The sequence below is a fragment of the Acomys russatus genome, chromosome 3, assembly GCF_903995435.1.
Source record: "Acomys russatus chromosome 3, mAcoRus1.1, whole genome shotgun sequence".
NCBI lineage: Eukaryota > Metazoa > Chordata > Mammalia > Rodentia > Muridae > Acomys > Acomys russatus.
Window position 1 is genome coordinate 44,229,142 of NC_067139.1, and position 72,089 is coordinate 44,301,230.

Genomic DNA, 72,089 nt, shown 5'->3' on the forward strand with positions numbered 1-72,089 from the left:
AGTAAAGGGGGCATGTCCTATCATTAGACTATCGTTAGACTACTTCCTGCTGATTAGGGGTCAAGTTCCTTGGGGCAAGTTTGATTATTGCTGTTAGGATATCTAATTTCTTCTTCTCCTTTCTTTACACAGGGCTATGTAACAAACTGTGACCAAGTGCAGCCGACAACATCCAACTACCAACCAGGAACGCACATTGCCTCTAGGGGTAGCTCTAGAGAGTAAGCCACTAAAAATGTTACAAAATACCAAATTTCACACAATCACAAAAAATATCTGCAGCTGGTAAAATAACGCCTCTGCTAGAGCACGGTGCAAATCATGGTCAGCTGTTGTGCCGAAGTCCCATATCCCCACACCTGAGACTAAAACAAAAACAGATTCCCATAATACTTCTGCGGTTGTTTTTTTTTTTTTTTTTTTAAAGAAGTCAAACTCAGAAAGATCTCACTACAAGTTTTCTTTCTTTCTTTCTTTCTTTTTTTTTTTTTTACTGTTTATGTATTATTTTTTTTATTAATTTATTCTTGTTACATCTCAATGTTTATCCCATCCCTTGTATCCTCCCATTCCTCCCCCCCCCCATTTTCCCATTATTCCCCTCCCCTATGACTGTTCCTGAGGGGGATTACGTCCCCCTATATATTCTCATAGGGTATCAAGTCTCTTCTTGGCTACTTGCTGTCTACAAGTTTTTTCCTTTAATTTATTCCTCCCCAAGGACTCACCTGTCATCATGTCTCCTTCTCAACATTATGTTCACCTTTACATTTTAAAAATTTTATTATTTGTGTTTTTAACCTACAGCGTCAAATTATTGCTGCTCATATGAACATAGATGTGGAGTCACCCACTGGTGTATGGACAAGCTTCCAGTAAGCACACTCCTTTAAAAAGTAGCTCCCTTCGCCACCAGTCATCAATTGCCAATGGCTCCGCATCTAGGGGTGGGGCCTCTGGAACCCCCTCCCATTCCATCTTGGACTTCTAAGAGTGGTATAGCCAGTTCATATGGTATATCTACTTCTAGGCTTCTTTTCTCCTTCCTTTCTTCCTTCCTTCCTTAATTACTTACTTTTTCCTTTCTTGCTTTTTCCTTTCTTTCTTTTAAGTTCTATCTATCTATCCTTCTATCTATCATCTATCTATCGATCTATCTATCTATCTATCTATCTTTCTATCTATCTCATTCTTGAGAAACCACTAGAACTGAAACCACTAACAGAATGGCTCTGTTAGTTTATGCTCCAACAACACCACAGAATTGTATCACATAGTTATGGTGAGAAACTGAGAGCAAAGACAATGCTTTGTATTATTTAGGACACTTTGGGGGGCATTGATGACCAGTAATCAAAGGGAGAGAACACCTGGATCACACTGAGATATTTTCATAGTTTCTATGCTCTTGATACTGTTTCTTCATCAGGTATTTAGCTGGCAATGATTTTTCTTCCATTCTGTGGGCTGGTTAGAAATGCCAAATGATCAGAACTCCTTAGCGCCTTAGAGTCCCACCATCACAAACTATACAGATCAACCAAAATAATATTGAGATGTTCGAATTTCATGTGACTTATGGTTTTCCCCACTTATTATTTTATTATACACCACTATGATTGAAGTGCCAGAGGCTGGTCCCAGGACCACAGCACACTAGGCAATGGTATCACTGGGATATAAAATATTATAGTATGCCAGTTGTTTTGAAGAGTTTTTGCAGTAGTACAGAATATGAAAGTAAGCGTTTTATGTTTTCTGTGACGTTCTGCTTGTCAGTTGTTCTATTTCTTGAACTACCAGCATCCTACTTAGAATGTCATTGCTGTCTGAAAGCTGACATGCCCTCCCTACTTTGTCTTCTATCTAACCAGTTTATTCTCTCAAAAAGATAAAATAGACCATGTGATCTAAGTGACTTGGAAAGTTCTCTCCTTGGCTTCACCTATAGAAAAACAAATCATCTACACAGTTGTTAGTATGCCTTTTGTTTGCATAGAAGCAATATTTAATTTTTTTAATTGAGCGTATTTATTCTTTCAAAAAACTCATTACATTATAACTAAAGTTTTTATGAATGATAAATGGGTATTCCAAAACCGAACTATTTTCAAAAATGCCACTCTGTCTTATAGTTTTGTGTATCTTTTCCTTATGTGTAGCACAGCTGAAGACAGTTAGATTCTCTTACATATTTGGCATTCGGTTATTGTTCCATGTTTGCTTTGGTTTAGTATCTGGGATCTTCCTTGCTTTACTTACTGTGTGGTTCTAAAAGACATGCGTATTTGAGTGCCTACTTTCAGACAGCTGTGGGGATCCCCTCTAATACTTCAGTAAAACATGCCTAGTGGGAGTTTGTCTAAAACTCTCTGCAGTATTTGCAATTGGAAAACATAATGATGAATAGTTTATAAACTGCTACATTAAAGTCTGTTGGTCTTTCTTGTATTTTTAGTGTGTCACTCCCCTGCAATGTTTTGTAGCATGCCGTACTTACAGCATAATACATGGGTCGTATCTACCTATACAGCACTCTCCATGGATTATTTGGGAATTCATAGAGATCTTCCAAATGTTGACACATTTAAATGAGTAAATGTCAAAAATATTCTCATTAGGGTGATCCTTATATGCTAAAAAGTTCCAAATTCTAAATTTTGCTTTAAAGTTAACTTTTGGTAATTGGCAACAAATTTTGCAAAATAGCTGATACATTTTATTACACAGAAGACTTAAAAGGTTTGCACTTGCAAGAAGCAAATTAAAAGCTAAATCATGTTAGCCACCCAACACACAGACATTATTAAACGAAGTTCCTCTTGTGTGCATATACACATGTGTGTATGCATGTGGGATGGGTATGATTAACTTCCTTCACTTTAGTTCTTAAAACCTAACATAAATTAATTGAAAACAGCAGGTTTCAGTATGATATGTTCACAGGGGGATACACTTTGATCTAATTTGTTCCCTTCCCCTTCTTGCATGCTAGGCCTCTTATCAGTTTCACTTTGATAACTTTACCATCACCACTGTACAGGCCAAGAGAGTAGTAACAAAGGCTACCATTTCTTAGGTTTGCCGTGACAGTGTTTTTCTGTGTGTCATTTTCCCTGAGACGCTCTTTGCACCCCACTCTTCCATGGGGCTGTGTGAACCCCTTCTGAAGACACTGCTCTAGAGGCTTGCTGCTCCAGATGGCAAGCCTTCATGAGGTTGCTGCTTCCTCCTCCTCTCTTTAGCACAGTTTAACCGTACCTCAGCTGAACCGTGACTTCTACCTTAAGCACTTAACCGTGTCTCTTGATGGACTGCTCAGAAGGTGTCCACACTGGAAAGTGAGTTAAGATGGAATTTCATTCTTTCAGAAAAACAGCATTAATGAGCATTGATCCAAACCTGTAGTGACGAAGTAATGTTATTGTGATTTAATTATAGTGGCAGAATGTGCCTTAGCCGTCGAAACGAACAGCTTCATAATTTTCACACCATGGTTCGTGACAGATGGCAAACACTGTTTTAATTTCCCCCCTGTAATGGAAGAGCAGGAAAAGAGCCCACACCTCCCCATTCCTTCCTGCTCTTTGTCATCTCTGGTTGGCTTGACAGCAAACCGATTTCTGCCTCTGTGATCTGTTCTCTGGATGGCTGTGTTTTCAATAGCTACTTAGTATAAAAATAAAATGTGCAAGTCCCATCAAATAAACTAATTAAGGCTTAGAAAGTGTCAAAAATCCAAAACCAGGAGGAACAGATTAGGCACTGAGTGTAAGAGTCACATAGACCTGACAACTCATGTGTTGCCATGGCAACAGGAGAATCAATATCCCTCAGCTGGACAGATAGTTGACAGTAATTTTTGCTGGGTCAGAGAACTGAGGAGAGAGAAGTACATTCTGCTGTGCAAAGAATTACTCCTTCCTTTTAACCAGAAGCTTCCGAATGATTTATTAATAATGGATATATGAGGTAGGATAGCAGAAGGAGGGACAGTGCAGCTGAAGGAAGGACTGCAGGGGACAGGGAAGATGGCGTGGCAGGGAATAAGAGCAAAGTATACTGATATGTAATAAGCGGTAAAATCATTACTTTATATGCAAATTAAAAATAATTTTAAAAATCCTAAATTTAGGAGCTGATATCCTTGGCCTTAGAAAGGGATTTTGCATAAAATGGAAGGTGCTGGGTAAGGAATTATCTATAATTCACTGTTGTCTCTAAAAGTCAGGGTATGAAGACCTGTGTTTCTTCCTCCTTTTGTGGTTTAGAAAATCATATAGCTGGAAGATAACAGGACTGTTTTTCTTTCTCCTGCTTATAATCAACCATAGAAATATACAGAGAATTTCTTTGTGTAGGCTTTAGTGCTGTCTGGCTGTAGTTTTCAGAAGTTTTTACTTTTATGTTTGTTAGTGTTTGCCTGGACGTACATATGTGCAATCCCCAAGGAGGCCAAAGGAGGGCACCAGACCCCTTGGATTTGAAGTTAGAAATGGTTGTGAACTGGACATGGGTGCTGGGAACGGAGCAAGAACACAAGTACTAAGTAAAACAATCTTAACTGCTGAGCCAGCTCTCCAACCCCTGGTCGTTTTTGAAATTAGTTCTCCCTGGATGTGATGCTAACTATGGTCTGACATGACTATGGGAGAGACTGGATGAAACTGTGCATTGTGCCTTGTACAGGTATGTCACTTGGTGGAAAAGAAAGTGTCTGGTTCATAGAAAGAAAGAAAGACCATGGTTCATAGCCACAGCAAGGTCCTGAGTCAGTTGTTAAATAATGGTACCTTATCCAATAGAACAGAAGATTTAATACAAAACCCATTTAAAGGAAAAAAATTTATGCTCTACATAGCACCTAATGGGATGAGTGATAAACTACAAAATGGAGTACAAAATATTGTTAGTATATTTTTTTATAAATTGCTTCTCTCTCCCTCCCTCCCTCCCTCCCTCCCTCCCTCCCTTCCTCCCTTCTTTCCTCCCTCCCGCTCCCCCTCTCTAGTAAAGTTCTACAATATATTTTTGGTAATGCTTCTTGATAGTTCTCTATTAAGTGCCATGGTGTGATATCCTAGTAGAATTAGAATATGGATATGCAATTTTAATACAAGGATGCTAACAGCAACGTCATCCCTAACCAATTGGGTGCAGAAAAATCTGCCCTGCAGCTGGAGCATCTTGTTCAAATTTGCCTTTTGCTGTGACTTGTAGAAACCAACCCCTGGGTACTGATACCTGGGGGTTAACTTCTCCATTGAGAAGCAGGGGACAAGCTTCTGTGGGGAAGGAGGGAGAGGCAATTTTTTTGTTGTTGTTGTTTTAAACAAGGGATTTCTGGCCTGGGGCAGTCCAGCTGCGTCTGCTCTATCTGCTGTCAACACAAAGGCAATGGGACTATTTTCTAACTAGATCAAAAAGAGGAAATTCTCACTGTGATCCATTATATCAAAGGGGCAGAGTGTATAAAGGAAAGAGGCTGGGAGGGAGAGTAAAGACAGAACAAAAGATAGAGAAAGAGTACTTGGTAATTCTCCTGAAAATTATTTACTGGACTGTCACTGCCAAATGAGAACAAACTCTGTCTGGATCCATTTGCAAGACAGCTGTCTAAGGAGAAAAAAAAAAGTAGTGTGTTCTCTGCCAAATGACCTGAGAGCAGATGACAGGGTGCAGGTTCTCTAGAGTGCAAACTACAAACCTGAGATGTGACTGAATTCTAACCAAGCCTTACACAGAGTACTTTCTTGCTTGGCAATTATGAAATTGCTGTCTTTCTCTTCAACAGCATTCCCATTGTGGTGGTGTTTCAAAAATGAATTAGTTGGCTGTTTCCTGTTGGTACATGTATTTTGTGTGTGCCTATGTTCATGATCAAATGGACATGTGGGTGCAGGTGTGCATGTGTACATGTGTGTGCAAAGGCCAGAGGAAAACCCCCTCAGTCCCTCTGATACTTTCCAGAGTTTTTTTTTTTTTTTTTTTTGAGACAACTGTCTTTATTGACCTAGAACTTAGGTTAGTACACTAAGCTAGCTGTCTAGAGAGCTCGAGTCATTTGTTTGTCTCTTGTCCAGTCACTGGAGGTGCACATATGTGCCAACATGTCTAGCCTTTGACATGAGTTCTGGGGACTGAACTCATGCTCTCATAGCTGCAAGGCAAGCACTCTCCTGACTAAGCCATCTCCCCTGCCTGAGAACCAGGGCTTACGTACCTTTGCCAGTGAGGCTCTCAGTGCCCCCATCCAATATGGTGCTTGGGCATGACTGAAATATGAGCCTGTGGCTCTCCTGTAATACTGATGCAGGCTTGAGATACTCTATCGCACGAACCTGAATACAGAGGAGGGGAAACCCTTTTTATTTTACAGTCTGCCTTTCTGAATCTATCTGCTTTCTCTGCCTCTGTTGAGAAAATGAATGGGGGAAATTAACCCTAAAGTGCTGAACAAAGTGTCACATCAGGTATCTTTCCTATGGTTGCTCTGTGCTGGGCCCTTGAGTATAAATAATGGCACAAAAGTCTCTCTCTCTCTCTCTCTCTCTCTCTCTCTCTCTCTCTCTCTCTCTCTCTCTCTCTCTCTCTCTCTCTCTGTCACACACACACACACACACACACACACACACACACACACACACACACCTGTGCACTGCCATCAAAGAGAAGACACTGATTGTGGCATTTTCATATTTTAGTTACACAAACACCGCAAAAATAGTTTGAATTACTGTCTGGTTTTAAAGAAGATTAAGTTTTCTTTGTATGCAGAAGTCATAAATGAATCTAAGTAGAAAAATATTAACACATTTTATTAAGAATATGGTTCAAATTACCTGGCCTTATAGCATGTACTATAATCTATACCCAAGAAAATGGCATTAAGACTGATACTGCATAGGCATAGGATCATAAAGTCACTGACCTCAGCATTAGGATAATTTTCCTCTTTGAGTCAAATCAGGTTTGGAGAAATTATTGTGTATTTTTCTGAGGACCAAAAAGACTGCTATAGAACTGTGATCTCTTATATGGCAGCCACTGTATACAGTGTGACTATAGTAGCTTAAACTTAATGAGTTTTAGCATCAGGTTTAATTCCACATACCCACTACATACCACATATTTCAAGCACTCAGTACCTGCATGTGATCAGAGACTCCATACGGAACAGTGCATACCTACCATTCCAGAAGGTTCCCTCAGACAATCTGATTCTGTAATACACCCATTCAACAACCTTTTGCTTGTACTAGGCATTTACACTGGCAACACTAAGGTGCTGTCCCTGCCACCATGGGCATCCAGCCCAGTGTAGATGTGGGTCAGGAATAAGGAATACAGAGGGTGTGAAAACATTCCTGATGGATCTTGTCAGAGTTTCTGGGAGAGGTGATCAAAGAGGTGGTCTGTTTCCCTAGTTGGTAAGGAAGGGCCTACCGTGGAGCTGGCATTTGACCTAATCATGAGGAGGAGCCAGGTCTCTGAAAGACAGAACACTGCTCCTGTGGTAGAAATGAGTGAAGCTTTTCCATGATCTCTTCTCATGCAAAGAAATCAGAGATGGAGCGTAATGGTGTTACATCCATGAGATGGATATTTTTCCCCAGTCTTCATAGAGACTCCTTTGAGTCTGGGAACTCTTCTTGTTCATTCATATGACATTTCCCCCACAGCGATAGTTGGCCTGACCCCTGTGGCTTCAGACTGAAGCTGTGAGAAGCCCAAAAGAGTACACTGGGCTTTAGAGTATTGATGTCTCAGGAACCAGAGACGCATTCTCGGACTGTGGCGAGCAGTGAGCTTCCCAGGCTGCTCTGCTGGCTTAGTTATTATCTCTATCTGCAAAACTCCTTCATGGTCCAGATAGCACGCGCTTAATTTGGATTTCTATTGCTACAATGACACACTATGACCAAAAATCAAGCTGGAGAGGGCAGGGTTTATTCAGCTTACACTTTTATATTGCTGTTCATCACCAAATGAAAATCAGGACAGGAACTCAAACAGGGCAGGAACCTGGAGGCAGGAACTGATGCAGAAGCCACGGAGGGGTCCTGCTTGCTCAGTCTGCTTACTTATAGAGCACCAGCCCAGAGATAGCCCCGCCCACAATGGCCTGGGCCCTCCTCCATTGATCACTAATTAAGAAAATGCCTTTCAGCCACATCTTATGGAGGCATTTTCTCAGGTAAGATCCTTTCCTTTCAGATACCTCTAGTTTGTCTTTCAATTGACATAAGACTAGTCAGCACAAGTACCGAAGCCTTGGCTAAGAAGGAGGGCATTTGTGTGAAGCATTTTCTCTTTCCTAGTGCAGCTTTGAACTCTCAGATTGGCTGATTGCATCTCCTTGTTCAAGGTTTTGGGCTGTTGATCCTGGAAGGAGTTCACAGTTACTCACACACTCTTCTACAGTCACCATGGTAGAACTCCTTGTCCTCCATGGAGCAGGCCACAGTCACTCAATGTCACTCTGACATCAGCTAATGGTGTGGGCTGAGGACTTTTCGAGCTCTAGAAATGCTGCTCAAACACCTAAGAAAGACAGTAGTATGTGTCAGACTAGTAGCAGGATTCAAAAAAGTCCCTGCTGTGTCCATCTCTGAAGAAGAACAGTAGTTGTGTGTGTGTGTGTGTGTGTGTGTGTGTGTGTGTGTGTGTGTGTTATGTTTAGTAAGAACACTGTAATAACTGGAACTATGGCTGCTGCTTCCTAGATAAATTGTGCATTGGTAAAGTTAATGGTGCAGGAAAACAGGTACATAACATGAGTGATGTCACAATGTCAAAGGCACTGGGGACAGCAAGGTCCTTTGAAGAAAGACCTCCAGTTAAAAGAAAAGCTATATGATGGGAAAGTCACAGTCAGTGTGAAATTTGTCTCAAATACTCTGGATACATTTTAGTTTTCTTTAGTTAATCAGATCTGTAATTCAAATCTAACTAAAATCCACATAAAGGGAAATGCAAAAGGATGTCTGTAAGTAACTGATGGGTCCAATGCTGTCTGCATTATACAGCACTGAGATGGATCCGTCTTTAGCATCTGGGTTTACTTTATTGTCTACATCAAATATGTACTTTGGCAGCACTTAATCAAATAACTCTCTGAAGTGATGTTTTGTGATACTGAAAGAAAATGTTATTTAAAAGGGGATGAATCTTTGAAGAATATTATGAAACTCATCACAAAAGAGCTTTCTTCATGCTTACATGTCATTGCTTGGGGTAGCGTGGGGATCCGGCAAAAGATGCAGTCGTGCTATTTATGATGTGCTTGATGGTTCTTCAGGACAGGGCTAATAACTAGATTGCAAGTCCACATTAATAGAGTCCATGGCAGACGGACACAGAATGGAAATATGATATGAATAGCTTTTATTTTCTGAGGAGCTTCATTGGGACGCTGAGCAGATGATGGAAAGAAAGGCTATCCAAATAATTAGGGTTTTTTTTTTTTTTTGGTCTGATAAAAGCCTAGTGTTTAGAGTCTATGTGTGCCCATGTATCTTTATATGTGTCTAGAGATGTATAGCTCTGTGTGTACTGATTAGTGCTTAGTGTCAGCTTGAGACAGACCAAAGTCATTCACAAAGAGAGACTTGAATTGAAGAATCACCTCCATTAGATTGCCCTGTGCACATGTCCATAGTGGAATTGTCTTGACTGTTAATTGACATGTGAGGGCCCAGCCTACTGTGCAGGCCCAGTGCCCTAGGAAAGGTGAGCCTGGGCTGTTTAGGAAGAGAATCTGATCAACACTCAGAAGATAAAGGGTTTAAATGGTAGATAACATGGGACCCAGGACTGGAAAACAAATGTAGACATTAACAGACTTAGGGATGCTCATCCCTGAATGGGTTGTCTCTATCACACTCCTCCCCTCCAAGTTCAGGGATCTATGCAACAGAGGAGGCAGAATGACTGAGGTGGTGGATGATTTTAAAGGAACAGCATTTTCCAGACACAATAGGGCCATTGTAATATGAATTCACAGACTGTGACAGCCAGACAAAATCCCAGCATGATGAGAGGGGAGTGAGCACAAATCCCACCCAGTCCATGAAGCTCTTCAGAAATGATCACTGCTGGCAGAAAGAAAATCAGTTTTCTTCAACAGAGTGACACCAGTTATAGCAACCACACTCCAGAGTAAGCCTCGTGCCCAGGAGTAAATGTGTAACACTAAGCAGACTCCACTTTGTTGTTGTTGTTTCTTTTGTTTTTAAAATAGAGAATATTAATATGGTTTGGTAGGCAGCAAGAAGAATCTGGGAGAAGTTGGAAAACAGCAAAGAATATGATAAAACATATAGTATGAAATCCTCAAAGAAGAAAGGAAAAGGGCAAAAATAAAAAATAAAAGTGCTTTATGAGCTTAAAAACATGAAAATTCTTATAAGGAAACTATTTAGTACTTGCATTATAATGACAGGTATCTAACACTTTCTGTTCCATGGTGTCACACACTTTTAATCCCAGAGCTCGGGAGGCAGCAGTAGATGGATCTCTATTGAGTTCCAGGCCACCCTGGTCTACAAAGTGAGTCCAGGACAGCCAAGATGACACAGAGAAACCCTGTCTTGAAAAACTATAAACAAAACAAAACAAAAAACATCTTCTGTTCATCTATTTTGGTAACTAATATTACAAATGCTGTTTTGTCTTTAAAATGCTGGGTCAAGCTAGACATACAAGTTTTAGGCACTCAAGGTTGTTTCCAGTCACTCAATTTGTACTGAAAAATTGAAGTGATCATTCAAAAGTCCTTCAAAATATACCTGGTATCAAAACACTCCTTAACTTTTTCTAATTTGTTTTCTAAATATTCCAGATAATGGCTCAATCATTTACAACTCCAATGTATTCTTAACTAGTAATCATGACACCAATTTCAACAGCCAAAATACAACTTTACAGGATTATTTGTTTTCTATTTCAGATGTCTGTAGAGATTCAAATATACAATTGCAGAATTTAGTGTTCAAATAAACAAAATGTTTACTAGCATTTTAAAAAGGTAACTAAGAAAGCTAGAGTGGAGAGAGAGACAGAGACAGAGAGAGAGAGAGAGAGAGAGAGAGAGAGAGAGAGAGAGAGAGACAGACAGACAGACAGACAGACAGACAGACAGACAGACAGACAGACAGAGAATATCAGCATTTCTCCATGGTCTTTGTTTCAGATCCTGCCTCCAGGTTCCTGCTTGAGTTTCTGATCTGAATTTCCCAGATTATGGACTGTTACTGTTTTTTTGGTCATAGTATTTATCACAGCAAGAGAAGTAAAACTAAAAACATTGTGTGTGTGTGTGTGTGTGTGTGTGTGTGTGTGTGTGTGTGTGCGCGCGCGCGCGCATGTGTGTGCGCATGTGTGTATGTGTGTGTGTGTGTGTGTGTGTGTGTGTGTGTGTGTGTGTGCACCTCAGGGATGCTCAGTGCTAGAGAACCAAAAAGCATAAGTAATGAGGTGACTATTGGCTACCCACAACCTGAAGTAACATGGCCTCAGAGTAGGTGGACTCTGAGTTAATCATTTGGTCTTTCTCTTAGATATTTTATGGAACTTGGTTATATTGTGTTTATACACAGGCACTTAAGATAATGATTTCCAAATTTCTAGTGACATACTCTCCCACATAGATTTATTTTGTGGATATGTAAAAATCCACAAAGTTGATGGGACTGATGTCACAGAAGGATCTACCAGAGTGCTCCCAGGCGTTGTAACCCTGTACTGTCCCAAGTGAGATTGCCCCACATGGCTCACCTCGGTTCATTAGCGTCAGAATGTATTCTTTGCTCTCTGCGGATTAAACTAGTGAAGTATTTGGTGAAGACTTTCTTCATCAACTATAAAACCATAATCTAGTATTGCTTACTAGTGAGTAAAACAACTTGAGACCATTAATAATTTCATTAATGTCACAGCATGGCACCTATGACTTTTTCATACACAGATTGTTTCCATTTTAGCACTTGAACTCACAACCCTGCAACCTTTGTAGTCTTAAGTTATTCTTCTATAGAGACTTGGAAAAGATATTGTATTTTCCGCATTTTCAAAGATGAAGTTTTAGGACGTCGCATAATAAGCTTTTTGTTTGGTTTGCTTCTCTCAGTCTCAATATGTAGTCATTTAAAATCTTTTGCCTATGGACTATCAGCATTGCCTTTATATTTTATGCCCAACTTTCTTTAGTTGTCCAATGTGTCAGTAAATGGCACAATATTAAACTGGTTCATAGGACAAGTTAATGACTGAATGTGAGTCAGACCCTATGAGGCACATTTAAGAAACTACCAATCCCTAGTCAGATGGTGTGGGTGGAGTTTCTTGATCTTCATGCAAACAACAAGAAAAGGAGATTAATTTGGGAAGAAAGTATTAAACATTTAGAATTTGAATTGTGTTCTTTAAAGGGGCTAGCACTACATTCCTAGCTATTTGTTGTTCAGTGTGTGACCTTGTTTGGAATCAGGCCATTGAGGGTCTTACTGAACTAGGTGCTTCATTCCAGTGTGACTGGCATTCTCTTCAGAGATGGAATTGATTATATATGCATATATGAAGAAACCATGTGAAAATGAAGGAGATGGGCAGAGTGATAATCCACATGCCAAATAATGCTGGATTGTCAGTGAATAAGCAGAAATTAAGCAAGAGGCCTGGCCCAGATTTGTGTTCACACCCTACAAAGGAGCCAACTCTACCAACACTTTAGTCTTGAAACTTCTGGAACATGTAGCCTGTGACTTGGGTTTCCAGCTTCTAGGACTCTGAGACCATCAATATCTGTTTCAGCTACCCAGTTTTGTGAAATTTTTTGTTAAGGTAATGCCATCAATACTGTCATAAAATAGAAAAAAATGGTGTGTGTGTGTGTGCCTGTGTGTGTGTGTGTGTGTGTGTGTGTGAGAGAGAGAGAGAGAGAGAGAGAGAGAGAGAGAGAGAGAGAGAGAGAGAGAGAGAATGCACATACACGCATGCGTGTACGCCAGGGACTCACTGTTTTCACTTGGTAGTCATGTTACCAGACTAGAAAATGAATACTTACCGAGAATGCAGGGGCTGGCACCACTTGACACTTACTGACCACAGAGATACAGGGTTAGTAAAGGACCTGCAGCCACTGGTGACTTGTTCCCTGTCAGTGATTGATGAAACTTGGCTTTTCCTCTCCCGCCAAAGCTGCTGACTAGATAAATGTTTTATTCATGAGGCCCAAGGCAGGAAGGGAAGCCAAAGGTTGAAGAATATCTTAAGGTATTCTTTGAGATGTCCTTCAAGTTATCATGCAGCTGTAAGCAAGGAAGCAAGGGAGATACGGCACCTGCTCATCTGGAAGGTAAGCCCATGCTGCAGCCTGTCATCTTGGAGGCCACTGTCTTCTTTATTCAACCTTCACTCCGTTTCGACCTGCATCCATGCTGCAAGCTAGAGAGATAGGAGCACCAACCATGCTTTGGGGATGGCTCCGCCTTGAGTAGAATCCAAGCCAACTACTCCGGAAGAGCCTGAGCTGAGGAAGACATTTAAATGATAGCGTGTCTCTTTAGCTTAAAGTCTCAGGAGCATCGTTAGCCATACATTTTAATTGCCTATTAACAAAAATGCCATTTCAAAATATTTAGCACAGTGGATTATTTTCTACTACAAGGAAAGCAGCCAGTTTAATTGAGAACTAATTGCCAATGTGACTGCCATCTTCCTACATATAAAATAAGACTTCTCAGTGGGTCCTGATGATGAGGCAGCCATCATGACAGAAATTCTAGGTGCATGTAGTGAATTGAGATGAAATGTCCTGTGCTACCCTTTCACGCTCATTTTAACATTTCTAACACCTGCTAATAAACTTCAAAGATTGCTTAGAATTACGTAGTAGAGTCAAATACAGGCAGTGTGGTTTTCAACCCAAGCATCTTCTTATTGGCATGGAAACATGAACATAAGTCCAAATGAGTTTTTCCAAACTTCATAACGCGTTGAAACTTCAAGTCAGAAAGAAGATTTTAATTTGGGGGCATCCACTGTCCCTTGTGTTTGGGAAATATCAGGAGCAAGGCCATCAGTGCTTTCTCTTTGGCACTGGTTGGAAAAGAAAATCAAAGAATGGACGCTGACAGGGCCAGCCACTCTGAGACACACTGTCAAGATGTATCACAGTGTGCCACTCTATCCTCTCCTCTCTGTCTGTCAAAGCCATTGATGATTTTCAATAAAGAAAGCCAGTGACAGGTTCCAGACTTGTAGAACTCAGCAAATGATGGGAGGTGATGCGTGTCAGTCTCCTCTAAATAGACAAGTGAAGATACTTACTGACTGCATCCGACACATATTTTGGAAAGCATATCTAAATATGGTCTCACAGAAGGTTAAAAAAAAAAAAGGAGAAAAATAAGATGTCTAATAGACTCCAAACCTCTTCTCTGAGCCTTTTGTGACTCCTGTGCCACTGCTTGTTTTGTGCCTCTATTTCAAAACAAAACAACACACTGAGGCAAATCTTGATAAATGCTTTCTTTGTCAGGTAAGGGCCCTTCAGTGCCTTGGGATGTTCTAATTGTCAGTGTCTTAAGTAACTAGTTATCGGTATTACTGCTCCCCATACATGCAACTGGCCAGTGTCTATTGGTCATGGGGGAGCCATTAGAGGTGTGGGCATATGGAAAGAGCTGGGCAGTTTGTGTGTCTTATGATCATAAACCCCTTGGTCAGTCTGCTACCCTGGAAGAAGGGTGCGGTCCACAATAGCAGTTTCCAGAAGGCACGAGCAATTTTATGTGCAGAGGGATTCTTCGCAGTAACATTTGCAACACTGCAGGGGGCAGGAAACTCTCCAGATCCCAGAGGCAAAGAGATGGTGAGAAGGAACAGTCTCCTCTTGCCAGAGCCGAAGGACGCTGGATTCTCTTTGGCCAGCTCCTCCAATAACAAATCTAGTTTGTTATGCCTTCCTCATCATCCTCCACCGGGTTCTCAGCATCCTTTCAGAGTCTCCATTCTGCTTTCACCAGCCTGGGTCTGTTCTTACAGTGGCAGGGACTGAGCCACGGGCCTTGTGCACAGTAGGCAAGCATGCTACCACTGGCTACATACATATCCAGCCTTTCTGGGCCCTTTCATTTTCTTTTGTTTTGTGTTTTTCCTTGCAACTAAGAAACCTGAGGTTTTATTTTTATTTCATTTTGATTGAGCTTTCAATGTGTGCTCAGGTAGAGAAAGCTGGAACCTGCAGCCTCCGCTAAGGAGCTGTTTGGTTGATTGTTCTCTAAAAGTCAACTTCTGTGACCTCAGCACTCTCATCCAACGCTGTAAAACGTAGAAGGGGTTTCTTCACAATAACACAAAGTTAACCACCACACCGACAGCAACAGAAGCAGCGTGCGCTGTTCCAGGTCCTCCCTTAAACTTTATAGAATCTTTCGTACTGAATTACCCTGGTAACTTGAACTGAAACACCTATTGTTATTATCAAGAACTGAAGTAAAGAGAGGTTATATGAGTTTTAAAGCAACACAGAGCATGAGCCTGGCGAAATGAAAATATGAATTTAAAGAGCTGTCTGGTTCAGAATGTATGCCCTTATCCCAGTGCACAATTAATTTTTCTTCCTTCTGATTTTCAAAAAGCCATGGCTTCAAATTCACCCTTACCAACACACACACACACACACACACACACACACACACACACACACACACACCGCAAAAGATTTTCTGAGAAAATGGCCTGCAAGTTATTTTTTCTGGCCTCATGTGCAAAACAAGCTCAGGAACAGGTCATATCTCCATAAATTTAAATATAAATTCTAAAGGAGACATATGGGTTTGTTAGATTTTTTATGGCAAAAAGGAAGGGCATAATCTCTGGAACATTGGCTGGAGAAACAAGGGATGTGGTTTACAGTTTTTCAATATTTAGCTCTACAAATTACATCAGGCGTCACCAGTAAAAAGTCAGTTCTACAGCTAGCTGGAGCTGCCTCGGAGTAATGTGTTTTTCCAAGATGAAGACACTGGTCCCAGGAAGGGAATGGTGCTGGGGACATGTTCACGTAAACTTTGCTAAGTCTAGCTTGGAAAGCATAGTCCAGTTTAGCACACGTTCCTCTGCCATTAGCCACGTGCACAAGCAGCTGGGCCTGCAGAAGACAATTTTAATATATAAATTAATTTATCTGCTTGAAATTCATAGTAATAAGCCCTGCTTAAGAGTACAATTTAAAGCTCTTCAGAAGAAAGATGTAAAGGATTAGCAGTGCTTAAATCAAGCACAAGGACATTGAGACATCCGGGTTGGCAAGCACCGATGGGCATTTTGAAAGCATCCCATAATGCTGGTTTAAGACAAATGCTCTTTGGTTTCCTTATAAAAATTTAAATATTATATAAAATTAAAACATTGACTCACTGAAGATTTTCTTTTATCAAGCTAAATAAAATTTTTTTTTGAAGTCCCACAGCAATTGAAAGCATTTATTGTGGGAATGTTTACACAAGTGTCCCAAGGTAAAACGTCTTATCATAAGACAAGAGATTAATGCAGCATGCATATATCCCTGTACTAAGTGGTACATATATTTCAATGTGTAATCATACACAATGAGTAATAGGCAATATGCACATATTATGTATAAGCTAAAACATCTATTTCAAGCACTTGAGTATTTAAATACATTTTGCATAAAGTTGGAAACTGGGATGGTAACACTAAATCCTAACTTCTTTTTTCATGAGTTGTTGATTTTTCTCTTGCTTTAGCCAGTTCTGCTTACTCTTTTGGCAAAATCTACAACTGTACTTAAAACATTATGGTGCACATTATCTCAAGAATAGTCTAGAAAACTTGGAAGATGAAGCTAAACAAAAAAAATGTGAAAACTACTTGGAAGATTGATCTTTACAGTGCGTTAGAACAACTGTGAAGTACTCAGGACCCTTGGCTTTACAAAGACAAACTGAACCATTCATCAGATGAATAATTTACTGGGCAGACCATTAGTCTGGCTTGATTTTCCTTCAGTTTTTTTTTTTTTCATAAAAAATTTATTGAATATCTCTTATGCTAGGCTTTTGTGTTTGACAGTACACGTCTAATGAATGTCACAGCCACCCCTCTGGCTGAATGGATCTTGAATTCGGTGAGGTTGGTTATGTTATTATGTGTGCGGGACGGGAGAGATGACTCTTTGGTTGAGAACACCTGCTGCTTGTGAAGAGGACCTGAGTTGATTCCTAGCACAAAATGGTAGCTCCCAACCATCTGCAACTCCAGGTACAAGGAATCCAATGCCTTCTGGTTTCTCCAGAGACTTGGACAGATACATAGAGACAAAAAAAAAAACAAAAAACAAAAAACAAAAAACAAAAAAAAAACACACAAGTAAAATAAAAATGAACACAATTTCAAAACTAAATGATCTTCTGTGTGGCATGTAATAAGAAGGTGAGCAGATGGCACCAGTCCCAACGATCAGAAAGAGTTCAAGGAATCAGGCATGAAGCTGGAGTTACAGGAAGTAAAGGCTGAGAACCAAGCACAGGTCCTCAGAGTAACTGAAACTGGGAAATGCCTTGACGAAGAAGAAGTCCTGAATAACTGCACTTGGTCAATGTCGGTAGACTGAACCCCAGTTACAAAGTTGTGGCAACTGGGAATCCAAGCTAAGTCCGCCTGATAAATAAATGTTGTTGATAAACAAGACAGAAGGAGACAAACAAGTGACATAAAACCCAGCAGCTAGGTTAGAGCCTGGGACCAAATAAAAAGCTGTGTAAATGCTGATGGCCAGGCACGTCAAGGCTGACATGCCTCACATCCAGGAGACAGATTTAATGCAGTGCGCAGAGGCTGGCCAGCAGTGATAGACGATATTTGGGGAAATGGTTGAGGGCGCTTTGAGATAGTGTTCATTCTACAGTAAGTCTCGGCGGGCAGACATGCTTGATGATGATGAACATGGAAAACTGTGTTATTTTGAAGATGGATGGGATGAGCATGGAGAAAGTATGACTTTCCCTTCGGAATTTTCTAGAGAGGTTTGTCACTTTCTCAGTAGTTTGGATTTCATGTAACATTTGGCTTCATGCCTATGTAAGCATTATTGCCTTTGAAATCAACATGCTTCCTTATTTTAGATTCATTTCCGCAATTAAATATTTCATTGATGCCAGGCACATGGAGAATTCTGTGGCAAAATGCCTGTGTGCCTATATGTCTTTCACGTGACTTTTACAGATTTCAAGAACTCTTTGCAGGGTGTTTGTGTTGGGATGACCTCCCCCACATTGTATGAAGGGTGTCTCTGTATTTTCAATTGTTAATTGATGTGCAGAGAGCTAAGTGCTGGCAGGATTTTGGTATAGTAATTTCTGTGGCCCATCACCAGTTTTCTTATGTAAAAATGCTTATCTTTCCTTCACTGCCCAAAAGATGATTCTCTGAGATTATCATATTAAAAATCAAGCCGCCCATAGAGAGGGTCAAGCCACCACCAACGCCAAAGGGCAACCTAAAGAGGTGGATGGGGAGTTGTAGTGGCTTTTTGTACAATAAAGAGCTAAAGACACAGAACTGGGTCAGGAAGTATGAACTTCTGGGCAGGTAGAGATACAAGAGGTGGGTGACTGAAGGAGACACAGAAGCAGCAGAAAAGATGGCCAGAGTACAATGAGGCAGGGAGGGCCACATGGAGAGACAATATGGCAGAGAAGTCAGGATACGTCTAGCTAGCTGAAACTGTCCCAGCCTAAGGCCAATGAATTTAAACTATATAGAAGTATCCATGTCTTACTGAAACCACAATCAGGATTCTTGAAAGCTTTGCAACGTACTATGAAAAAATGTTATAGGTAGGTGTGCTGGAAAGCTTTGTGTCAACTTGACACAAGCTAACATCATCTGAAAGAAGGTAACCTCAAACATGAAAATACAGCTATGTGATTATGCTGTAGGCAAGTCATAGGGTGTATTTTCTTAATTGGTGATTAATTGGGGAATGGACAGCCCATTGTGGGCAGTGCAGTCCGTGGGCTGGTTGTCTCGGGTTCTATAAGAAAGCAAGCTGAAGAAGCCATAGGAAACAAGCCAGTAAGGAGCAACCCTCCATAGCCTCCACATCAGCTCTTGCCTCCAGGTTCCTACCCTGCTTGAGGTGTGTCCTGATTTTCTCTGGAGATGATCAGCAATGTGCACTTTTAAGCCAAATAAGCCCTTTCTCCCCACATTGCTCTGGTCACGGCATTTTATCATAGCAATAGAAACCCTCAGTGAGACAAATTGGGATCATAGGGTGTTGCTGGGATAGATCTGGTTACTTTGTGATTTGGGGCTTAAGGCTAGAGAAGCTATTGAGTGTTCAAAGCGTCGTGAGCTGTTCTGTGCAAACTTGGAAGACAAGAATGTTGAGGTCAATGTAGAAGACGGAGACCTGGCTTGTGAAGTTTCAGAAGGAGTTCAAAGACTTTATCAGCGTCACTTTCTTTTTGAATTAAGAGTCTGTGCTTATTAGTTCTGTAGCTGGGTCCTCATGTGGGACTTCTAATGGCAGGAGTAAGGGCTGTCTCTGACTCTGTTGCCTGCCTTTGGGACCCTTTCCCCTAACTGGGCTGCTTTGTCTAGCCTCAATAGAAAAACATGCAACTTGATATGCCAAGGCTGCTTGATATCCATGGGTGGCCTTCCCCTTTCTGAAGAGAAAAGGAGGAGGAGTGGATGGGGTGGGGAGGGAGGGAAGGTCTGGGAGGAGAGAAGGGAAGGGAAACTGTGGTTGTGGCATAAAGTAAATAAGTAATTAATTAATTTGAAAAAAGCCAAAGACTCTGAGGTTCTTAGTTCTGTGAATTAAGATAGCTGGGATGAACAAGATAACAGAACTATGAAAGTGAAAACTTTACTTTGCTGGGATACTTGGTGCTGGTCAGCTGGAGCTGAGCAATTGGCCGTGACTGAGACCAGCATCCTGGAAAGCCTTTCCTGAGAGTCAGCACACAAGAGCGGTGTTCCAGGACCTTGTGCTGGCAGCCAAGCTTGGTAGTTTAAAAGTCTTCCAGATGGTGCTGGTTTTGAAGGTGTGAAGGGCTCACAGCAAGCAGCTGAGGTTTGGCACTATGTAGCAGGTTTGGAGTTCCTGACAAGAGCCTAGGAGAGGTCACTGGTGAAAGTGTGAGTGTGGCCCAACTCCGCTCACAGAAAACAGACAGTCTAACTGCAGATTATCACCACTCCCTCTGCTCAGGCAGGTTCATGCCCAGCTCTCATCCCCAGCCTGTAGCAGGTCACCTGCTGAAGCCCTCTTCCCTTCCTGTACCCATCTCCATTTCCAGCGGATCCCACGCGTCTTCTGCTCCTAACCTCCATGCCCATACACTTGGCTTTATTCCAGCCACCAACTCTGGCAGGCATTCCCTGTGAACTGCAGGCCAAGATGGGCAGGAAAGCAGGTAGGCTAATTATGGGTCTTCACCTATTCCTCTGCTTTACCAAATTAACCTGCTAGTCCCATCCCCAGCCCTAAAACAGAACACCTACTGCTGGCTCCTTTCCTCTTTGCCCCATCTCCAATGATTCCCACAGATGTTCAGCTTCTAACCTCCCTTCCTAATGCCTTGCTTTAGCCCAGCCATCAACTCCAGCAATCACTCCCTAGAAACTCAACAGACCAGGTGGGATATGGAAGCAGGTGGGCTGACTGCAAATCTTTACCTCTTCCTCCATTCCTCCAAGTCCAATCCCCCAGCCTCATCCCTAGCTCTCTAGCAAAACTTCTGCTGTGGCTTGTTTTTACCTTCTGCTCCCATTCCCTGAGGACTCTGCTGGAACACACTACTTTCGTCCCTCCTCTGAGGCCCCTTACTCCCTCAAGCCCATCCTTATTCATAAGTCTCAGGTCCCAATAACAAAAAACACATTTTACCTGGCACCCCCAGTATTCATATATATCAATTCCCTAGAAGAATTTCCTACAAGCAACATATAGCCACAACATTCTCCAATGAGCCAGCAAGGAAATAGAAAACAAGGACAAAAACACCCACCCAACAAAGACAAGACCAAATATCAGCACCTAGAATTACAATCTTCCCAATCCCAGATGCCTAGATGCGGGTGTAAAGACATAATCAATAATGACCAGCACAATGTGTCTCCATTAGATCCCACAGACCCTTCCAACCCAGGCCCTGAGTATTCCAACATACTTAAATCACAAATAAAAAGCCATAAAGCAGTGTTTATGTACATAACACAGGTTATTAAAAAGAAAACAAATATATCCCTAAAGAAATCCATAAAAACACTAACAGTGGAAGGAAAAACATAAAACATTCAAGACCTAAAAATGAAAATACAATCAATAAAGAAAACTGAAAATGAGGCAAATGTGGGAATGAAAAATTTTAGTAACTCAAACAAGAACCATAGAGGCAGGCTTCACCAATAGAATACAAGAAGTGGAAGAGAGAATCTCAGGTGTTGAAGACACGATAGAGGAAATGGATGCATTGGTTAAAGGAATTGTTAAGTCCATAAAAAAAAATCCTGGCAGAAAACATCGAGGAAATCTGGGACAGTAAAAAAAGACTAAATCTAAGAATAATAGTAATAGAGGAAAGAGAATAAAGAAAGGTCAAACTCACAGAAAAAAATATTAAACAAAATCACAGAAGAAAAATTTTCTAATCTAAAGGAGATGCCTATCAAAGTACAAAAGACATTCAGAATATCAAATAGACAGCACCTGAAAAGAAAGTACCCTTGACACACAATAATCAAAAAACTAAATGTACAGAACAAAGACAGAATATTAAAAGCTGCAAGGGAATAGGACCAAGTAATATATAAAGGCAGCCCTATTAGAATAACACCAGGCATCTCAGTGAGGATCCTGAAAGCCAGGAGGGCATGAGTAGATGTGCAACAGACTCTAAGAAACCACAAATGACAGAGCAGACTACTATAGCCAGCAAAACCATAGATGGAGAAAATAAAAAATTATATGATTAAGTCAATTTTAAGCAATAACTGTTTACAATTCCAGCCCTATAGAAGATCCTAGAAGAAAAACTCTAACCTAAAGAAGTTAACTACAAACATTAAAACACAGGAGATAAATAATTTTAGGCCAGAAAACACACACACACACACACACACACACACACACACACACACACACACACACACACCAAAATAACAGGAATCAACAATCATTGGTCATTGGTATCTTTCAACACCAACTGTCTCAATTCCCCAATAAAAAGACACAGACTAACAGAATGGGTATGAAAGCAGCATCCATCCTTCTGCTGCTTACAAGTAACATACTTTAGCATCAAGGATAAACATCAGCTCAAGGTAAAGTGTTGGTAAACGACATTCCAAGCAAATGGACCTAGGAAACAAGCTAGTGTAGCCCTCTTAATATTTGACAAAATAGACTTCAAACCAAAACTAATCAGAACACATGGCTAAGAACACTACATTTTCATCAATGAAAAAAAAATCCCTGAAGAGAACACTGCAATTTTTAACATCTATTCCTCAAACACATGGGGACCCAAGTTTGTAAAAGAAATACTTCTACAGCTTAAATCACATATTTACCTTCACATACTGATAGTAGGAGAATTCAATACCGAACACTCACCAACCAATAAGTCATCCAGACTAAAAGTAAACAAAGAAATCCTAGAGCTAATAGAGTTTATAAAACAAAGGGACCTAACAGATGTTTACTGAACATTTCACCCAAACACAAAAGAATGTACCTTCTTATCTGTACCTCATGGAGCTTTCCCAAAATTAACTACATACTGGGACACAAAGCAAGTCTCAACAGAAAATGTAAATGATAATCTGCATCCTATATCCCATGATCACCATGGATTAAAGCTGATATCATCAACAACTGAAAGCTTACAAAGTAATGGAAACTGAACAACTCTCTACTGAATGAAAAATGGGTCAATAAAGGAAGTAAAGACTTTTTGGAATTGAATGAAAGTGAATACACAACATATCCAAACTTACATGACACAATGAAGGCAGAACTATGAGGCAAGTTCATAGCACTAAGGGCCTTCATAAAAGAATTGGAGAGCTCTCATACTAGCAACTTAGTAATATGCCTGAAAGCTCTAGAACAAAAGGAAGGAATCACACCTCAAAGAGGTAGATGGCAAAAGATGATCAAACTAAGAGCTGAAATCAGTAATATAGAACAACAAAAAGAAAAAATATAAGCAATCATCTAAACAAAGAGCTTATCCTTTGAGAAAAATCAATAAGATTGACAAACCCACATCTAAATTAACTAAAAGGCAGAGGGAAAATATACAAATCATTAAAATTGAATTGAAAAGGAGGACATAACAATAGAAACAGGAAATCCAAATAACTATAAGGACATACTTTAAAAACATATACTCCACAAAATTGGAAAATCTAAAAGCAATGTAACATCTTCTTGAAACATAAAATTTACCAAAGTTAAATCAAGATCATATAGACAATTTAATCAATTGTATAATCCTTAGTGAAATTGAAGCAGTCATTAAAAGCCTCCTAACCAAAAAAAATTTTAGGGCCAAAAGGTTTTAGCATAGAATTCTACCACATATTCAAAGAAGAGTTAATTCTAATACTCCTCAAATTATTCCACAAAATAGAAAAAAAAAGGAACATTGCCTAATTTATTTTACAAGGCCACAGTTATCTTGGTACCCAAACCACATAAAGACTCAGCAACAAAAGAGAATTATAGACAAAATTACCTTATGAACACAGATGCAAAAATATTCAATAAAATGCTTACAAACAAAATCCAAGAACACAAAATGATTATCCACCATGATCAGGTAGGCTTAACCCCAGAGATGAAAGTTTTGCTTAACATATATAAATTGATAAATATAATCCACCTTATAAACAAACTGAAAGAAAAGATAAACCACATGATCATCTCATTGATGCAGAAAAGGCCTTGTTGGGGGAGGGTTGTGTGCACTGTGTTTTCAGATGTTGATTTCATTCCTCTGAGATCTGGTCACCGCCCTGCCAAGGGTGTTGTTGTGAATGTTGAACCATCTTTATATGCATGTAACGTAAGGAATGTCCCCCAATTATCTCTGATTGGTTAAAAAAGATGCTGAAACTTGGAACTGGGCAAAAAAGAGGTAGGTAGGGCTTATGTTCCAGGGCTTGGGGTCTCTGAGGAACCACAAGGGGGGAGAAGAGATAGCAGAAGGGAAGAAGGAATGGAGGAATGAATTCAGTGACTGGACAGGATGGACTAGGAGCATAAAGGTCAGAGAAAGTGCTCCACAAGGACAGACTGATAGAATAGAAGCCACTATAAAGTCATCGGATTAGCAAATGATTAGATTTTATGTGGGTTTTAAGACCAATAGGATTAGAATAGCTCAGCATCTGCTCAGCATAGAACTTAATAGTAAATCAAAGTTTCTCTGTATCCATCATTGGGGAAGTAGATAGTTAAAGAAAACTGATGCCATGTTAATTTCCAGTATTAATTAATATTTACAGACTAATTAATTCCCTCTACAAGGCCTTTGACAAAATCTATGTCTCTTCATGATAGAAGTCCTAGAGAGATTATTGACACAAATGATATAATTCAATATTTAAAAAGGCAGTTTACAGCAAACCTATAGCCAACATCAACTTAAATGGAGAGAAACTCAAAAGCAATTCTACGAAAACCAGAAACCAGACAAGGTTGTCTGCTTTCTCCATACCTATTCAATATAGTTCTTGACACTTTAGCAAGAGCAGTGAGACACTGAAGGAGATCAAGAGGATACACATTTAAAATAAAGAAGTAAAACTATCTTTATTTGCAAATGATCTGATAGTATAGATGAGTGAAACCAAAAAACCATTGGGAAACTCCCACATCTGAAAAGCTTTCTGCAAAGTAGCTGCATACATACTAGATTGGCTAAAAGAAAAAAAATCAATTGCCCTCCTATATACAAATAGCAAATAATCTGAGAAAGAAATCATGGAAATAACACATTTCGCAATGGCCTCGAATATATAAAATGTCTTGGGATAACTCTAACCAAGAAAATGGAATATTAGTATGATAAAAACTTCAAGCCACTAAAGAGAGAAATTAAAGAAGCCATCAGAAGATGGAAAGATCCCTCATGCTCATGGATTACTAGAATTAACATAGTAAAAATAGCCATCCTATCAAAAGCAATCTACAGATTCAGCACAGTTCCCATCAAAATTCCAAAACAATTCTTCACAGATCTTGAAAGAACAATTCTCAAATTCATATGAAAAATCAAAAACTGGATATCTAAAACAATCATGAATAATAAAAGAACTGCTGGAGGTATCAAATTGTACTACAGAGCTATAGTAATAAAAACAGCATGGTATCAGAATCAAACAGACACATTGATCAAAGGAATGGAACTGAATTGAAGACCATGATATAAAGCCACACACCTTATGGACACCTGACTTTTTAAGTAAGGGAGCCAGAAACGCACACTGGAAAAAAGAGAACATCTTCAATAATGGTACTGAATGTCTTCTTGTAGAAGAATCCCTATAGATCCATACTTATCACCCTGCACAAAACTCACCTGTAAATGGATCAAATACTACAACATAAAATCAGATCAATACACTGAATATGATAGAAAAGAAAATGAGAAATAGCCTTGAACTTATTGATACAAGAAAAGACTTTTTGAACAGAACACCATTCTCTCAGGCACCATAATGAACAATTAACAAATGGGACCTTATAAAACTGAAAAGCTCTTGGCAAGGCAAGGGACACTGTCACTTAGACAAAATTGTAGCCTACATAATGGGAAAAGATTTCTATACATATGACAAAAGGCTAATATCCAAATATGTAAAGAATTCAAGGTGCTCTAGATACCAAAAAAACAAAATAACTCAATTTCAAAATGGGGTACATATATAAACAGAGAATTCTCAATAGAAGAAACTCAAATGGCTAAGAAACACTTAATGGATTGTTGAACATCCTTAAGCATTGGGGGAATCCAAATCAAAACTACTTTGATATTCCATCTTACACCTGTCAGAATGGCTAAGATTAATAACAAAAATGACAGTGCATGCTAGTAAGAATGTGAAGCAAGAGAAACATACTTTATCCCATTGCTCGTGGGAATGCAAACTTTGCCCAAGTCAGTGAGGCAGTTCCTCAGGAAGATAGGCCTTAAGTCCCAGCTACACCACTCTTGGATGTATACCAAAGATTGCTTCACCCTACCACAATGACACTTGCTCAACCATGTTCACCATGCTCTGTTCACAATAGCCAGACACTGGAGACATGATAGATGTCCCTCAGCAGAAGAATGGATAAAGAAAATATGGTGCATTTACCCAATGGAGAGTCACTCAGCTATTAAAATAAAATGACATCATGAAATTTGCAGACAAATGAATAGAACTAGGAAAAAAACATCCTGTGTGAGGTACATCAGATTCAGAAAGACAAATATGGTATGTATTCACTTATATGTGGTTATTAGCTGTAAAGTCAATGTTAACCCAAGTACAATCCATGAACCACTGAGGGTAGGTATAGAGTAAGGGACTAGAGGGGACAGATAGTCTTGCTAAGATAGGAAAATAGAATAGAGAGTTATGGATGAATAGGGGAGGCTATAATAGTAGGGTCAAGTCAGGAAGTGAAGGGGAGAGGGAGTTGTGAGAAAGAATATAGGGAGGGACAGTTAAAATTAAGAGTGATCTAAAAAAAAAAAAAAAAAAAAAAAAAAGAGTGATCTAAATGAGATAGCCAAACAATGGTGTCCTTCTTACAAAAATATGCTAGGGAAATGGTGGCACAAAGCTTGTGGAGTAACCAACCAATAACTGATTTGACTTAAGGCCCATCCATGAGATGGAACCCATACCCAGCAGTGCTTGAGTGAGCAAGAACCTGAGGGTAGATAGCCCAGAGACCTAAAATAAAACTAAATACTACTGGTCTTAAGAAAGAAAGAAAATAATGTAGTGATAAAGACTGTGTGATTTTAAAGTTATTTATGTTTTTAATGTGAGATATTGGAGATGAATAAAAAAGGGGAGGTCGTGGCTTCATGGCGATGTGTTTGTGTATAAAGTTGACAAGGGGTCAACTGTGCTGAATGGTTTTATGTCCACTTGACACAAACTAAAGTCACCTGAGTGGATGGAACTTTATTTAAGAAACTGCTTCTATAAGAATGGTAGACAAACCTGTAGAAGATTTTCTTAACTAATGATTAATGGCGGAGGGCATAGCCCATTGTGGGTGGTGCCACCCCTGACCTTGTGGAGCTGGGTTCTTTAAGGAAACAAGCTAAGCAAGCCATGGGGAGAAAGCCAGTGAGCAGTCCCCTCCATGGCCTCTGCATCAGCTCCTGCTCTCACGTTCCTGGCCTGCCTGAGTTCCTGTCCTGCCTTCCTTTGATAATGAACAGTGATGTGGGAGCTTAAGCCAAATAAATCCTTTTCTCCTCAATATACTTTGACCATAGTGTTCCATCACAGCAATAGTGATCTTAGCTAACACAGCAGTTTAGATTTCTCAACCCTCTTCCTTTCTCTCCTTCCAGAGAGAAAGGTTGGTGTGAATTTGATGGTTTTTTCACCCATATATTTTTCTATAATTTTGTTACATCCTACATATAATATTAATGAATATACAAAATTTGTCTTTTTAATATCTAAGTAAATAAAATTGTACTATACACACTCATATGCATTTCTCATCACATTTATGCTTTTGGAAAATATCTATATTGACACAGGAAACTATGGAAGATGTCTTTTAAACACTCAGTAGTATTTTACTCTAGTTTGTACATTACATAGAGGTTCATATGTGTATATTTTAGTGGGAGCTTCTATTAGAAAAAATTTTTGTTGTTTTATAGACTTTCAGTCTCATAAATAAGGCTGCAATATGCATTATTTATTTCTTATGAAGATTAGTGGAGGTATAATTGGGCATACATGCCTAGATATAAGATTTCAGTTGCCAGAACAGAAAACACCCATGTGGCAATTTGACAAAGCATTGCTACCTACTTCTAAAGTGTCATCACAACAGTGACACCAGATATGAATGGAAAATTATATTGCCCTCTGTCTTTCTCAGCACAAGTTGTCCTCAGACTTACAATTTTTGTCATTCAAATGAATATGAGACACTGGGTACACAAATCAGAATCTAGCTGGGGACCCTTGAGGACTCTAATAGTAGCGCAATAATCTTGTACAATTAAATTGTAATGAAATGGGTGAAATAATGGTATCTCTTTTTGCCTTTCAGTTCTGTATTGATTGATATTTTTTAATGTTCACTGGAGAGTCTTCCTCTAACATTGATCTTTGTCAGATATGTATATTACTAACGTAGCTTGCTGCCCCGGAGCTAACATCACACTTTATTTGCAGTGTCTTATGATATGGAAGTTTTGCTCTCTTGTGTGCACTTGGTCTTTACCATCATTGACAGGGTTAGAGTTTGTATTGTATTTAAGGAAAATTGTCCTGGTCCTGAGTCACATCACCCTGTGTTGTCCTTTAAAAGTTATAGATTAACTTTTGTATTTATACTTATATCAGCCATTCCACCCCCAGTTTTGTGTATTGACTCTCTTGGCTTTTTAAGGGGCATTTGTTTTAACTACCCAATTTGTTTGTGTGTGTGTGTGTGTGTGTGTGTGTGTGTGTGTGTAGGAAGAAGCATGGGTGTGCATTAAGTATGGTGCTTGTGTACATGTCAAAGAACAACTTTTAAGGGACATTTGCCTTTTTCCACCAAGTGGGTGCCAGGAGTTGAACTCATGTCATCAGGCTTGGCATCAAGTGCCTTTACCTGTTGAGCCATCACACTATCCCCTCCTGGATTGCCAGAAATACATAATCATACTGTGTGTGAATTGTAGCAGTTTTATTTTTTTTCTTTTATAACTAACCTTGATGCCTTTTCATAATTTTTCAAGCCTCCTACTCGGCTGAATTGTTGAACAGATGTAGTGACAGCTGCTGTTGCTAGCTTTCAAAATGTTCTGATGTTTTGCCATTCAATGTATTTTTTTCTTCATCATTTTTTGTTGGTTTCTTTTTTCTAATTGTGAGAGTCACTTTCTTTCTGGTTGGCTAAAAGTTTTTTAGTGTTTATTTAAGTGATATTTATTACTTACTTGGGATTTTTTTTTTCACTGAGGTGATCACAAGGCTTACCTGAAACAGTTCTTGGAAGACTAATGCCCTGCCAGGGTCAAGTCTAAACTTGAAATACGCAAAAATCAATACCGTATGCTTCACATGGACATAGATAGATGTTGAAGCATTTTTAAGAGAACAATAAGACTACATATAAAAATGATTAGAGGTGGTGTTTTAGAGAAAGGGAGAGAAAGAAACTTGAAGGAGGAGGTAATTGGAGATAGGACTGGTGATGATAGAAAAGGATGCTTTAGCTGGATCTGGAATTTTCTCATAGTTGTTTTGAAGGGAAGTATGTTAAAATTTAATTTCAATAATTTTTCTAGCAATGAATATATGGAAACAGAAGGTATCAAGCTAAGAATGATAAATGTTGAATCATAGATGTGTACTGGAATGCCATTCTTTAAGTTTTTCTAATTTCTAAAAAAAAAAGAAAAGAAAGAAAGAAAGAAAGAAAGAAAAAGAAAATAAAAAAGAAAAGAAATCTCAGAAAGTATTGTGGAGTGTTAGCCACCCAGAGCCACTGCCAAGTCTGCTTTCTGGTCTGTCCTGGAAAGAAGACCCACTTAGACAGGAAAGTAAAGATACAGTTGGAGAGATAAGGCCACTGACACTGTGTCAGCTAGAGAGCTGGGGTGGGGTTGGGGTAGGAAGATGGGAGGGCTAAAGGGCTGCGAGACAGGAAGTCAGGCAGCTGCCTCAGAGTGAAAGTAACAGAAATCCTGAGGGTCCTGTAAATAGATCCTGATGGACAAGGTGCAAGTGGGTCACAGATTGATGAGGATAGAGACATACCAGCCATAGAGAGAAAATGTCACAAAACCAACAGTGTGAGGGCTAGTTTTATATCAAGCTGACACAAGCTAGGGTCTTTTAAAAAGAGGAACTTCAACCTAAAATGAGGCCTATACCAGATTGGACTGTGGGCAAGCCTATGGTACCTTTTCTTGATTGATGAGCTGAGTAAGCTAAACTCATTGTGGGTGGTGCCATCCCTGGGCAGGTGGTCCTGGAGGTAGATAAGAAAGAAGGCTGATAAAGCTATGAGAATCAAGGCACTAGGCAGCAATCCTTCATGGCCTCTGCATCTGAAGATCCTACCTCTAGGGTCTTGCCTTGAGTTCCTTCCCTAAATTTGAGGGACGATGGACTACAAGCTATAAGATGAAATAAACCTTTTCTCCCCAACTTATTTTTGGTCATGGTGTTTTATCATAACAATAGAAACCCTAACTAAGACATAAATTGGTACAAGGAGTAGAGCATTGCTATGACAGATATGAATCTGTTTGGATTGTGGAAGAACTTTTGAGCTTTGAGCTGGAAAAACCATTGAGTGCTTAGAGTTCAGTGAGCCACTCTGTGGGAGTTTGGACCATAACAAGGTTGAGAGTAATGAAGACCATGGTGACCTGGCTTGGGAGGAAGTTCAGAGACTCCCCTCAGGCCATTCAGTGTTTTGCATTAAGAATCTGTGGTGCTACAGAGTCAGCTGAGATCCATATGACACCAGTACAAATCCAGTAAAACTTTTGCTTTCCTGGAATAACTGATGTTTAGCCAGAGCTGAGAAATTAGCGCTGATTAAGAAGGACCAGCCTCACTGAGGTTCCTAAATCTGAGACTATTTTCTCAGGGTCAGCACACAGGGCCTATGACCCAAGTACTCCAACAATGACTGTCTACAGATGGACAGGACAAGAAAATCCTGTAGTTGTTAATTCACAAAACTGGTTGTCTCAGCAGTCCCAACCTGGAACTGGAGTCTTGTGGAACTTCCTGAGAGCCAAATAGTCTTCAGTTTATATTGGAATCCTGGAGAAGTAGGTTCTAATACCAGCGAAGAATGCCCTAACAGGCTTAACATTCTGGAATTGAAGACGAGGTGGGCCATAGCCAAGGCCAACATGTACGGGGGCAAGGGGAATGTGTTAAAATAGATATTCGATCTGGAACAGTGGTTCTCAGCCTTCCTAACGCTGTGACCCTTTAATACAGTTCCACATATTGTGGTGAACCTCAATCATAAAATTATTTTTGTTGCTATTTCAAGATAACTGTAATTTTGCTATGAATAGTAGTGTAAATATGTGTTTTCTGAGGTTCTTAGGAGACCCCAGTGAAAGGGTCACTTAACCCCCAAAGGGGTCAAGACCCTGAAAACTAATGATCTGGAACAAAGCAAAAATCAATTAGATCAGATGATTAAATATGAAAAAACTTCAAGGAAGTTTCTTTTCCTCTGGAATGTTGATAGAGGTTTAATCCATGAAAGAGAAAGTCAACCTAGACCTGGGGACTCATGTTTGCTGCTAGAGAAAGAAAAGTATGTTTAGGCAGAGAAGAGACAAAGTTTAAAGAATCATCCAAATGGTGTTCTGTCTGTTTCTCACCTGCCAATCACAGTAGTATCCCTGAACCTGTACATCCTTCTGGCATCTTCCTGCTTTTATGTTTGCCAGCCCAAATTGCCCCCTTACTATGGTCAGAAAAAGTCTCAGGGAAGAGAGCTTAATAACTTCTAGAGCTTGGTGATTGATAACAACAATGACAGGCAAGGAAGAATTCTTTGTATTTGTTCTGAGTAGTCACACAACTTGGTAGCAACTTTGACATAATGTCATGTTGTTTGAAGGCTCAAAGGACTTGAAAGTTGAGGGACTTGAGTAAGTAAGGAAAGATGTTTTATTGAAATGATTTTGAAAAAACTTAGAGCTGTAGATTTATCTTCCTTTGGGCTTTCAAGGTCAGCAAAAACATTGGCATACGTAAACATCCATCATGTGATCTTTCAACTATTAGCAGTAGTCATTTTCTGTGGTTTTATAAGGAGGATACATAAGCTAGTTGGGACTAGACTTTGGAACCACCCAGTGTTCTAGCTGATGGATCACACATGGCCTCAGTTCCTTTGTCTTTTAAATAAAGTGATAATGCCTCCTCCATAAGCTCACTGCAGGGGTTACTGAGGCACAGTGCTAAAACTTACCATAAAGTAAAGACAACTTGAAAATGGTTCTGATAATGGAGAAGTTGGACACTCAACACTGGATTATCTGCTGCGTACTTTGTAGTTTGTACAATGGTATTGTCATCAGTTGCACATGCAAAGCCCCATCCCAGTGCTGAATCAAATAATGGTGCAATTTTTCTTCTGTCTTGAGAGAGGCAGCCAGGTTTGAGTTCTGACATACCAGCAGGTGACCCTTGCCTTCTCAGTGCCAAGATTTTTCCTCTCTTTCTGGACTGGCTCCAGCAGACAAAGGGGATGCTTTATGGTGGGCCAGTAGAGCTCCTCCATTTTCATCTGAGAAGCAAGCCCTCCTATAACTTTCACCAGTGGCTTTCCTCTTACAACTCACTTCTCAGAATTCAGTCACACAAACGCACCTTGTTACAAATGTCTCTTTTTCTTTAAATAGTACTGTTCTAAACGAAGTTGAATTAAGGTAGGAAAGGATAATATATATTAAATAAGCAACTGTCAGGGCTATGGGTAAGAGCAAGGAGAGAGGGAAGGGCAGCTAGAGTGAACCTATGGCCTACTTTAATAAAATTTTATTTTGACCTCCCAACAGGATGGTAAACAACATTGAATACTTGGCAAAGATGTACAAAGAATAATTTATTGTAACAGAGAGCAACATCTTTTATTGGTTAAGAGCAGGGATCAGAAATACAACAATCAATCAGGACTAGGAATTCTGGCCCTGGTGATATTTGATATACGGTTTTGGGGTATGGTGTTGTGTTAGTGTTCTATTGCTATAAAGGGACACCATGATCAAGGCAAGTCCCATAAGGCTTCCTTACAGTTTCAGAGTTTAGTTCATTAACATCATGGGTAGAAGCATGGCGGCTCACAGGAAGAAATAGTGACGGAGAAGTAACTGAGAGTTCCGGTCTGCAGGCAGGAGGAAGAGAGTGGCAGTGGGCCTGGCTTGGGCCCACCACCACAAACAAGGCCACATCTCCTACTCCTCCTCAACTAGTGCCACTTCCTAATGATCAAGCATCCAAAGCTATGAGTCTATGGGGCCATACTTATTCACACCATGATGGTAGTTTTTGTTTGTTTTGTGAGTCCCCCCTCCCCCCTACAAATACTAGAGCTAGAATCCAGGCCTTTTCACTTGCTGAGCAAATTATTCTCCTGCTAAGTTACAACCCCAGCCTTCTTTAACTCTCTATTTGGGAACAGGGTGTCACTAAGTGGGCCAGGCTGTGATTGTGGAATGTAGCCCAAGCAGGCCTGGAAATTGCAGCATTCTTGCCTCAGCTTCCCAAGGAGCTAAGGTTCCATGCTTGTGCCACAAGCTTGGCTTGCATGCACTCTTACCTCTCTCTTGAACTAAACTCCTTTGTGGGATGAGCTTTGTTTTGTCATCACAGTATCCTCATCCCTAGGAGAGAGCTCTCCTACAGCAGATAGTCAATATTTTAGAGTGAGCGAATGCCTCTTAGATGGGTAAACAAACTTCTCTAAGCTCTGATACCTCAGCAGCAGGAAGAGTTATGGAAAAGACCTTTTGAGTCATCATTTGAGCAAGGCTGTTTCTTAGAACAACCCACACTGACTCTGCTGTTGCAAAAATCCAATTCGACTTGAGCCTCTCTAAGACTTCCTCTACCTGAAAAGCCCTGAGGGTGTTTTCTGAGGATCTCTTCAACCATCTAATAGATCTTAGGATGTATTCGTCTCTGTTTGCTTCTCAAATAAGCTGTCGTATTATAGAATCATTTATATTTGCTATCAAAATTGATATCCATCCATATGGTAGATTTCTAAAGTGAAAGTGACAGAGAGATGAAGTTGTGTGGAGGTACAGGTGGTGTGGGGGGGGGGATGGGGAATGTGAGGGCATATAGGTGCATATGTGGAGCAGGTGAAAGGTAGTGTGTTGTGTGTGTGTGTGTGTGTGTGTGTGTGGTTGTGGGGTTGGAGGTGGGGAATATGGGGTATATGTATATATGGGGGTATATGGGGTGAGTAAGGGATGGGATGTGTGTGTGTGTGTGTGCCTCCATGTGTGTGCATGTGTATGTACCTGTGTGTGTATGCCTGTGAATGCGTGTATGTGGGAGGGAGTACATGTACGTGGATCAGTACCTTTTATTTTGCATAAGAAGTCGATGAGCTTTTAGTATCAGCTACTTCAGACCAAGCTCATTTCTAATTAAAGATTAGCACAGTAAATTAATACTCATTTCTGTGCTAGTACACTAGAGCAGCAGGAAAATTGCCTAAATTAAGCTCAGGTAGTGACATCCATCATGCCTGTGAGTAATGGCATCTAGAAGCACTTTCTGTGAAACTCTGAGTATAAGGGATGCTCGCAAAAACCAAGATCCCGAATGTCCTTATTTAGTTATTTACTGTGGATAAATCTTTACCAAATGTTGACTTAACAAGAAAATTCCCCCCAGTAGCATGTGCACAAGACTTACCCGTTGGCTGACTTACAAAGTGTATGGGAAAGTTCTGTAAAGACTTACACTGGCGTTGTGCTGACAAAGTAGCAAGGCTTATAATGAATCACAAAGCAAGTACATCCCACCCTGATGACCCAGCATAACCTAAACTGATCTCCCACAACCCTGAGCCGCTTCCTGGTCATCCTGGTGAGACAGCAGTCTGACCACATCAGTGCCAAAGCCTAGGTCTCCCTTCTCTGGGCTGTTGTTCATCAGCACCACGTCTGCATTAGTTACCTTTCTCATTTCCATAGTAAAATACATGACAAAAGCATCCAAGAAGGGAGGGCTCATTTGGCCTGACTAAAGACATAATCCATTGTGGTGGGGAAGGCATGGTTGTCAGGCAGCCTCTAGGGCTCTAGCTGTGGCAGTTGGGACTGTGAAGCAACTTGTCACAACTGTCCACAGTCAGGAAGTAGGAGAATGAACGCTGGCACTCGGATCACTTTCTCCTTCATATTTGACGGGGACTCTATAAGGGATGGGAGTCACCCAGGCTCAGGTTGATCTTGTGTCGGGATGCCTTCACAGATGTTCCCAGAGGTTTGCCTCTTAGGTGATCATAAATCCAGTCAATGAAGATGGCCCACCAGCATCACTGTAAGGCAGCCCATGGAGTACAGGGTTCGGAAAACAGTGGTCTCTGCCCTTTGTTGGCTCATCAGTTCATATATCTTTGTCCAACTCTGATACCCAAGTCTGTGGGCCCCACTGAGTATATTTCTGTTTTGTGTTTCTGCCCTAGCCATTTACCCTGCTCCAGTTTCTAATGGGAATATTGACTGGCCATTGACTAGGCCCAGGAAGACTGACTCTGCAATAATTATGAATGAGAGATGTCAGCCATGCAGCATCTCATTGCAGATGTTTCTACACATAGTCAATACTGGCTTTTGTAAGGCGTGAGCTCCAAGCGGCTTGCAGTCATAAGGGAATGACCAGCTGAATAGCTATTATTTTGTCCAATTGATGCTTTGTGGGCAAAGGAAAGCAAGAATGGAGAAACATGCACATTTTATGCCAGCCTGACATTAGCTTTCTATAGTGGCTAAAAATTATTAACTGCTTTCCCCAGGAAGCTGAGTCCTATGGAGAGGCTCTGTATTGCATGAAGAAAACTGTTAATTTTCAAAATTTATGAAAGATGTAAATTTCTTAATCTCCAATATATTGACTCCTAACATAAAGATGAGAATATATTTCTCACAACAACTTTAATACTACTTCAACAATAAAATAGGAAATGTGGCTAACAAAGCCATTCTGATACAAATGCACTATCTTACTGTATTTGTACAAAACCCTTGAGGTCTCAAGTCAAGGCAAAGCCTAAGTCAAGCTTCCAAGTGATGACAGTTTTCTATGGTAACATCCATTTTCTAACAGAAGAAATCTCCTCTCACCTTATAGACACCAATGTATATCACAGCCATTTGACACAGTTATAATTAATTACGTTATTAATTAAATAATTGAGTCTTAGCAGAGGTTTTGCCATATGCTCGCAGTTGGCAATAAAGGCTTGCTATAATGAGTAAGGTGACGCTACTTGGTACCTATCAGAGCAACACTCTCCAGATACCACTGTTCCATCTAAAACTTGCCAAGCTGAAGGAGCAGAGTGGAAGAAGTTAGAAACTCACACCAGGTAGCGAAAATGCTCCCTGAAGTGCACAGCTGACCAGTAGCCAAATAGGAAGCTGGCCTCAGGGCAGATCCATTTAGTTACTGTTCTGCATGGAGTCTCTATTAGTGGGAATAATTACATGATATCAATTAATAAATAAGTGGCACTAACAGTGTGGTTGCTTGGCCATTGTCTGTGGGCTTCTGTAGCCCGGATACTGAAACAGTTACTAAGTTACCAAGTGGATTATCTTTGTTTGTTTTTCTAATAATGCTACCCTCTGTCCTCTACTTACTGAAGATGGAGGTGAAGGTCGGAGAAGCCAAGTTTACTGAGGAGATTGTGAGTGACTGAGCTGAAATTCTACCTAAGAGACTTGGTTCTCAAAATGCTTCTCTCTTCTGCTTCTCATTGGGAAAGGATGAAGACTGGGAATTATGTATGTTTGTTTGAAGTGAGCATGGCGTTTCTGGGTTCTGCCAATAAGACCTTGGACCACAAGCATAAAGGGATGGTGATGTACTTGGCTAGAGGCTTCCCTGTAGGGCACCACACTGGAGTCTATAACAGAGATCTCTCCTGTGATGTATCCTTAAGTCTATGTTGGAACACTTACTACAAATGAAGTTTAAGAGCTCAAAGCTCAGAGATGTTAAGTAGCCATTTTGTGCTTCCCCAAGCGAGTGAGAAGCAGGAAGCAGCACATACATGCAGGTCAGAGCATTTAGGTCAGTTTGACTCTGTCTGACCCTAGGGATTGGGTTTCTGGAAGGTAACTGCTTGCTTGTGATCCTTGATCCTCTCACCATGCCTGAGCTTTTATCCCACCTGTGTCACTCCAAATTCTTCTAGGATTCTTCCAGGAGATTCCATTCATTCCCATGTGTGTTTTTCACCCCATTCCTTTACCATAGTGTCATTAAACCTTTCTGGAACCGTGTTTGGTTTTTCTGGTTATGTGTTGCATACACACATGTGGCCTTGGCAGCATGGATGTTTTGTAATATATGTCTGCAGTAAGGGTTGGTGGGATGTGGGAAAATATCTCCAAGATTCCTTGTGTGTGCATGGAAGCATGGAAGGCTACACTGTGACACGGGGGATGGAGTGTAGTGTTTACCACAACAGAGGGTACTAGGAACTCACAGGTTCTACCCTGTGCTTTACAGAAGAAAATGAGGTGACACAAGTCTATGTCAGTGTTATCAGCAGACCAGACTAAAGAATTCTTCTGTCTGAGGTGCCAAAAATACATAGCAGTAATCACAACACAGGTGGATCCAGGCAATCGAAGCTCATTCTAGGATAGCTCACAAGCATTCCATATTGCCCATATAAGTATGAATTTCATGGAAGAAATCTCTTCCCAGCTCCCCCCTCCCTAAATCACTTTGGAGTATGTATTAGTTTTCCACTGCTTCATTTAAAACAACAAAAACAACAACCTGCTACAAACATTCCAATTCAGGAAAGAAGTCCCTCAGCAAGATAAGATACTATGGGTAATGTAACTATGATGGTAACATCACATTACCTTTGGTCATATTCAATGATGAGAGGCAAGATCCGCAGTTTAGTGGAAGGGGTAGCTACATGGATTCAAGCAGAGAGAGGGCTAAAGCTTAGTTCTGCAGTATAGCCTGATATTTGAGAGTGAAGCATTTTACAATAGTTGTCCTTATCCAGGAGCTTTGAAACTGTCTCTGTGATTGGATGTTATTCAAAATATCCATATATTTACACAAACACAGGCTCAACAGATTAACCAGGGAACTTTACTGCACTCTACATGTTGGCTTTCATGTGAACAGGCTCTCTTGCCAAGGTAGTTCTTGGGGAACTTCCTAGTCTCCCCTCTTTCTTCTTTGCCAATACGGTTGCTGTTTTCGTTTTCACTCTAGTCAATGTTTCTTTCAAAATTTAATCCTGAATTTTTGTTGTGCATGATGATGATGATGACGATGATAATGATGATGATGGTGTGTGTGTGTGTGTGCGTGTGTGTGATTGTGTTTGTGCACGCACCCATACACGCGCGCAAGGGAGATGTTTATTTTTAATTATACAGATTTGGTAATAGGTGGGTAGTCATATTGGCTTCAGCCTCCAATGGAAAAAAATTCTCATTTTCAGCTGATTATGTCTTGAAAGGATGTGCAGCCTGAGGCACCTGGAAATTGTAATGCATCACTGTTCACTAGAGGAACAGCAGGAAACAGAAATGAAAACGGAGGGTACAGTGGCAGCCATGGCTGCTAAATCAGGCTTGATGAAGAGGGATTAAATAAAGTATGACACCTTGGGCCAGGAGGGGGTGTCCAAGTGCCCAGCCTCTGGCCTCCCTCATGGTTTTCTGAAGTGAGAAGCTGAGTTAAATGTAACATGGGTCCTTTCCACAAGGAAGAATTAAGAAGCAGGCTAAGCACTAGAGACTTGTGCCTCATGCCAGCCAGCAGACAGGACTAAGGAGAGAAGGCAGACCTTCTCAGCAGCCATCAGTTCGGACATGGAAAGCAGGAATCTTGAGAATGGCAGGGCTCAGGGAGCCACTTCTGAATCGTGGCTCTTGCCACTGTGGTCATGTGGCAATCAGAGACCTGTGTCTTTGAAACAGAAAAGGTACAAGGCTTGATCATCTGTGGCTTCAGTCTCAGGCTCAGAGATCAGAGCCCGTGAAGCCTAGAAATGGACCTTTTAAATCCCTCTGTGGCTAACTCCTCCATTTGGCAGATGGAACCTCAAATCCAAACAGGCTCTGGCTTAGCACCACACCGTACTCACCTGGTCTAAAGTGTCCTATGGCCTTCAAAGTGTATTTATTTATTCACTTTTCATCCTGATAGTAGTGCCCCACCCTCAGCCCAGTTTGTGAGTGCAAATTCAGACGGTCAATCTTGCACCTGCTGACCCATCTTGATAGCCTTCATTTGTCCCATTTAAAGAAGAGTCCCAAAGTGCCACCAAGCTTATTGCCTTGCCAAATCAGAATGGGAGAAGATAGTGCTTGTTCAAGTTGTCTTGAATGGTTATGTGTTTATAGAACATTTTTGTTCTATATGCAATACTCCTCTTAATGAAAATGGCATTTATATGTATTGAATAATCTTTACAGTGCTTTGGCCAATGACTGAGACAGGTCACTGAAAGGTCTTTTTCACCATGGAATAGGCAGTACTCCATTCAGAGACTCAGTGTTTCTGTGACAAAATACAACATAAGGACAACTTGAAGGAAGAAGAACTCATTTTCATTCTTGGTTTGGGACATCTCTGTCCACGTTCAGCAGGCTATTGCTCTGTGGCCTGAGTGGGATCAAGGCAGATATGCATGGGAAAGGAGAGCTTGCTGCATCCTTGCAAGGATCCAGGGACTGACTTGACTGGGGCTGTGAAAGACTGAAGAAAAGACAAAGTTTCAGACGCAGAAAAGCTGGGGTCAGGTGGTCTGGGCTCTCTGAGAAGAACCCACAGCACCCTGGAAGCTCAGTGTGTGTGTGTGTGTGTGTGTGTGTGTGTGTGTGTGTGTATGTGTGTGTGTGTGTCAGAGATGTGATCAGGGATCCAGGCCTGTGGTAAACAGCTGGATCAGGGAGGCAGGTTTGACTAATCTCAGTAGGAGCTGTCTATGCACAGGTGCTGTTTTAGACCATAGATATCCAGGGAGGAAATGACCGTGGACATCTTCTTCATGCATTATCAGTAGTCGTGCTCAGGCCGAAGAGAAGCTTTGCCATGCCCCTGAGCCTCACCCAGGAGGTTGGGGGACTTTGCAGGTGTCCTATGGGTCTGAGGCTTTGATCCTTGACACATCTGGCTCAGGTCAACAAACATACCCCCTCAGGGCTTCCTTTGCCTCTGTCTGAAGCTTTTTTTTTTTTTTTTTAAAGATTTATTTGTTTATTTATTATGGATACAGTGTTTCACCTGCATGTACACCTGCAGGCCAGAAGAGGGCACCAAGTCTCAGTGTGGATGGTTGTGAGCCACCATGTGGTTGCTGGGAATTGAACTCAGAACCTTTGGAAGAGCAGACCATGCTCTTAACCTCTGAGCCATCCAGCCCCTCCTCTGTCTAAAGTTTTTACCCTTTGGTAGCCAGGAAGAAAGACGAGGGGAGGCAGAAGAGAAGGCGAGAGACGTACTTCTGCCTATGTCTTACCTGCAAGTAGCATATTTAATATAAACTCCTCAGAGTATTGGCCCCACTGATGACTTGTCCTCATGATCTAATCACTGAGCCATCTCCCCGGCCTCTTCTGAGAATGTGTTTCACAGGGTTATTAATGGATCAGAACTTAAAACTGCTCCCAGCAGTTTCCTCAATTTATTTTTCCCTATGTTCCTTCCAGGAACCCGAGTCTCATGCCATCTCTATCTCAGTTCCATCCTGTCTATGCCACTTCCCACAGTCCTCCTCTCTCGCCGCTCTGCCACCCTCTGCCAGCATGCCCTTGACTAAGAGCTTCCCATTCTTAGAACTGCAGGGTGGAGTCACCTCCTTTCCGAAGCCTCTGAACATCTAAGTTGAGTCTTCTGTCTACATGCAGCACCCTAACATTCCCCGTGCTGCTCGGCATGATAGCAGTCCTAAATTTTCTGATGTGTGACTATTCTCGACCATTAAAACCTAGATCCCAGCACACGGCTAATGACTCTAGAACACCAACTGCTGAATATTGGCTTCTATATCTTATAGTCAAGGAAATTATATCCACACACTTGAGTAAAAAGACCTTGTTCTAAAGATAAACTCATTAGGATATCTAATTGCCATATTGTATGGGGCAGGGTAGTGCTATTGGAAAGAATTAAACCTTGTGAGTTAAATGGTTATAAAGCACACCTCTGGAGTCTGCCTATCCTAACAGTCTATCAAGAAATAGTGACCCCGAGTTCTGGGAGAGTGGGTCCAAGGAAGATATGGAGAAGGGAGAGATGACGACCATGTACTTGGCTCTTTGGGTCAAGTAGAACACTGGTACACAGAATTTTAGCTATACAATATACTTTCTTGAAAGGTTATTTACCAGGTACCCAAACATGACCCTCTCTAGTTACTGTGTGCTGATGACATGACCTAATTCCAGAGGTGGAGTTGGGAGAATGATGTGAGACTAAGCATCAAGGGGGTTTGTGAGAGACGAGGGTCTATCTGCAGCTCCTAGCAGCTACTTTGGTGGCTGATGGAGATCTGAATGCCTGTGGTTGAGGAGCTAGACAAAGATGTCAGTTGAAATCCTGGTCTTCATTTCAATGACTCTTACGGAATAATCCTTCAGGTCAGCCGATCTGCCTCAGAACTGTGGGTCTGCCTTTGCAGATTGGGATATTATGAAGTGCCCCCATCAGTGTTCAGGCCACTGGATGAGGCAGAGTAGAGACAGTGAGCCCAGGTCCTCCAAAATTCCCCAAATTTTAGTATTATAGACCCATTAGGTATGGTTGCTGTGAAATGCTAATTTGTCACAGGGTTGTAATTATAGGAGCTATAATCACAGGCCCTCAAATCTAAAAATCTTTGTTGGCCGGTAGACAGGTAGGCGGGAGGGATGACTGGTGCATGGGTAGATAGACGGATGGAAGGTGTCGCTTGATAACAAAGGAGTTTCTTGGGAGCATAGAAGGAAAAGAATGCTCTTCCTTAACTTTTCAAAAATCATTGATTAGAAATCAACATGCTCATGACTTACAACAATGCATCCCATTATTATTAAGTAAATATGAAGGATGACCAAAGAGCTAATTAAATTAACCCACCAATAAAACATCTGTAATTGATTGGCACAATGAACACAAGATTAATGTGTCATTTAGAATGAAGGATCACAAAGAGGAAGATGACAAACTTAAAACTCCTTTGTGTGGGCGTCAAAGAATGTCTCAAGGGAACAAGAGGGCTCACTCTTCTCTGATAGCACAATTTTTCTCCACTTATGAAAAGACATAGGCAGCATATTGAGCAGATTAGGTGCAAGAGCACCAAGAACACCACGGATTCGAAAAGCAATTAGCCCCGTGCAGTTTCCTCCTGGGCTCCACAGACACAAGGGCAGCACTGATTCCAGCAGGACACTTTCCCTAAACATCTCTCTCAGAGTGTGGATGAATTCAGAGTGTGAAGGGAAGAGGAGACTCTTCTGCTTGCTCCTCTTCATCCACAGCAGATCTGCAGGCATGGAATGGCAACCTTGCACACCTCCCTCCCTTCAAGTTTGGTTTTCTTCTTCCTCCGGGGGACCAGAGCATCTGTGTTCTAGTTGTGTTATTTCAGATGCAGCTACAGTTTAGGAAGTCAACCAAGTAAAAACACCATGTGACCGTGGCACCTGAGCCAGGCCAATTGCAGTTCTTATCTGTTTTTAAGATGCAGCCATTTGGAAGAACAAAGACAAGGTATAGAAAGAAACAAGAAATAGAGAAAAGAGGAAGACTAGAAACCACATTCTTGTGTCCTTTATTCTCTCTACATACTGCAGTGGATACTGGCAGCAAAAGGCAGAAAACACGGAGTCCCTTTGTGAAGCCTCAGGAAGGTGCTTGTCCTTTATAAACAATGCCTTTTTGACAGAACTAGGCCAAGAAACAGGCTTCTCCCTGGTGCCATCTCTCTTCTCTAGGGAACCTTGTGAGGGCCTGGGTCATGGCTGTTGAGTTTTTCCAGAGTGGCAAGCCCTTCAGTAAATACGTGTTTTCTTAGGCTAGGGTTTTGTCATCTTTTGTGGTAGAATGAGTTTGGAACATCGTTTCCTCTTCCACATATGTATAATAAGCACATGTGTTTTACATACAAAGATCCCAGATTTTCACGGAAGAGCCACCTGCACCAAGGGGGAGTTGAAGACAATGGTTTGTTCCGGGGGGTTCTGGGATGTGAAAGCATTTGCCAGTGTGAAAATGTGGTTCAGCTTGGAGTGCAGTTGTTTCCCTAAAATCATTATTAGGCTGAGCACATTTCTTTGTATTCTATAGTGAGATCTTGTGTTTTCACGGAAGTGGTTAAAGTATTTTTAATTTAGTTCAGTCAGCAAAGTCTTATAGAGCTTTCAATTCTGAATTCATGTAACTACTCTGGGCAAGGTGGCATGCTCTTGTGACGCCAGCAATAGGAAGGCAGAGATGGGCAGATCCCTGGGGCTTGCTGGCCAGCCTGCCTAGCAAGTTAGAGACCTGATCTCCCAACAACAACAATGATGATGACAACAATGACAATGACAATAACAACAAACAAATAGTATTGGGGAAAAAAAATCTAAGGTCACCCTCAGTTCTCCACACACAACACATGTACCAACACACACACACACACACACACACACACACACACACACACGAAAATAAATATACACAAATCTGTATTATTTTTTAAGTAAAAAGAGTTGTTCCTATAGATCTTATGATATCTAAGGCATAGGACCCTCACATACACAGAAGAGAGATATAAAGTGAAGCTGGGTAGAGACTTCTAAAGTCCCTGAAGCACAGGGTGCATTGCTGGGAGCACTTGGTGACACTTTAGAGAGACAGCATTCCTTAGGATGGTGTGGGGACTTTGGCTCTGGCTCTTTCCTAGCATCTTAGTTGATTGTGTCTCAGGCCGTGGCAGCTGTAGAGCTATGATCTGAATGTCTCTCCCAAAATTCTAGTTGAAATTGAATCCCCACGAGAAGGGTTAAGAGGCGGGAGTAGGTGTGATCTTTCATAGATGCCTTTAAAAGATTCTGCCCCATGATCATTAATTCATTTATATGAGTCACTTAATGGGTTGTTGCCAGTGAGTCTGTGGCCCATAAAAGCTGTCTTGGCTGTCTCTTGTATGTACTGTTCTTACCATGAGACTCCCTGAATCACTTCAGAACTCAGCAGAGTCCTCATTGTAGGGAAGGCCTTCATCAGGGATGCACCCTCAACCTTCCATTCTCAGGAATGCTGAGTGCAGTAAATCTTTATGAAATGCCAAGGCTATATGATAGCTGATTACAACACAGCAGACAGAGACAGGCTCTGGGTTAACTGAAGCCCAAAGCCTTTCTTGCTCCCTGCCCATGTGGGGGTTACATCAGGCCATTCCTGCACCTAGTTGAAATTAGAACATTTTACACACAGAGAAGTTTCTCTGTTATAATCTGAAGAGTTTGATCTTCAATAAGCCCAAGAAGTCACTGTAAAATTAGCCATAATTGCCATGTAGATAGATGTTTTACACACACACACACACACACCGTGTCTAGACATCAAAATGTTCTATTTTTCTTCACTTCCTTTGAAATGTTAAAAAAAAAAAAAAAAAAAAAGAAAGTTTACGTTTAATACTTCTCTTCTCCTGATAAGCATGTTTGTAGGAAGGTACTGCACAGCTTCAATCCCAGCATTCTCCTGGGGAGAGACCCAGAGATGGAGGGCTATTGCAGGCAGAGGAGCCTCTAGCTGCCTTCTACAGTTAGCTCTGCTGGCTAGATGGTGAGGGGATTGTAGTTTGGAAAGCAGCAGTTCTGCATAGTCATCCAGGAACCATGGTTCTGGGTGGGCACCAGAATGCGGTCTCTTTTGAGGAAGGAGAACCCAGGTTTTCCATTTACACTTTGGGTCGGTGTCTTGGTTCACTGCACTGTTACGCTTTTGCTATTTATTGATTTGACCAGCGTGAATCGCTCTTCAACAAACAGGGCTGCGTTAATGTGTTAAAAGCTCATCATGAGGATAATGGACACAGAGTTAAAAAAAGGAATCAGATGATGTGAGTGTAAAAGGCTTTTCCCCAGACAGCAGAAAATAAATTGAAAACAAATTCAATTAAAATAACATCCAACCTTTTATTCCTCCGTGGTGTGATGCCTCTATAGGAAGTACCCAAAGCTTACACATTTCTCTGAAGGGCAACTCCTGCTGTAGCCTGGCTTGCCCAGACAAATACAGAGCTTGTGCCCACAGGAGTGGAGACTCGGACATTGCTCTGCCACCCATGTGGCCTCTCTGTCCCCAGATAGCTGTGTTTGTAATATCCCTTTCTACGTTCCTTTAGTTGGAACTAACAGATGCGCCATCATCCAGTACACTTCCTGTGTCTCAGCCTTGTCCCCCAAGTGAAATGTCCATCCCAATAGGTTCCCAGGCCAGCCCTGCTTTGCTTTATTGAATGTTCTGCTATATGTCTCCAGGGGGAGTGTCTAACCAGATCTGTGAGGCTCACTTGGTCCTCTCTTTTATTTTCCACTGACTTTTCTACTCTGTCATTGTCATCATAAAAGAAGTAACAGCACAGGAGATAGGGTCTGGTTGTAAAGGACCTGCACTTCCTGTCCTGGGTTCCTTTCATTAGAGGAATCCCCTACTGTCCTGCCAGAGGCCCCAGTACTAATGGCTGCACAATGCTCTCACTCTCCCACATCCAAACATCCCCAAGTCCTTTGGGTTCTACTTTCAAAATGTCTCTCTAGGCTGAGCTTTGCTTTTCTGTTGAGATGTGCAATGGCCCAGACATCGCTGTCTAGTGTCCCTGCCATAGCAAGCAGGCCTTGGCACTTCACCATTCCCAAGGCCTGACGTCGGAGGATCAGCACGTCAGCAGGGCCACTTCCGAACCCACTATTGGCAGATACAGGAAGTGAAACCAACATGGGAGAGACCCCAGCACTCCCAGGTTCCCTGTAGCTCTGCTTACAGTGGCCAAGATATGGAATAGCCTTTCTCAGTAGATGGGGATTTTTAAATATTCTCACTGTACACAGATGTGGAAAGTTTAAGATGGTAGATAGGCTCTTTATAGACTAAATCTGTGACTCACAATCTGAGCCACTGTCAACCCCTGGGCACCAGGATCATGTCTAGAATAGTAACTCTTATACGTTGCCTGAGAAACTAATTTTTAAGTGGCTGTCAGAGGAATTCTTTGAGTTTTATAGATCTTGATGATGTGGTAAAGCCAATCATTAAGTAAGTGCAGTTGGGCCCAGGGTGTTTCAGAGAATGTCTAGGCACCTGGAGAAGACTGATGAAGCTCTTCCCACAGAAAGTTCTTGGGGAAGAGAAAAAAATACAAATAGGATGAAGACTTTAGCTAGAAGAGAGATGGCTCCGTCTGTTCTACTTTTCTGAGGACCCCAGGTCAGTTCTCAGCACCCGTGGATGGTGGGTCACAACCACCTGTAACTCTAGCTCCAAGGGATATGACACCTCTGACTTCTGTAGGCACGTCACAAAGATGTGTACATACTCAACTGCCAATGCCCAACCCAACACACATATACATGATTTTAACAATAAAATAAATATTTATCTAAAAAATATTTAAAGCAAATGGTAAGGTAGCCAGAATGTCAGAGTGGGATGTAAAGGGTAATTTAGTTGCTTTATTTGAGGGACCGGTAAAGACAAGATGTACACAGACCTTGCAGTTTCAATACACATTCTTCTCTGGTGATATGTCAGACCCCTCCAAACAGGCCAGTTGTTTCTTTGTCTCAAGCTGCCACTCAGGAGTCAATTTTGGGTTTAAAGCCAGTGTCGGGGAGGGGGAAGTTTACAGGAAAGCCAAGCTAAAGCTCCCCTTGTCAGCACAGACAAGAATGTGTACCTCAGCTCAGTCCACAGCAACTCTGGGAAGCAGCAGGGACTACAGCCACCTAAACACTCAGGGGCTCAGCACTTGGCCACCCACAATTCCATAAAGTCTGTCATTTGAAATTTCACTTCAGCTTGCGTTTTGTCTTGCTGCTGCAGTTGTAATGCCCAGTCAGTCATAAGCAAGATGAGTCTGAGATGCAGTCTGCCAGTGGGCTGAGCATCCTGCTAGTCAGTGACTCATTTCAGACTTGCTACCTGCAACGCTCAAGCAAAGCTTCAGGATGGCTTCGGAAAAATGGGGGGCGGGGTCTTTATTTAATTTAATTTTTTTTAGTTCTTATTTGTTTTTGAGACCTGGAACTTGGCTGAGGATGGCCTTGAAATTTGAAGTGTCCAGCCTCTGCTTCCATCATTTGCTGGGATCACAGGTACAAGCCACCATAGCTAGCTTTATGCTGTGCTACAGTTTGAACCTGGGCCTTCCACACAGTAGGTGAGCACTCTACCTACTCATTTCTCAGTTGTCTTTGTAATGTGAGCCCTTGAAGGGTGCCTTCAGCCCTGCGAATCTGCCTCGGCAGTTGGAGAAGCTTCCTCACGCCACTTCAGGTGAGTTGTCACCGTCTCTTCCTGCATGCCACACAGTTCCAGGGCTCCTCTCCAAGCCTTGCTTCAGCACCAGCAGCTTGACACACTTGCTTCTGAGACTCCTGACCACCCTACGTGAAAAGCCAATTAAGTACTCACATTTTCAAAAGGAAAGTATTTTTGTAGATACCAATATAAAATGTGTTCACTTATTTACAAGATGGTGCGGTATCCGTTTTTGTAAAATGATTGAAACAAAGACCGTGAGGATTAGCAATGAGGCCCTGGCATAGCCCTCCCTCAGGGAGATGTGGCCATCTTTCAGGGTTCTGTGTCTTATCTAGACCTTGTTGTGCCATTCATTCATTCATTCATTCATTTACTTATTTAGCCTTAGGGCCTATTTCTTTTCTCCTAGCCACTAGCCCCTGGTCACACCCAGTGTTTTCTAGTGCTTTGCCCTGTTTATTTCTGTTAGAGCGCGTCTTTGGAGATGCCTCTTTTTACTTAAGTGGCCTGTTTATATTCTAAAGCATTCGCTCCAGGGCTCCATGAGGTAGGGTGAAGCCGGCAGGTGGTAGTAACCTGATCACCCTGCTGGCCCCATTGCCTGGTCACCAGGGAACTCTGAAGTGGGGAGAATCTGTTGCCAGGTGTCTATCCAGTGGTGGAAATAGTGGTCCTGAGCTGTCCATGGTACCAGGAGCCTGTAGGATGGTCTTCTGGCCTTGCTATCATGAACAGTAGTTCGGTGCCAATCACCTTGGTTGGAGACTGAACCAACACCCTGCTTCTTAGCAGCCCCATTCCTTTCCTCCACTTAGCTACATGGTCTACAGTTGAGCTGAGTGTATTAACTCCTAAGACTTTGACTGTGACATTCATAGGAGACTTTTGCCCCTTTGTGGCATCATTAGTCTCTTTCTCTTCCATGAGCTGATGTTTTTGTGTCTTGGCCTTGATGCTCCCTGGATTCCTCTCTTACTGTTCCCGAGAACCCATTTCTTTCCTTCCAGCCACCGAGGATCCCCAGTCTCTCCATCCATGTTCCCACTGTCACTATGTGGAAGGCCATTTTCAGAGCTTCCTCTTCTAGGGATCCATGCTTTTCAGCCTGTTGCATCTTCTGGTCTCTCCCTGTTAATTATCTAAAACACACCCAGATTGGGGTATGGATTTTGAAGCCAGGAAGCCTAGGTTCAAGCACCAACTCTAGCATCAGCTAGCTCTGAGTCACTGTCCACATGAGGAACCACCCTAGCTCTGTCTTAGGCTTGAAAGCCATTTATAGGAAAGACAAACTAGGCTCATTTCTGGTTTTCATTAATCTGTTTCTCAAGGACTGGGCTATGTCCCACCTATAAATTTTACTACAAATGATTCTGTACTGCTTGTCCCAGGAAATGGCAATCACACCTATGTTTCAAGAGATTGTTATAGCCACCTTGTTATGACCACTTTTCAAATATGTCTTTGTTTCAGGAGGGTGTTATGACCAACTTGTTATGCTTATATTCTGCTTCTGTAAACCTGCCTATTTGACTGCCAAATACTCCATTTGCAAATTTCCTACCCCTTGGAGCTCTAAAAATTATGTCTTCCCCATATCCAGTTCTGATCTCTAGAGCCCTGCCTTTAGGGAGAGTCAGCCTAGCCTGTGTACATTAATAATAATAATAATAATAATATTAATAATAATAATAATAATAATAATATTAATAATAATAATAATAACAACAACAATAACAACAACAACAATAACGTTGCTTTAATTTAATTAGCCTTGATTTGAACCAGTGCTCTTACTCCCCGATTAGGATTAACACAGGTTGCCTTAGTTTCTTCATCTTTAAAATGATGATTTTAATGACATCTTCTTCAAGGGGCTATTGAGAGAATTACATGAATTATCAATACACAAAAGCACATGTGACAGTAGGCAACCTCAGCCAACATCAGTCAGTGTCTTATGGTTTTTATTGCTGTTATGAAAACATCATGACCAAAAAGCAAGTTGGGGAGGAAAGGGAGTATTTGGCTCACATTTCCACATCACTGTTCATCATCCAAGCAAGGACAGGAACTCAAACAGGGCAGAGACCTGGCTGCAGGAGCTCAAGCAGAGGACATGGAGGATGCTGCTTACTGGCTTGCTTCCCATGGCTACTCAGCCTGCCTTCTTGCAGAACCTAGAACCATCTGCCCAGGGTGGTACCACTCACAGTGGGATGGCCCTGCCCACACTGATCACTAAATGAGAACATGCCTTACAGATGAATATCATGGAGGTACTTCCTCAACTGAGGCTCCTTCCTCCCTGATGATTGTGGCTTGTGTCAAGTTGATACAAAACCAGCCAGTACAGCTAGCATCTATATAAGGTTCAGGAACGAGCTCTGGAAGATGTCACTTGCCTTGTGTCTGGATCCTCCTATCGTGTGTGAAATCTTCTCTGTTTGAAATTGTTTACGATGAGCCTATGGCCCGTGCTGCTGTCTAGAGAGCTGCTCTTGGGGAGGTGAAGTTCCAAAAGACAGCACTATGTCCTGTTTACTCAGCTCCAACGGCCTGCCTCCTTGCCTTTCCCCTATGGCCTGCAATCACACAGGCCTGAAATGCGAAGGAGAGGAAGGGAGTGGCAGAGTCGCGAGTCCTGTGATGGGCAGACACCCAGAACAGGCCAGGGAACACAGGCTCTGATGAGCTCCCAGCCAGGAAGAAGGATAAAACAAGGAACCTAGTTGTCAGAGCTCCCAGCTAGCTTCCCACTGGATGACTTCCTACTTCTAGAGTTGAAAACGCAGGTGCTGCTCTGAGACCAGCAAAGGCCAGTTAGTTGTAGCGGGAGAAACAGCAGGGCAGTGGATTCAAGCTGTGACATTTCAGAGACTCCAGCTGCAGCCAGGGTTTTCCATTTGCAATCCCATGGCAACTCTACGTCCTCCGCAAGGTGCCCTCTAAGCAATTCTCCAGTCTGGCCAGCAGATGGTGCAGTTTCCCCTGAGTTCCAAACAGTGTCTCACTTTAAATCCGGAAGACAAATCTCCTAGAGGTCAAAAACAAAACAAAAAAACAAAACAAAACAACAACAACAAAAAAACTTAGAGACAAGTTGAAAGATCTTTTAAAACTTTGTTTTGTAGGCACAAGATGAAATATGCATTGTGATTTACAAAATTTTTATTTTTATTATTTCATCTCCCCAAAAAGAAAAAGATGAAAATTGATTTTAACCTCCTTTTGGAAAATGGCTTCAGCTAAGCTGAATCCTCCCTCTATGTTTGACTGGCATATTTTAAATTGAATTATTCGACCTCGATTGTTGTACTGAATTACTATTGTTTTAATAACATTGATAATGAGAAACAATAGTTTTACATGCACTGTCATGTTTTAGTCCCAGAACAGAAGCTAGACACAGGAATACACACTGAGTGCGCTGCCAAACCTTGAGGCTAAGTCAGTACCACGTGGTCAGTGCGGTGGGGCAAGAGCTAGTAAGAGTTAGTTTGCTGAAAAGGCCATTGTCTTGAATAAAAACATGGTTGCCGCCCCCATTAAACTGTCAATTCTGCTATTATCTCTCCATGCCCTGGTTAGCTGGTAGAAATAAATTTAACCCAAGACAGATTGCACACTAAATTAACAACAACGGCAACAATAGCAGCTCTGGTGCTGCCAGCCCTTACTCTGTGTTAGGTACCATTCTGAAAGTGGCTTTAAAATCCCGTAATAGGGAGCTGCGGAGATGGCTCAGTTGTCAAAGCGCTTGCTATGCAAGTGTGAGGACCCTGGTTCAGATCCCCGAACCTATGCCGATGCCTATGGTAGTCTGCCTGTGAGTCAGGGATCTAAGACAGTGACAGGGATCCCCAGCGCAAACTGGTTAAGGAGGCCAGCCATTTTGGAAAAGCTCTAGGTTTGCCTGAGAGACCCTGCCCCACTGATAAGGTAGAGAACATTCACCTCCAGCCTCATGCACACTCACACACAGATAACATGTACCTGGGGGGGGGGGGGGGGGGAGAGAGAGAGAGAGAGAGAGAGAGAGAGAGAGAGAGAGAGAGAGAGAGAGAGAGAGAGAGAATTGATTAATTAAATCAATTGATTTTAAATAAATAATTAAGTAATTAAAACCCACAACAGTGTTAGTGGCCTAATTGCCACAAGGCCCAGTGAGGCTTAGTAATGTCATACAGCTAATCCCAGCACCCACATCTGCTACCTCCCTCTAAATGGCCTTCACCTTTCCGACCCTCTTGCCTTAGGTGCCTGACTGGATTTGCCTCTGTGTACTTCCTGATTTCATGGTAGCATCTTCATTAGCCTGGGATTTTTGCCTGTAGGGCATTTTCTGGATGGCCTGTTCCTGCCTCGGTAAGACTTTAAAATGGGGTTTGCTTCTGAGCTTATGGCCGAGCTTCTGGCAAGCTGAAAATGCGGTCCCAGTGGGTTAGTCCAGATCGATGCCATGAGCACACTTAATATCCCAAGATCACCCCATATTCCCATATTATTAGAGGCTTCGACTGTTTGGCGGTGCAAACGGGCATGCAAAATGTGTGTCTCAGCAGAGTGGACTCTGGTCTTTTTTTTTTTTTTTTTGAGCACATCTCTGCTCTGTCTCAGAAGCAGAGGGCGCGGTGTTTCCCTGCCCCGTAGGGCAGACACCCTGAAGCTCCGTGGCAGGGCTCTCTGTGGTTTTCTCTCACCTATGCACCTTGGCCCCTGTTTACACACAGCTTTGCAAGTGCTCTTAAACCTCACTCAAATGTGCGGGTTCTTCAGTTGGTGACTGTAGCTGTTATTTCTGTTGTTTGTTTGTTTGTTTAAATTTTGAGACAAGGTCTCCTGTAGGCCAGGCTATCTGAACTCATTTACCTTAAGGGGAGTTGAGTAGGTAGGTTTTGGGTTACTTTCTTGAGTGGCAGATGTTTCTTTTCGTTAGGAGTTGGTTATAAGTTACTATTGGTCTTATTCAGAGAGAGAACCAGGTTGGACTCAGGGATGCCTCTCTTTTCATTTGCCTTTCATTCTTAGGATTGGAGATAGGGGTTGAGAAGAAAGAAGGGGGAATATAGAAATATAAACAGATGATAGGACAAAAAGAAGATTATTGAATCTACTCCACAACTTAATGCCTTAATTGTTACTCACAAGGTTATTTTTAATTCAGTGGTATATAATTTGGTATATACATGCAAAATAAGTTTAATTGTAGATACATTAGTATAGAACTCAAATTTGAGATCATTCTTTACACACAATATTTATATTTCTACTCTAGTATGTGGTATTATACTCATCCAACTCAATTATAATACAAGGTTTAACTTCCAATACTTTGAAAGTGCTATTGCTGGCTGTGTAGGATAAGAAAGTTATACAAGTTAATTGTTATTTCATCAAATCATGGTCATATCAATTACTAGTCTATTTTTATTACAAAAATATACATCCTAGGTGTAACAGATAGCTATGATCAGGTAAAATAGATACGATCTTCAAAAACCTCAGAGACATACAGAATTTGGCATTTAAAGATGTTTTTATTATTTCAAAAATAGATTTACAAGGAGACAGGTTAAGTCCTAGCAACACCCAGCCTACCTCAAAGAAGATATTGAGCATAAAAGAACCACCTTATGGAGATGGCTTCAAAGTGACAAACAAGCCACTGGGCAAAATGTCCTTGCTTCTAACACAGGCAGAATTCTGGCTAAAAATGGGCAAGCTTGGATGCAGGCAGAGTCTACAGCCAAGCTCTGCCAAGACAGGGTAAGCAAGTCCTCAATAGTTCCTGCCTCACAAATACGTCTGTCAGATATATTGGGGCAGAAGGCTGAAGATGATGCTCCTCCATTATAGAGAATTTAGGGTGACTGTTCAGGCAGTAAGCTGTCTCCGTCATCTTCTCATTTGGGAAGCTGCTAACCGGCAATCCTTGTATACTCAAGTAATTAATTTTATTCCTTCTCAAGTCTCTGATGGAATTGAAGACCAGATAGTTAAGTCTTACAATTAAGCTTAGTTGTTTATGGGCTAAGATGTTTTTAGGTGTAGATAGATGTTTTAAGCTGATAATGATGAGATATGATAGATATTGCTTTATATTCAGAATTTTAGATGCATCAAGATAAGAAAGATGTTTTCTACAAGGTTGCCAAATACAAGTAGCCCAAACACTGTGAATGTAACATTTATATAAGTCTTGATTGTTTCATGGTTCTTCTTACTATAGGTAGTTTATTGTATATGTGAGTAATAATATAAATGCAGATGTAAAAAATATTTAATAAAAAATTAAAAAACAAATAAATAAAAGTTAAACTAGTGTGCTCAAGAAAAAAAAAAAAATGAATTCAGATAGCTTGACTAAACACCCCTGAGTTCCAGCCCTCATTCTTAGGATTTTTTTTTTTTTTTTTTTTTTTTTTGATGCTGTGATCATGATGAAAAGACCTACCACAGAGTAGAAGATTATGTGATCACTTGTGCCCCACTATTAGACACTAGCCACACCCTGCTCCCTGCTCTACAAAGCAAGTCCAGGACAGCCAAGGCTACACAGAGAAACCCTGTCTGGAAAAACTAAAAAGGAAGAGAGAGAGAGAGAGAGAGAGAGAGAGAGAAGAAACTAGCCATATTTTGTCCAGTAACGACTGCCTCTGTGAGCTCTGGCTTCCTAGCTATCTTCCTATTCTATTTCTCCAGAGCAGTTGGTGGGAGAGGATGGGAGCCTGAATGCAGCTCACAGACATTTAGGATTGCCCCAGGGAACCCCGGGGGTTTGCCTCTGTCCGCTTCTGGGATCTCCATCCCAGGGACGATGGAGCACACCTAGCAAGGCACAATGATAAGAACTTCCCTTTGCAGTGTCTATAAAGATCCCTTGGAGATAATAATAGAGCTTCTGCATTTATCCCTGAAAGTGTGATTGTACCAGACACTACAGTGTTGCCAAACCTTGCGTGTCAATGAATACACAAAGAGATCAAAATAAGATAAACAAAAGACTAGAGGCTTTGGTCTATCATCCCTCTGCCGCAATCTTGTCTTCAGCCCATAGAGTAAGGGAGAGGTATGCCCAGAGCTCGCCCCTCCCTCCTTTAACATTTGCTTCGACCCAAATGCTAACTTGCCCCCTGGCAAAAGACAACAGGTGGACAGATTCAGTGGTCCTCGGGAGAGGACAGCATTGTGGTAATAATAGCAGAGATCACAGCTGCCCCCAAATAACTGAGCCCCTCCAGGGCCTGACTAGTGTTAGATCCCAGGACTTTTAGGACCAATCTCAGTCAGCCCTCCAGGGCCATCAGACTCCAGGTGGGGATAGGGAAAGCAAACCAATTGCTCCAGGTCTCATAGCAATTCAACTATCCAGACCTGCCCCACCCTGAGCCTGCACCCTCAGCCTCCCTGACAACCCTGCTGTCTCCTTCCCCACTGTAGAATTGGTGGGGAGACAGTGAGGAGTGCATCTGGCCCACCCTATCCAAATGAAATAGGCCTGATCATTTCTGCCAACAGTAGTAAGACGCAAAGAGTCCTATTTACCTGTGTGTGACTGTGTTAACACTCTTAAGGACAAAGCTTTAAAAATCAGTTAACTCTTAGGACTTGGGGCGCCTCAACTGGGAACATGCTTGCCCTGCAAATTCAAACACCTGAGTTTGAGTCCTCGAATCCATGTAAGGAGAAGGTAGGTGTTGTGGAATATGGCAGGAACCTTAGAGCTGAGGCGGTAGGGACTTGATTGGCAAACAACATAGAACTAGGTGAGTTCTAGGCCAGCGAGAGGCTGTGTCAAAAAAGCAAAACCAAAAACAAAACAAAAGGCAGTGCTCCTGAGAACAACACTACAGTTGTCTTCTGGCCTTTAAATGCACATGTGCAAATGTGTACACACACACACACACACATACACACCTCACACCACACCATACCTACATATGCCCCACATGTACACACACAAATACACACCACACACATATATATACTACCCATACAAACACACATACACTCACATGCACACACACACACACACACACACACACAAGCACACACACTAATAGCTAACTTTTAGTGCTCTAGTGGAAGTCTTGATATATGTAACTCCTCCACATATTATTAATGACTTTAGAACACATTGACCATTTTATAAATACCAATGGCCCTTGTTTTGCCTCCTGCTTCTGCTCCTCTCTCCCTTGGTTCTGGCTAATGTTGGATTGAGACTGCCATTCCTTTATTTTAAGTTAAAAACAGACACAGGGAGAGGCACAAGGTGTTAGGATATAGGTTAGATATATCTTAGGATTCCTCAGGGAGCTAGGATCCTAGGAAGTTGATGGTCACCAAAGCTTCCCCAGACCAGGGTCCTTTGGGTTCTTGTCTCACAAACTTGTAGAAAAATATTCATCAGCCACAATGAGTTTTAGAGACATTTATTAAAGAATCATAGGGGGGAAATTAAGAGAAAAGGGTGGGAGAGAGGAAAGGGTGGGGGAGAGAGAGAGAGAGAGAGAGAGAGAGAGAGAGAGAGAGAGAGAGAGAGGAGAGAGAGAGAGAGAGACCCAGGCAGCATAATGAGGGGTCTCAGGAAATGTGGTGGTGCCAGTTTAGGGATGAACTGGCTAGTCAGATGCCCCATCCCTGTGTGCCCTCTACTCCAGTCCCGTAAGCATGTCCACCTTCAAGTACAGCTTCAGACAGGCACTCAGTTAGGAGACACCAAAGAAGCAGCCTCTGCCTCCTGTTCGCAGCAGTAGCTCAGACGTGAGCATCTCCCACAACTTGGCTCAGGAGCAAATATCAATAACAGCAAACGATGCATTCAAAAGTGCGTGGTGTGGGGTTCACTCTTTGCTAATAGAGTTTCGGGAGAAAATCTTGCTGCTTCTTTTTGTGGCTGAGTGTCCAATCCCTGCTTGAAGGCGTAGGTGAAATGTAGGCTCTGACAGACACCCCTTTGCCTGTGTTCTGTGGATACCATCTATACTTCTCTTAATTGTCTCTCGATTATGCTCAGACACTCACTGACACTGACTTACTCTAATCCAAATTAATTGTTGGTATCCGTCCCTTTGTAAATATAATCCTAGCATGGATTTAGAAGAAAAATGGCATATTTACAGAACGCGGCTAATTAAAGAGGTCCGATCACCCTCCCTTGGCCAGGGGAGCCATCTTCACAGCTAAGACTGGGTGGATGCTGGTGTGCTTGCCAGAGACAACTTGAAGTAACAGTTCGCTGTTCCCAAGACAAAATCTCAGTGTAAGTCAAGTGGACACAGGTGACAAAATTCTCCATAGGGAAAGTGTGAAGAAACTTTTAATGTGTTGCTGAGGAATGGTTGATATTGAACTGTCATAATGGGAGTCATTGCAAGGGGCGTTCAGAAGGCGTCTTTCCTAACCGAGCTGCCTTGCGAATCTGATTTACCTACCTCAGCCCAAGCTCTGAGCATGGGCAAGCCTGATTGATACCAAATGTCTGTGAGGCCAAACGCTGGCCCTACCCCCTTCTCATCTGCTTTCCGTTTATTTCAGGAAGTTTGTCTGATTGTTCACATACCCTTTCATAAAAAAGCAAGGCTGTCCTGAGGTCTGGCCTCCAGAGCGTAGCTGGACTCAATAGCAACAGTCGCATACATGGAAACTCCCGAGACAGGATCAGATCGAAAGCAGAGCTTAGGTTTGCCTTCTCCTCAGAATTTATAGAGTTTGCATAGACATGTTGTGTGTGTGTGTGTGTGTGTGTGTGTGTGTATGTGTGTGTGTGTATGTGTGTGTGTGTGTTCCTGTGAGTGCGGGATGCACATGTATGTGCAGGTGGGCTTGCAGGCCTACATGAGATCAAACCAGAATCTTCTAGAAGGTCAACCTCAGGTGTTCATCAGGCACAGGTCATCTTTTTTAAAATGTATGTTTGGATGTATGTATTTATGTATGTATGTACGCATTTTTGAGACAAATCTCTCTCACTGGCACAAAGCTCTTCGATTAGTCTAGACTGGTTGTTCAGTGAACCTCAGGCATTTACCTGCCTCTACCTCTCTGGCTCCATGCCTGGCCTTCCTTCTGTGGGCACTGGGGCTAGAACTCAGGTCTTCATGCTTGCAAGGCAAGCACTTTTAATAACTGAGTTATCCCTCCAGACCAAACACAGGCTGTGCCTTCTTCAAACAACAGAAAGAAGCCTGGCGCCTTGTGTTAGTCACCGAGGCTGTAATGACACTACGTCTAGTGTGTAGGGAAAAGTATGTTTTCTACGTCATCTCCGTGAGGCTGGAGCATTGATATATGTGGGTGTCAGATACTTGTCACACTCCCGCTGCTTCCAGCTACACCCCTTCAAGGTCTCCGGATGCCGTGTTCGGGTGTTCGGTCTTCTTCCTGCCTGCATGGAATTTGTTTCATCTACTGGAAGTGGTGATTTGGCAGGCATTGGCCCCTTTTCCATGTTTAATTAATTCCTCTAATTTTGTGGTAAATGAGAATAATGGGACTTAATTTTGCTATTTATGTAAAATTGATTGGTAATTACGGGGAGCACAGGAGATTTGGCTTTACAAACGGAAATTAAGTGACCCCTTCATCACAGTGCCTTGGCGTGCCTCATTCACTCATCGAGAAAGAGCTGGAATGGCAGTGGAGCGGATGCTAGGTGAGGAGAGTGCCAGGGTTGTGACTCTTTGCGAAGGTGAAAGAAGGCAGAAGGCTCACGGAAAGGAAGCCCCACATATAATCACACCAGAATCATCTAGAAGAATATATGACCAGGACTGAAAGCTTCTGGGTACACTGTGTCTCAGCTTTGCTGTGAATGGTCCCCTGGCTCCACTGTGTTTCCCAGCTCCTTGGCTGGAGCAGGCCATCTCCCCCCAGAAGGTGCGGTCTTGGGACTGAAGGGCATTTTCTCTACTCCTTGATTTGTTTGTTTGTTTTTTGTCTTAAAATAGGGTATCATGCTGTATCCCAGGCTAGACATAAACTTCTGGTCAACCAGCCATGTCAGCCTCTCAGGGGCTGGCATGGTAGGCACACAGCATGGTGCCTGGCTTATGCAGTGCTAGGACTAGGAAGTATGCAAGCTATCTGAGTGTCTCATGCCAGTCTAATGCACATTTCACTTTTATTTTGCAATGGTGTCTTGTGTATCCCACACTATTTTCAAGCTTGTTGTATGGCCAAGGATACTCAGGACTGTTTGGTCCTCTTGCCTCCACATCTTTTGGGCTGAGTGCAGGGATTATAGCCAAGTGCCGCCATGCCAGGTTTACTCAGAGCTGGAGCACTCCATTCATATTAGCAAGCACTCTGCCAACTAAGCTACCACACTCTCAACCCTTTCTTTTGAAACTTTGAATACAGATCAGCCTGGGGTCTGATTTTCAGTAGATTAGAGGATCCCTTTACATTGTTATAAATAAGAGCAACTTTAATATAGATCAGGCTTTAGAACTAAATGCATATATTTAGATGGTTCTACTGTTTCACTCTAGGGATCTCCTCACTCTCTTTCCAACCTAAGTGATCTGACCAAAACATTATCTACTCTAATTGTCAAGATTTAATAATCCACATGTACCATTTTTTAAATTAATGTATTTATTTATTCACTTAACATCCCCAATTGTACCCCTCCCTCCTCTCCTCCTGGTCCCACCCTCCTTCCCTCTTCTCTGTATCCTCCTCTCCTCCTCCGCCCCCTGCCCCGTCCTGAGAAAAGGGAAGCCCCACCCACCCATCCCAGCACATCAAGTCACATCAGGACAGAATGCATCCTCTTTCCCTGTGGCCTGGCAAGGCATCCCCACCAAGGGGAAGTGATCAAAAAGCATGCAAGAAAGTCTTTGTCAGGGCTGGAGAGATGGCTCAGTGGTTAAGAGAGCCAGCTGCTCTTCCAGAGGTCCTGAGTTCAATTCTCAGCAACCATGTGGTGGCTCACAACCATCTATAATGTGATCTGATGATAAAAGTACTCATATACAATAAATAAAATTAAAAAAAAAAAAGAAAGTCTTTGTCAGAGACAGCCCCCTCCCCTTACTAGGAGGCCCACATGAAGACTAAGCTGCCCATTGGGCACATATATGTAGGGGGCCTAGGTCCAGTCTGTACATGGTCCTTGCTTGGTGCTTCAGTCTCTGAAAGTCCCCCTGAGCCCAAGTTACTTGGCTCTGTTGGTCATCTTGTAGAGCTCCTATTCCCTCAGGGTCCTTCTGTCTTTCCTCCTATTCTTCCACAAGGCTCTCTGTGCTCTGCCCAATGTTTGCCTGTGAATCTTAGCATCTGTTTTGATCCGTTGATGGATGGGGCCTCTCAGAGGACAGCTATGCTAGCTCCTATCTGCAAGCATATCAACATCCCAACAGAATTCTTTACAGACCTTGAAAGAACAATTCTCAACTTCATATGGAAAGACAAAAAACTCAGAATAGCTGAGACAAGCCTATACAGTAAAAGATCTTCTGAAGAAATCCCTCATTTCAAGCTATGCTATAGAGCAAAACTGCATGGTACTGTCATAGAAACAGACTGGTGGATGAATAGAATTGAGTTGAGGACCCAGAAATAATCCCACACACCTATGGACAGTTGATTTTTTACAAAGAAGCCAAATCCATGCAATGGAAAAAAAATGATAGCATCTTCAACAAATGGTGCTGGTCTAACTTGATGTCTTCATGTAGAAAACTGCAAATAGATTCATATTTATCACTCTGCACAACACCTACCTCAAGTGAAGCAAGCACCTTAATATAAAACTAGAAACACTAAAACTATTAGAAGAGAAAGTGGGGAAAAGCCTTGAACTCATTGATGCAGGAGACAACTGCCTAAACACACCACCAATGGCTCAGGCTCGAAGATCAACAGTTAATAAATGGGACCTCATGAAACTGAAAAGCTTCTATAAGGAAACTTTATTTTTCTTAAATGAACAAAAGTTTGTCTTCCTTGTGTTGAGAACAATAAAGTTTAGTCCCTTATTGAGCAGCTTGGGTCTCATGGCTGGTGGCCAGCAGGATAGATGGGCTCGTGCACATAAAAGAAAACACATATCATGTACTGTCCTCAGACAGGGCTACAGCTTGGAACCTCACAGGAAATAAAGAGAAATGTTGAATCCTAAAACTGGGGTGTAACTACAAAGACCTACCAGAAAGAATCTGTGTGGGTACCGAACTACTGAAAATAGCCAGCACTAACAACTCTCTACATATTAACTATAGATTAATATAGTAACTCTAGTATACACTATGTACTAATGTACTATCTCTCTACATATTAACTATGTATATTCACAATGAATTATATTTTAAGTATATATATTCACAATATATTAAGATACTAAATCTACATATTAACTATGTATATTGACAATATATTAACATACTAACTCTACATATTAGAAGTAGCTCATTTGGAAACTGTGTAAATAATACTTTAAGCATTTCAAAAAAAGATTATTGCTTGGAAATGAGCTAAGTGCTTTTATCTCAGTTCTGCCCTTCTATGCTTCCCCCAACTTAGCAGGGCAATGAAGCAAGCAGCAATGTCTCATTTCCCATGAGTGTATGTGGGGTGTGTGTGTGTGTGTGTGTGTGTGTGTGTGTGTGTGTGTGTATGTGTGTGTGTGTGTGTGTATGTATGTGTGTTATTCTGTTTTGTTTTTCTGGCCCAGTGAGATGGCTCACTGGATAACGGAGCTTCCCACCAAGCCTTATAACATGCTTTAGATCCTAGGGCCTCGGATGGTAGAAGGAAAGAACCCCAAATCTTTGGCCTCTGTACATATGACATAGAAGAAGTTCCTCCATACATAAATGGATGTTTAGAAGTTAAAGTTTCCCTTTAATAACATATATAATTCACTGTGCCTGCATCTGTACGGAGACACAGAAACCTTCCAATTCAAGAAAACCCCCACCCTTGCTGACATAGGGTGGAGAAGAACACATGGTGACGGTAAGATGTGCCCAGTTTGCCAGTGCCCTGGCCACAGCCCATTAGCTTCAGATCATCACGGATCAGGCTCAGCATTCTAAGTGCTCTATGGAATCTCTTCCACATGGTTCATGGTAAAAAGAAATAGAGTTGAGACAACAAAGAGGCCTAGGGGGATCAATAGTAAATATCACTGCATAATGAAAACTTTTTTAAAAACTAAATGCACACCTGTGTTTGCCAAAGACAGTTTTGAAAGCATTAAAACTTAGGAACTGGCATTGTTTTCTTGGGACACAGAGCTCTATTGTCTAGACAAAAGCAAACTCACTCTTCAGGTCTTTTCTTCCTTTTGCAAACCTACTTCATGGTAAATCAAATAGTCGTCCCTGGTTTTTAAAGTGATGAATGAAGATCTGGGGAACATGGCAATGACAGTATGTTTGTCTCTGCCTTTTTTGCAGAGAGAGAGAGAGACAAAGAGAGAGAGAGAACACCTAGAAAAACCAGGATTTGGGAATCTGACAACCGAAAGGAGGTCAGAGGAAGCGTGTTTGCCTGTTTGGTACCTGGGAGAATGGAGCTGATAAACAAAGCAGACCCAAGTCTCATTCAATAGCCATCTTTATTGAGAACACAAGGTCATTTTTTCCCCTCAGGCTTAAGAGAAGTCACAAGTGAAGTGTACAGTCACAAGGGCAAGTTGTACAGGGTAAACAAGCCACATGTGGTAAAAACATGGTTTTCCATAGATGCAGATAAACAAATAACTATATCCAGTTACAGTGAATAATCTTTAGCAAACTCACTGCCATCCACTACATCTAGGAGGAACACAAAAACACATTTTAAGAACAATTCCATGTTTTTGAAGAAACTGAAGTCCCAAGATTCATGGTTTTGTTTTTTTTTTTTTTTTTTTTTTTTTTTTTTTTTTTTACAAGCATTCAGAAATCTCACAGGACTCCATTCTTGGACTGTATTCTGAGACTTGCCTATCTTCCACAATGCACTGTGTTTGATCCCATTGCGGCGGGGGGGGGGGGGGGGGGGGGGGGGGAAACAGAAAAAAAAAAAGAAAGGCAGAAAAAAGATGGGAAGGAGAGAGCAGGCTAGGTGAGACAGAAAGCAGGAAGACAGGGGTGGGGCATGGGGAAAGATAGCAGATGTTTAAATGCTCAAAATGCAAATAGATGCCAAACAGTTCCTGTGAAGAAAGACAGAAGAAAGTAATGGGTAGGTCCAAAATCAGAAAAGAGGAGAATCTCAGAGAGGTAGCAGGCTCTGGCTCTGACTGGCATACTGGACAAGTAAAAATGACAGCTAACCCAGGAGCTGGCCTGTGAAGCCCTAATAGGGGCAGGGAGCCCATAGGCTGTAAGGATTTGGGCAGGGTCCTAGGCATGAAGGCTCAGAGGTGCCCCTCGGAGTCCTTCGGGACAGGGAGGGAAGATCGTGGTGTTTGCCAGTCCAGAACCAGCAGATCAGAGGGTAACGTGGAGGAGATGAACAGAGAAGGAGGATCCTAAAACTCGGCTTCTATGTTTTTAACGCTACAACAGAAACAGATGCTTTGGGGAGGGGGAAAAACAGAACAACAAAAACAAGCATTTTGTTGAAGCAAGCTTCTCAGCCACAGTCCATGAAAACCAGCTTCAGTCTAGTATCAAGAAACGAGAGCTACTTGGTCTAGTCCTATACAAAGCTTTCATAAACACTGAGAATAGAGGGTTCATTACAGAGAATGAAAGCATGCAAGAATTGCTCAGAATACAGATCAAAACTGGCACTTTCATTTTGAAACAAGCTAGACATTAAGAAGATGCAAATATATGAGAAGCAAAAAGAAAATATACTATTTTTCAAAAATAGTGCCCACACTAGAAGGAGTGAGTGACTCTGAAAACATAAAGTAATGTCTTCTGAGAAATAGATAGGGGGAAAAGGATTTTTTTTTTTTTAATCACACGAACACATGAAATTGACAAGTGCTAAAGTTAGTTTTTAAAAAAAATCTAACAGGGATAAAAGAGAATTACTCAAACGAGATCTTGAAACAGAACAAATCTGAAGAAATATAATTAGATTGTTTACCTTGGAATTAATTGTTATTTTTTTTTAAGTGAAATGGGTGCACTTTCAGTATCAGTTGACATTTAGAGATAGATATTCCAGTAAAATGTCTAAATTATTAAAGACAACCATTTGGATATCTAAACAAAAAGAGCATGTGAGGAAGTGTTGCATCTCATCGAACTTTCTGATAACATGCCCTTCACGCCAAAGAGATAATGGACAGGAGATTGACGGACCAGTTAATAGCGTCAAAATCAGTATCCAACACGGAGTACATAGAATTTGAGACTGTGAGCGAACGCAGACAGCAGTGTTCCTGGGAATTCTGATGTTGTTTTGGGGGCGAAAGTTTCTTTTTGTTTTTTCCCGCTGGTCATTTTTTAAAGTATCTATTAGAAAATCATCTTCAAATCACAAAAATGATGAGTGATGTGTGATGGCAGTATAAAAATTGGCAGTGGGTATTAGGATGTATGCGGCGGGGCTATACGGCCAAACATAACAAAAATTCATATGCAAAGGGAGATGCGCTCCTAGCTGAGATTGTCTTCTTCCTGCAAACATTTCCCTTCTACTGTGTACTTTTTGAGGGCAGATCCACATGAGAGATTTTATTAGGGAGGGGGGATACAAAGCCAGTCTCTGGAGACAAAGGAGAGAAAGAGAGAGAGCACGCACAAGGATGGGGGGATGGGGGTGGGGTGGGGAGAAGTCCCTTTATAAGGGGACCTAGCAAATGCGCAAAATGTGCACACGCACGCTCAGAGAGTGCAACTGTGGCTTTTAGGGGACCTAAACACTGAAGGCTGGCGATGACGTGTTTCTGATGGCATGTTTCCAGGGTGGCTCAGAAGTTGACTGTTTTTCCCACGGCCCTCAGGACCCTTGGGGTGGTTGCATCACTGCCTGATTACTAACAGTAAGGATAAGTACATCATTAGCTGCTTATCTGTGACAAAAAGGGAAAGATTATGCTAAGTGGTTCACTGTGTGATCTGACAACACAGATGTAGAGTGAACAGGAAAACTAGAGCACAAGGGTAAACACAAAAGACTGAAGTTATATATTTTAATTACTTTTCAGGAATCATGAATAGCAGTGATACACCGCTCCGAGACACATGTGTGTGCATAGGTGTAATGTAGGAAAATATGGGCAGAAATCCTATGATCCCAAAGCTGAATTAAAACTGCTATAAACGTCTGAGGTGTTCAAGCATGAGGCTTAATGACCGTTAAATTCAGAAGAACAAAAGTAAGACACAGACACGAGGTGTCTCCAGGTGAAACGGCATACTGCAGCCTTTCTAATGGGGTCAAACTGAGTGTGACCGAGATTCTAGACGTGGCTGTCAGTTTGCAAGAAATACCCAGGACACAGGAAGTTCCTGGGGATGGAACCCCCAAAATCCAGGTGGGAGAAAGTTCGTCATGTCCAGTGATACAAGCTCTTACAAAGCATACAGTTGGGGGGAAATGTTTGCAGGAAGAAAACAATCTCAGCACATCTTCCCTTGCATATGAATCATAGGAAGGGTAATGTTGAGCCAACCTCAGAGGTCACCAGGCGGTTCCCACCTGCCTCTCCAGCCCTGCGTATAGCCCAGCGTTAGACTGTATGGAGCCTACGGATGCTTCCCATGCCCTGTATAGTGTCTCCAGGTCACATATAATCCCTACTACAATATAAATTCCAGGTAAATAGCTCTTAAACAGTTTTTTTTTTGTTGTTTTTTTTGTTTTTTTTAAGGTAATGCTTAAGGGGAAAGTCTGTCTAAATTCAGTATAGACACAGTGATTTCCCAAATGTGTCTGCTCTGTGGCGGGTGGAAAGGTGAGATGCAGAAGCTGGAGATGGATTGACAGCTCTCCTTTTAAACTTCCGGTATTATTTTAAAGTTTGGTTGCATTAGACAAGAAAATATAGAAAAGCTTTGAGGATTCAACTCATGACCGTGATAGAGAGAACCATTGTCTATGGGAAGTCTGTTGTGTGTCTATAATTAGAACCTTACAGGTATCATGTCTAGACTTCATAACAAAACTATGACATATAATAACCTCCAGTTAACCCCAGGTTAAGTAAATCACACTAGGCGCTTGACTAATATGTAGTTGAATCAGAATGCTATGCCAGGCCATGCAACAGCATAAAGTATTCAATCATATTGCGTAAGACACTAAAATTAAAATGTCTATTAAGAAGAGTGGCCGGGAGTGGAGGCACACGCCTTTAATCCCAGCACTCGGGAGCCAGAGGCAGATGCATCAATGTGAGTTCGAGGCCAGCCTGGTCTACAAAGGACAGCCAAAGCTACACAGAGAAACGCGGTCTCGGGAAAAAAAAAAAAAAAAAAAAAAAAAAGCGTGAGCTTTAACCTTTATGATAGTTACTTATATTAATAACCTTGTTCCTTTTTTAAAAGAAATATTTGAGGAGACCAGTTACTAATTTTTATTACATATTTATTTTGTGAGCATGCATGTGTATGAGTGTGTTCACCACAGCACACATGTAGAGGGCAGAGGGTAATTTTTAGGATTTTAGTATCCAAGGATTTGGACTCAGGCCATTGGGCACCTTTGCCCTCTGAGTCATCTTATTGGGCAGTCTTTCTTGTTTCCAACCTGACATACAACTATATAAAAGTAATATGGAATGTCTATGTAGCATATCATAGAGAATCTATATTGGGTCTTAATTGTTGTTTTGCTAGACATGCCATATTTTAAAATGTTATCCTATCCCTTGAGGATTCTCAACTCTAACTTCTATACATTTTTGCCTTCAATCATATTTCTCACCTCTCGTTTTACCAAGATTTTGTTCATCGACTCAAAATCTTGTTTTCGAGGTGTTTTTGATGAGGACAAAGAGAGAAGCCACCGAAATGGTTACTAGTATTCTCAGCTCGCCCCTTGGACCAGGGGCCCTAAGCATGATGCAGAAAATCATTTCTGAGATGCTGATCCAACAGAACTGCATTCTCAGCTTTGTACAGCCCAAGGATTCCACGCACGGTCACAGAGAGTCATCTCAGAGAACAGCGCTGCTTCCAGGAAATCCCTCATGCTAATTGGGACACATAAATTACAATCCATCTCACTCTCTGATATCTCTATTCCAATGTCATCCTAGTAAACAGCATGATTTCAGAGCAGCATAAACCACCCTGGAAATCTCTAAGGAGGATTGAAAAAATAATATTTCGATTTCCTATAAGGCTAAGAGTTCCATCTGTAGAAGCTTTCTATTTCCCTTCCTGTCCAACTCACTCTCGCTCAGCTTAAAGCCCTTCTTGGCAATGATATTAGATCTAATGCTACTCTCAGATTTCATCAGTCTTTGAAGTTGGCTAGTATTGCACAGAGTGGAAAGCCAAGCGAAAACTGGCCTCCATAAATTAGAGATTGGAAAGTAGCTATTAGCACACACACACAGAGGCCACCAAACTTTTCCTTTCCTAGAAGGCTTTGAGTTAACCTGATTTTCTCCTTTAAAATCCCTCAATGAATTTTTAAATCTTCTCTTTGTCAGTCTGTGAACCCATGTGCATCCACTGTTAGGACTACTTCGGTTTCTTAATTTTGACTAATTGTTGCATTAGGATCTAGCAGGCTTACCTGTCTTTAGATATGCTGAAGACTTCAAAGGGCTGTGAAAGTTGGAAATCAAATTAAGTATTAGTGGGTGTCACTAAGGACCACTGAATTTTCAGTGCTCTAAAGAAAACAATATCTATCATAGATACATGTCAGATCCTGGAAAGAGGAGTCTGGGGGAACCATGGTCTAACGCTTTGATGGTTCTGTGGAGGAGGAAGATGGTTAAGAGGCGTTTAAATGCTGGTGAGCCATGTTTAAACTCACAAGGATTCCATGTTGGCAAATAGAATCTTTTCAGATAATGTGGGCAGGATGAGAAAGGTTTTTACATGAATTTAATAGCCAGATCTCTGTTGGAAGTGGTCCTTGTATTCTGACTGCTTTTACTGTGTAGATAATAAAATACTGTCTTGTTGACACTGGTGTGTGCACATGTGCACTTTTACATTTGAAGGAGATATTTGAGCTTGATGCAGGCAATAACTCTAAGGATGATATAAATGAAACCGATAGATCATTGAAGATATAATATGTTTACAAAGTGATGTGTCTCTGGGGTTGATTGGGGCTGCTCAGTATGACTTGGTAAAAGGGGGTGTCATCTCTTCTCAGATGAGGTTGGTTATCGCAGTGAAAAATTTTTATGGAAAATAATCATGTTTTCCTTCACTGTGAACTGTAAGTGGCCATGAAATATCAGTATCTCCTTATTATACTTTACTTATTTTTTTCAGTTTCTCTTTTAATTCTTAGGGAAACACAAATTGCTACATAAGGTATCAAAATATTGTAATCTTTATAAGTACTCATAATCCTGGTGATTTTTAATTTATAATCTTAAAGTAACAAAAATTACAAGAAACTCTGGCAGATATAATCAATGTTTTTACTTATACATGTAACTCAATAATTTCTGCAATTCATTGAACATTTCTAGACTTCCACTTCTCTTTCTGTACCAGAGATACCATATAATCTCCTGAATTTACCTTCTCAATGCCCAGCTGGAGAGAAATGATGAGTGGACTCATGGTGACACGTGGGTAGGTACATGAGGAGCATGCAGATAGAAACCGAGGCAGCTGTACAGGTGACTACAGAACCAGCATCAAGACCACATAGGCTCATGACTAAAGAAAAAGTAGCAAGACACTCGAGGCAATATACAGAAAAAAATGTACCAAATTAAAACTGGAGAAGCAGATGAAATTCATAGAAATATTTCTTTACTCTCAGAAAAAAATTATATATGCAAGTTGGTTTTTGTATCATTTTTTTTTTAAAGCATAGTTTTAGCTAGGCTTGGTGGCACATATCTTTGATCCCAGAGCTTGAAGGCCAAGCTGGACTACACAGTGAGATCCTATCTCAAACAAATAAATACATGAATAAATATAAATTAAAAAATGAAAACAAAAGTGCAGTGACATCTTAACATATCTTCGTAGAGTACAAGTAAGTTAATGCTGAAAAGTGTCAGTGTACTGAAACTCAGTGGCAGTCTGAAAGCCCATGCCTTTTACTTGGACCCCCGCCTTGTGTAAGATCACTCCCCAGCACTCCCTTTTTAAAAAGACTAAAAGCCAGAAATGGTGTTTGTTGGAGCCCAGCCTCTGGCTCCCTGTAATCTACTTAAGCTCATGTTTCACATCCAGAAAAAATTTCCTCCTGTTGGTCAGAGAGGAGTCAGATGACAGCACTGGCCAACATCAAAGGGACTGCCCACAGCAGGAGACAAAGCTCAGGGAGCTATCTCTGCACCTGAAATACGAGGATGAAAGGCCTAGGACAAAGTCCTACCACACACCTGAGCATTTGAAAACTAATTTGAAAAGAAAATGTGCCAAGCCCAGTGCTCGGCTCTGCCTCATATTCTTTCCTTGTTAAGAGGCATGTATGTTTTATGTGGAGGATGCTTATGGTAAGACCTTTGCTGTCTGCCACAGCAACCTCTTGGTTTTGTTCACCTCGAGATCTAGTCCATTTCATGGCTGGGTCTGTAAAGATTGGTACTAAACTTCAGTCCGAAGCCTTCCACAGTCTATCCAGACCCACAATGCATAGAACACCAACCAGGAGAGCCACTGTTATGCTAATTTGTTTTGTTAGATTAATGATTCTTCTGTTAATATTTAACCTTTTGTCAAATTGTGATATATTGGCTTGAAGATCTAGATCAATACAAATGAATTATAGGACAGGCTATATATTTTTTCATCTCATTTCTTTTCCCACTAGTACACAACACTTTGTTTTATTGACAGTGTTTTTCAAATCATCTATAATTAATTAAAGAATGACATATCCTTTTACCTCGTGAAAAGAAACACTAATGTGTCCCCTTGGATCTGTGTGAAGACATGGCTTTGTAAAGTCTCCTAGAGATCTGGGCTGAAAGTGTGGTGGTTCCCATATCTCGTGCACCCAGAGGCATCCAGCGGTGGCCATGTGTTCAGGCCATTAGCTGCATCTCAGATATACTGGTGGTGATGCTAAAAAAGACACAACCAGGTGAAAGTTTTCCAATTAGCATGGTTACTAGGTCTTTTCCCACAGTAAAAAGGAGGATGGAGTGTAGCTTTCCTTGGTGCCTTACAATGCCATTCTGTCAGTTGTTAATCTTCAAAAGGATCCTTATCTGTCCATTCTCAGAATGCAATTTCCCAAGACAAAGTCTTCCCTGGTTACAAAGCAGTTTTAAGAGTAGCAAGCTTCATTGTCATGCAGTGTTGAGGATTTTGCTTTCTAACCCATAGCTCTTATCACGTATATCTGAGCTCCCTCACTATCTCTTCCTCCTTCATCTTTCCCCCTCTTTTTCCTTGTACTCTAGGCCCCAGAGCCCATATTTTCTCCAAGTTCACATAAGATGTGTAGATTCTAAACTTCGGTTCTAAATTCACAGAAGAACCTGTATGGCCTGTGTGGCCTGTGTGGCCTGTGTGGCCTGTGTGGCCAGACTTGTGGACTTCATGGGTTTGGCTGCTGGAGGAATTGTAGAAGTGGAATAACCATAGCCTTAGGCAAACCCTCCACCAAAGATGTTCCTTTAGTACTAGAGATCCATAAATGTGTGCTGAACGGAAAGAGAATTGAGACAGGTGATGTGTATTTTAATTGTGAAATGCACTTCCTTTTTGAGGGAACCTAAATTTTAGAAACAGAATAATTATAACAACATTTTCATAAATTAAGTGGTATTAAGCTTAACCCAAGTCATGGCTGGGTGCCCAACACAGCAGGGGGTTAATAAAAGCTTGTTAACTGTCTAAAACTCTGTTGGATTTAATTTAGCTTGATTTAGCATTTCCTATATGCAAAGTGGTTGGCAACAATTGAATTTCCTGATATTTGTGGCCTTCCTGAGCACCTAATATAGTATTTTTCTATGTTATAAATGGAAAGAAATTTGTCATTTATTTATGGAGCAAGATGAAAATTGTGGTGAAAGACACCAACTTCGGTCTATATTACAGCTTCTCACTAGACTAATTTTTAAGTGACAAAATGTCTTAGAACTTTTCTTTCTCATCTCTTAAACAAATGTTTGACAATTTACCACATTTTATGGGGATTAAGAGAGAGCTTAATCGCAGAAAGTACTCAGTATGTTAAAAACTCTTAATAATTATGTTACTGATATACACAATTTTACACTGTTGAAAGAGTGTGCGTTTAAGAAGAATCCCAGAAACTGTAACCAAAAGAGCTTTAACGTCTATGGTGCTGTGTGCCTGCCATGGGCCTGTAACTGACACTCTTGTGTTAATAGGTTCATGTTGCTGATTTATAGAATGGAGCCTTCCCTTGGTCATTAGTATGCTGCTCCTTCCTCTTCAGGTGGAAGCAGTTCTGCAATGTTGATTGGAAAGAGTAAGGAATTGATGTCTTCAGGTGGAGGAAGAAAGGGATGTAGAAGCAGGGCTGGGTTCAAAGGAAGGCTGAACAAAGGCCCAGGCCCTGGGCACAGATCAGAGTGGGGCTTAGGCATTTATGGATAGAAAGGTAGAGTGAAAATCACTATGTTGAGAAACAGGGTTCAACAGTGATGAGTGAAGGAGTTGTTGTTGTTGTTGTTGTCAGGAGTTGTTTGACTCATGGTACTGTCTTCAGAAGGGCTAAGATGAGATAGAAATAATAATAGTTTGGGTACATTCATGTTGGTAAATCTCTACAACCTCACTAACCATGGCATAGAGCTATCTATAAGTCACATGAATACCATTTTGTTATTATCATCAGTTATTTGCTCTCTGACATTTGAGTGGACCCCCAAACACCTTAACCCTGTGTTCTGGAGGTAGCAAAGTGGATAGAGCTCATGGGTGTACATAGTTGATGTTTTGTGAAGCTAATATTCACTTCTCATGGATCTTAGAAAAGCATATATTACAACAACAGCAAAGGTGGCAGATACAACCCATGTCTCTTGTCTCTTTACAGTCAAGGCTAAAAACTGTTGCTTGGTCAATAGACATCTAGCCAAAGTATCATCAACCAGAGAAGCAAGTTCAGCCTGAATTCTCCTTATTAGGATTCTAGGTCATCCTTCAGGCAGGAAGCACAAACTCACAGGTCAATAGAAATAGGCAGGAGTTGATATGAATCACTTTCAACCTTAAGATGTGATTTCTCTGTCCATCAGCCCATCAACCAACCAGTATACACAGGCACCTACCATATAAGGAACCACTAAAATGTTTTGAGCTAGGCAGTACAGGAGGAAATTGATGTTTAAAAAAAGAAAAAGGAGAAAATAGCTAGCAAGATTAGGAAGACCTGAGCACGGGAGAGTTATTCCGTGTAAACTATGTCCTTAGACATGCAAGACCATCAGACTTGGTGTCCACAGATGCCAAATCCCATTCTGTGATACATTTCCAACAGTGATGGGGGGGGGGGGCATGAGTTCTATTAGTGAGCACCCTCCCTGCATGATCTAA